The sequence below is a fragment of the Python bivittatus genome, unplaced genomic scaffold (genome assembly GCF_059951505.1).
Source record: "Python bivittatus isolate LINGU-HERP-01145 unplaced genomic scaffold, Pbiv_v1 ctg000440_np1212, whole genome shotgun sequence".
Lineage (NCBI taxonomy): Eukaryota > Metazoa > Chordata > Lepidosauria > Squamata > Pythonidae > Python > Python bivittatus.
The window spans coordinates 8,458,674-8,530,074 of record NW_028277063.1 but is presented as its reverse complement, the minus strand read 5'-3'; the positions used below and the strand labels follow the sequence as shown (position 1 = coordinate 8,530,074).

Genomic DNA, 71,401 nt, shown 5'->3' with positions numbered 1-71,401 from the left:
TCTCTCAGTCCAACTTGCTTCACAGAGTTGTTGTGGAGAAAAATTAGAAGAGGAAACACTATGTAGGCTGCCTTGAGCTCCTAAAGGAAAGGGGGGATACAAATCTAGTCAAATAAATATATGTGCTAATAAATACATCAGAAACTCAAGAACCTCAATTTCAAAGTGGAGTTCTCCTGCATTAAAAACCTGTTGAAATGCTTGAAGTAAGGAAACTGATTTCTGTTTCAAACATGGGCATTTTTTCTTATTTCATTTACTGGTTTATAGAAGAGTATAAATTCAGGAAGCTGGCAATGCAATTTTTAGAGAAAAGAATAGGAAAAAAAGCATGACCTCCTTTACCAAACTTGTCCTGGGTTGTTCTTGACAAAGCTTATTCCTATTATGGAGATAGCTCTAAGTTTATCAAACATTTCTCACCACATTGGTGTAGCAAATTGTGAGAACATTCTGTAGCTAAAAAGACATACAAAATGTATGATGAGAAGGAATAATGAGCACACGTGAGTTAGTAGATATTAAACAATAACTATTTTATGAGGACGATTTAGTACAGTGCTCAGTCCAATAATATTGAAAGGACTGTAAGTGCAAAGGCAGAGAAATTGTGTGAGAATGTCACAATGCAGGTTTTATGTTTTACTTCTAATCCCCACCCCTTATGGATGCTCATAATGCAAACACAAATATTTAATTTAGCCACCAAGAGTTGTTTGGAGTGTGGGGTCTATCAGAAATCTAATGAATAAATAAAATAAATGCAAATAACAATTGTTATTTTTCTACACATCTTTTAATTTTTCCTTTTGACAGATCACATACGGTTCCCCTCTGCATAAGAATGATAGCTCTGAAATACATTCCTTCTATCAAATGGCCCCAAATGAAGCTTACCAATATAGGGTGATTGTCCAGCTCCTTTTGCACTTCAGGTGGACATGGATTGGGATCATTTTTAAAGAGGAAGATGGAGAAAGATTTGTGCGCACTATTTCCTCCATGTTTTCTCCTCACAGAATTTGTGTTGCTTTCTTGAAAAGACTTAAGCCATTTTATTTAGGTACCATTTTTGATGATCTGGATTGGCTTGTGGAAATGTACCTTTTTTCCATGAGAAGTAAAGGGAATGTAGTGATAATTTATGAAAGAAATATCGTGATTTTGAGATTGTTGCTCTATCTACCAGAAATGGAAATAGTGTCTAAGGAGCCAAAAGGGAAAGTGTGGATCATGACAGCTCAGACTGATCTTGCATCATTTTTCTATCAAAAGAAGTGGGATATCCAAGTCCTCCATGGTGCTCTCTCCATCACTGTTCACTCGAATGAAGTTCCTGGTTTCCAACAGTTTCTTCAGACTAGAAACCCTTTCTTATCGAAAGATGATGGTTTTATCAAAGATGTGTGGGTACATGCATTTGATTGTGTATTTCCTAAACTGCCCCTACCTGAGGAAACGGATAACACCTGCACTGGGAAGGAAGAGCTGGAGACACTTCCTGGAGCTTTTTTTGAAATGACCATGAGTAGCCGTAGCTATGGTGTATATAATGCCGTCTATGCAATAGCACATGCTATACAGGCCATGAGGTCATGTCAGTTCAGACAAAGAGGAATTGTGAATGGACAGACAGCATTTCTTCAAGATGTGCAGCCATGGCAGGTAATGTAGCATATTTCTCAATTCTCATATTATAAATTAGCAATTGTGTAATTATTGTATTTTATTAAATCCTTTGAGCAACTCTTCTGTAAGGTTTTGGGATCCTTTCCTACTTATGACTTAGGAATCTGAAAGTGTGAGTTCTCCATAAAAACAACAACAATAACAACAACAATTTAACATCCTTTATCTTTTAATATACGTTCCAATTCCAAAGATGGGCAATGCCAAAGAATGTTCAAACTATCGCAGAATTGCACTCATTTCACATGCTAGCAAGGTTATGCTCCAAATCCTACAAGCTAGGTTTCAGCATTACATGAACTGAAAACTACCAGATGTACAAGCTGGGTTTTGAAGAGGCAAAGGAACAAGAGATCAAATTGCCAACATTCGCTGGATCATGGACAAAGCATGAGAGTTCCAGAGAAACATCTACTTTTGCTTCATTGACTATGCAAAAACCTTTGATTGTGTGGATCACAACAAACTGTGGCAAATTCTTAAAGAGATGGGGGTACCAGACCATCTCACCTGTCTCCTGAGAAATCTATATGCGGGCCAAGAAGCAACAGTTAGAACCGGTCATGGAACAACCGATTGGTTCAAAATAGGGAAAGGAGTACGACAAGGCTGTATACTGTCACCCTGCTTATTTAACCTATATGCAGAGTACATCATGAGAAATGCCAGGTTGGAAGAATCACAAACCGGAATTAAGATTGCAGGGAGAATCATCAATAACCTCAGATATGCAGACGATACCACCCTAATGGCAGAAAGTGAAGAAGAACTAAAGGGCCTCTTGATGAGGGTGAAGGAGGAGAGTGCAAAAGCTGGCTTGAAACTCAACATTAAAAAAACTAAGATCATGGCATCTGGACCCATCAATTCCTGGCAAATAGGAGGGGTAGAAATGGAAGCAGTAACAGACTTCATTTATTTGGGCTCCAAGATCACTGCAGACGGAGACTGTAGCCATGAAATTAAAAGATGCTTGCTCCTTGGGAGGAAAGCTATGGCAAACCTAGAGAGCATATTAAAAAGCAGAGACATCACCTTGCCGACAAAGATCCACACAGTCAAAGCTATGGCTTTTCCAGTACTAATGTATGGCTGTGAGAGCTGGACCATAAAGAAGGTTGAGCGCCGAAGAATTGATGCCTTTGAACTGTGGTGCTGGAGAAGACTCTTAAGAGTCCCCTGGACTGCTAGGAGGTCAAACCAGTCACTCTTAAAGGAAATCAACCCTGATTGCTCATTGGAAGGATTGGTAATGAAGCTCAAGCTCAGATACTTTGGTCACCTAATGCGAAGAGAGGAGTCTTTGGAAAAGACCCTGATGCTGGGAAAGATTGAAGGCCAAAGGAGAAGAGGAGGGCAGAGGATGAGATGGTTAGATAGCATCACTGAAGCAATTAGCATGAAACTGAGCAAACTCAGGCAGGCAGTGAAGGACAGGAAGGCCTGGCGTGATATGGTTCATGGGGTCACGAAGAGTGGGACACAACAACTGAACAACAACAATCTTTTAATATGAGTGCAGTGATGATGATGAGTTCTTCCAACAGAAATTTTGTTCTTGTTTAGTAGCTTGAGGATCTTCTCCTTATTTGTGGCTGGTGATCAATATTTAATATACAAATTATTCTTATTTTCCTATCTAAACTGCAACTTTTCTATTTCAGTTTGGGGAGGGTGCTGGAAGGACAGTCTGAAATGAAGCTTTTTTTTTTTTTTTTTGCTCAGCTATATTCAGATTTGACTGATAATGAGCATACTTGACTGGTGATCTATTATTGCTTTCCGTATCCATTTCCCATTTGAATTGAAAAGGTTATGGTTAGGGCAGCCTCATCAACTTCTGTGTGGTCAAGTTGTGATGAATGAACAAATGAAAAAAAAAAAAAAACAGAAATAATATATAGTGGTGATAGGGGTCTCAATGTAAGCATCATCTCTTACATCTTTTTGCAAACTCCTGTGCTCTCCTTTGGCATGCAGCTCCACTCGTTCTTGAAAAGGGACATATTTAACAATAGTGCAGGAGATCAGATTTCTTTTGACCAGAATGGAGAACTGGTAACTGGATTTGATATTGTAAACTGGGTCACTTTCCCAAACCAATCCATTCATCACGTCAAAGTTGGAAAGCTAGATCCTTGGGCTTCCTCAGGCAAGATCTTTACCATCCATGAAGATGCCATTATATGGCCCAGCAGTTTTAACCAGGTAGGTTTTGTGGGTATTGGTATTTTGTAATAGTGATATTAAAAATAATTTGTTTGTATAAATATGTATATGTATTTAGGTGGTTTCTCTATCTCTCACGCTTTTTGTTTGTATGTGTATATAGTTTCTATATGACCAGGTGGATGAAACAAGATGAATTCATTTCTCAAAAGGATGTGCATCTTAACTATTACAGATATTATCATTAAACAATCAAGTGTATATGATAGGAATGAAAAAACCCAGTGGTATTAAAATGAAGATTTTACAGGTTTATGTAGATCTGGTAATGAATTATTAATTAAAATTAAGATGATTTCATTCATGTGTGAGATGAAGAGTTTACATGTGGAAGAACAGAGAGACCAAGGATGTATTTACTGAAGAGAATTCAGTGGGATTTAATACTGAGTAAATCTAAACACAATTGTTTTTAAACGTGATTTTTTCCCCCTGAAGAAGAGTTTTAATATACATTTTGTGACAAGATCATATTAATGCAATTGAATAGGCGAGAGGTTAGAAACCAGGAGATTGTGAGTTTAATCCCACCTTAGGCAAAACTACAAATGGGTGACCTTGTGCCAGTCACTCTCTCTCATCCTAGGAAGAAGGCAATGGCAAACCACTTCTGAAATCTTGCCAAGGAAACTGCAAATACTAGTCCAGGCTCCTACCAGGAGTCAAGACTGCCTTGAATACACACACACACACACACACACACATAGACATAACTCATACATGTGTTATAATGCTCGGAATGTAATTCTGAATGTAATTTGACTACATGACACAAAAAAAAAAATCTGAAAAAGCTATAAACCTAGGTAAAATATTTTCTTCATTACAAACTGCCCTTTTTCCTAAATTGTTGATCCCTAAAGGGTCCCCCCCCCCAAAGTTATCGCCAGACTACTTCTACATCTATACCCTAAATGACAGTGGCTAACTCTCCTTCCTGTTCATCTACCAGGCCCTGCCCACTTCTTCATGTACTGAGAGCTGCCTGCCCGGTTATTTGAAACAAAAGCAAGAAGGGAAGCAGTTCTGCTGTTACGATTGCCTCCCCTGCCCTGGAGGGAAAATATCCAGCCAGCATGGTAAGAGTCTTCAGGTACAGGTGACTGAATCATCCCAAAGTACTTATGAGAGATATCCAGGAGCCCTGAACAATGGTGGAGGCAGATGTAACATTTAGTATGGTATCAGAGGAACCCTAAAGAACTGTGGAGATAAAAATATATATATTCATTAGCTTCAAAACTTTAGACAACAAGGGTTCAGATTTTATTTCAGGGTCATAGGTAAGGACGCCAAGCTCTTTATAAAAGAAATTTAGAAATAATTCAGGGCATCTTGCTGCATTGAATCCTCTTCCTTTGTACTGGCCTTTTTTGGCTTACCAATCATTTCTTTCTTCGTGAAATATCAGTCCTATATTGCCTATATCCATCAGAATTAACAAATGTTGTGTGCAGGCAATGAAGATTGGAATTAGTCCTCACTGAAACAGGATAAAATTTCAATTTGTTGCTCTTCTGGACTCTACCTCAATTCTTCTCGGGCAAATCTTCTCAGAGGAGTTACTGGCTTATATGGAATAAACAGTGTGGACTTACCTGAGGACGATGGTTTTAAAAAAAAAATTGTCAATATTTTTTTCTTAATAAATTGGTTGTTTTATGTTCTTGATAATTATTTATCAGTATGGGATAATTCCTCAGCTCACAATCATAGCTAAACCAACCTTTTTGTCTTTAGACATGGATGATTGTTCTGAATGCCCACAAGAAGAATATGCAAGCAAGAAGCGTGATTCGTGCATTATGAAGAAAATAATCTTCTTATCCTATGATAATCCTTTGGGGATGAGCTTAGCTATATTAGCCCTTTCCTTTTCTCTCTGCACTCTTTTGGTGCTAGGAACATTTCTGAAACATCACAACACTCCCATTGTCAAAGCCAACAACCGGGATCTCACCTACATGCTCCTTGTCTCTCTATTACTCTGCTTCCTCTGCACATTGCAGTTCCTCATTCCTCCTGGGAATATCATTTGCCTCCTCCGACAAATCACTTTTGCCATTGTCTTCTCTGTGGCTGTATCTTGCGTGTTGGCAAAAACCATCATTGTGCTTTTAGCATTCATGGCCACCAAACCGGGATCCCGAGTACGGAAGTGGGTGGGGAGGGGTCTGGCCACCTACATTGTCCTTTCTAGTTCCCTTGTTCAAGCAGGCATTTGTATAGCTTGGTTGGCAACGTCTCCTCCCTTCCCAGATATGGACCTACACTCAGAAAGTGCAGAAATTGTCCTGCAGTGCAATGAAGGCTCAGCTACTATGTTTTACTGTGTCCTGGGTTATATGGGCTTCCTGGCAGCTTCCAGTTTTACAGTGGCTTTTCTTTCTAGGAAACTCCCCAGCACTTTCAATGAAGCAAAATTCATCACTTTCAGCATGTTGATCTTTTGTAGTGTTTGGGTATCTTTTGTTCCAAGCTACTTGAGCACCAAGGGGAAATATATGGTAGCCGTGGAGATCTTTTCCATCTTGGCCTCAAGTGCTGCATTATTGGGTTGCATTTTTCTCCCAAAATGCTTCTTAATTTTTCTGAGGCCGCACTTAAATATCAGAGAAGAACTAATGAGGAAAAAAAATTGAAGGAAGATATATTGAGAACTCTGTCTTATAATCAGCATGCCCTCATTATACACCACTCAGTTATTTCTGTCAGGAGTCTTATCTACTTCACATAACCAGTGCCACACTGACTAGGTTTATTTGCTGTTATTCAATATGGGACATGTAATATGAGCATTTTGGGTGGTGTTGCCAATCATCTGACTGCCAGATTAGAAACCTTATGTGAAAATTCACTTCAATTAGTCTTTGAGCAGTATGTACATATTAGTCTGTTGTATTACAATAAATTACTGATAGCACATTGAGAAGCAGAGATGCATAGCATTTGGGGTAAGAAGTACCATTGTTGAAAAGGATTCCATTATCCTAATCCTCAAGGTGTGAGGAATTAAGGTTTCCAATATGTATACCTAAGGTTTGTTTGGTATAACAACTTTGGCATCTTGTTGATGTATAGTGAACCCTACTGCCAAACAGTACTTTACTAGAGCTGGCAGAGGTGGTCTTGGATGTGACTTTTAATGTTCTCAGGCAATTGAGCCTAAGGCCTTGAACATTTATTTTTGGCCAATTTCTCAGGAGAAGCACAGACATTCATGGCTGCCTTGACTTCCATTGGGACTATGTCATCTATGCTGACTCAACTACAGCACATTTTGACCTCCTTTGTTTTCTAAGAACTGCAAGTAACAAAGCAAGCAATCAGCTATTTAGAGCACTGGTGGCAGAATTCAAAAATCAAATATGACAGAGATTATAATGGATGAGAAATACTTACTATGGGGCTCAGTTCAGAAAAAAAGGTTTCTCATTATGCCTGCTGGAAATCACCTGAATCAGCTCTTTTAGGCAATGCAAAGGAGTGTAAAAGCACTTTTAAGTGCCCTCAATAGCAAACCTGAAGACCTTATGAATTTTTTCGCACAAAAACCCCAATGCCCTAGCAGATAAGTGATACCATTAAGGAAGACATTTGGGAGAAGGTCATCTTGTATTCTTGTCCAGTTTAGATTGGTGTACTTTCAGGATGTGGACAGGGTGCTTAGACAGGTTTGGCTACCTTATGTCCTTTACATTCAGCTCCCTTTGCCTAGGAGTGGCAGAAAAGATGTCACCAAGTACCTGGAGGCTATGAGGATCTGGATGGGGGGAAACAGGCTTTGGCTTAACTCTGGCAAGAGTGAGTGGTTGAAGGTTTTAAGGCCTTCTGGTTCCTGAGATTTTCCATTAACACTGCCTGGGGGTGTACTTCCCCAGTCAGAATCAGTGCACAATGTGGGAGTAGTTCTGGATACATGGCTCCTGCTTGACAAGGGGTGGCAGCCATGGCTAGGGGGGTCTTTTCACAATTCTGCTTTGTGTACTAGTTGTGTCCTTTTCTGGCCCAGGAGGCTTTGGTTGTGGTTGTTCATGTATTAGTTACCTCCTGTTTCAATTACTGTAGTGTACTCTACATGGGTCTGTCCTTGAGGAACATTCAAAACTGCAGCTGGTCCAAAATGAAGTGCAGTGGGCAGTTTTGGGTGTCTCTCCTAAGGCCCAGGTAACAGCATTGCTCTGTGAGCAATGAAGACTCCCCATAGACTTCTAAGTGTGATTCAAAGTGCTGGTTGTCACCTATAAATCCCTAAATGACATATACTAAGAGCTAAGGGCAGCCAAACAGGTTTCTCATTGTGTCTGCCGGAAATCACCTGAGTCAGCTCTTTTGAGCAATGCAAAGAAGTATGAAAAGACTTTTAAGTGCCTTCAGTAGCAAACTTGAAGACCTTATGATTTTTTCTCAAAAAACCCCAATGCCCCTAGCAAATAACTGATACCATTAAGGAAGACCAATCACCAAAGGGTGATGGTCAAGTGAAGGACATTATTCATTATGTCCTCTACTGCCCCATTTACAATGAGATCAGGGCTTAAGTATTAATGGCAGATGTGCTCAAGGGCTCCGATCCTGAAAAATAGAATTATCTTCTTGCAGATGTGTTTCCAATTGTCAGGAATCAAACTGCCACTTTTGCTTTGCTGTCATGTAAACTTAGAAAGAAATACTTAAGCTCTTAGTTGTAGCTTTGACTTTATTTTGTTGTAACCTTTTTACATCTAATATTTCTTACATTATTCTATTTAATAATTGTTTATTTTATTGTTTTATTGTTATTATATTGTATTCTATGGCATTCCTATGTATGATCTGTGGTTACCACAATAAATTTATTTACATTACTTTACTGAAACTAATTCCTCTCCAGACAAAGAGAGGACTTGAGATTACCCACAAGTGCTCCAGACAGCTTTTCCTCACAAGAAGACTGCAAGATAGTGGTCTCCAATGGGATTAGAGCTCTGGGAGACAAGGCAATAACCATCTTGCTCAAACCACAGTCAGCACCTTTCAAAGAACACTAAGTTTGCATAGTTCCTTTTCTAATCACTTTTGGAAATTGCTCATTTACTGCTTTTCAGATATTAGAAACCTTGGATCAACAAGATTTACCGTACTGGGTGACTTTCCTTCAACCCTTACTGAAAGAAAGTATTAACTACAAAGTTAAGAACTTGATTTTTTTTTTTTTTTGGAATAAACAGCAGAAGGGTGATTAAAACTTTGATTTTAGAAAGAGACAAATGGACTAAGGGATCAGATAAATTTTAAACAAGATCTGGAATTAATTATAAACAATCCTTCCCATGGTTTTTTTTTTTAAATAATAAAGTAAGGTTTTAAAAATTGGACACTAGAGGGACTAGAAGGAACTAAAGATTATAATTAAAGGAGAAGAACTCTCAAACTCAACGTACAATTACAGAATGAAGCAAGTATTTTAACATGGGACATATTAAAGGATATTTTTGAACAATGGACTCAGAAGATTTCTATCCTTTATGATGTAGAGTGTTTCTCAAAGAAGCTCTATAGAACTATCTTAGGTGCACCTATGTGTAGGGTTTTTTGGGGTGGGGGAGGCAGAAACTGGCACATATAAAATTAAAACCAAAATAATTACTAAAGCATTTAATGGCTTGGTTAGATATCTTTCACCAACAGTTTTGTGACTCATCCTTTTGAAGCCAATGAAATCTTTTACTTAATGTTGGCTTACTAATCATATGCATTCCTTTGGCTTTTCACTACAATTCTTTCTGAATTCCAATAATGCAAATGATCATCAGCTATTTAACAACAGGGCTTGGGATAGTTTTGCCCAAAGGATTCTTTCCAAAGTTTCACAAAATAACTTTGTTCCCTGGTACTCCCTCAATAAAAGCAAAATTGAGTATGAATACTATTTAAGGTGTATAACAGAAGCTTCCCTCAGAGAGACATTCACTAGGTTACTGTTGCAACAAATATCTTTTGCAGCCAGGAGGGTCAATTCCTTAAAATCGCTTATAATACGAGTTTCTGCCCATGTTGCATCAAAAATATAGAAGAGTTTTCCCATGATTTATTGTACTGCCCTATTTCCTGCTTTTGCTCTGGGGGAAAAAAAAATGGAGCTTCTCTGGAAGGGGAAATTATCTTGGCCTGATTCATACAAAATTGAAATTTAATGATTTGAAACAAGGAAACTCTATGCCTGAGACTAGCAAATAATTAAGCTGTTTACATATTTGGTTTGTATGGCCGCCCATCTCATCTAAGTGATTCTGAGCAACTCATAACAAGTGATAAATTTTAAAAAGAGTTGTGACTGATAGTTTAGACCACCATGCTGGCTGGGGAATTCTGGAGGTTGAAGTCTACGTATCTCAAACTTGCCAAGTTTGAGAAACCCTGGTGTAGACCAACGCAAACTAGGCTGCTCACAGAGCACTCACAACTGAGAGGATGTGTTGCTTCCCTGCCACATGATGGACTGCATAGCAATGAAAAATAAAAATGGTCCAATGTTACTATGAGGGAGAGTGAGGCTCCATTTAGGGACCCTACTATATGTACTGAATGTACTGTGAGGGATGTTGTTACCTCAGAAGTGTTAAGGTAAATTTAACCTATTATTATGAGGGGCTTCTGTTTGTGAAACAGGATGTATTTACCATTTTGCCCTTCACCTAAGATAACATCCAGACTTATGCAAATATCATATACTGTATGTAACTAGTCCTAATAGGATCCAGGCTCATATCCAAAGTTTAAGCCACAACAAAGGTCAGTTCTCTTCTAAAGGATTGAACTAAGAAATTATAGTTATAATACCTATCAGCCATTGGTACTTAACATATATCAGCCACTGGTGAATGGTACAGGCAGATACTTGCTATGGTTCATGGGGTCACGAAGAGTCGGACACGACTTAACGACTAAACAACAACAACAACAGTCTGGTTAAAGATTCCCTGAACAACTACAAGAAGTTCTCTGTGATGGTAAACCCATGCCATCCTAAAGATTAGTCCTAAAATGGTACATTTTCCAGTAAACATTCTCTTGACAAACTCTCTCTCTCAACTTCCATGATTCCCCCTTTCTATCACATAACCTTTTCATAATTTGGTTGATGGACGTTTTTCTATCAGCTGGCATCCTTCCTAACAGACATCTGGCTTGATCCATTACTGGTTGAGAAAAAGTATTTAGTGGAAACAGTTCCTCAAAATACCAGAGACAGCTTGGAAATTAAATACAGAGATTTTCCTTGATATGTAATTATTTAAATGACTGTGATTAATTCTGCTTCCATTAAAAACCCTTCTGAAGGCTAGGTAAACACTAGGATAGCTAAGGATTGAGACATGATAGAAGTATTTACAGCTTCAGTGGAGAATGGAGCACTGAGAGTAATTGACGGACATTTAAATAAGATTAGGACAATAGTAGGGAAACTTCAGAATAAGGTGGAAACTAGACCATCTGTAGATAACTGGGATCTGACTAAATAATGGCACGACTATTGCTTTCAATGCTATTATTGCCACATACAGTATGCATGACAGAAATGACAGATTGTACTAGCAACGATCCTCTTCCCTTTGTACACAATTATTTTCAAGCTGGTGACCTTATCATTGGTGGTATCTCCTCTCTAATCAACATTCCTACAACTCCATCTAGCTTCAGTGAAGATCCCCACCGTTTGTTTAATGATGAGCCTCTGTAAGAAATCTTTTTTTTCTCTGTCTCTCTCCCCCTTCCTTTTTCCATCTGTATGTACATGTGTGTTATTGTATGTGTAAGCTCTTATTCTTAATTATGCATATTTAACACAAGAATATTATCAAAAGTAATTCATACTGAAATGTATGCACATAAAGTAAACATGGCATTATGCTTCCTTCCTTGCATATGATCCTTGAGGGAGGAACTAAAGAAAGACAAGAGTCTAGGACGACAGCCAGGGATTTGTTTGGGACCCAGTTGGTATACTTGGTTGGGACTAAAGCAGCAGTTCTTGACATCAGTTGTCTCTAGCAAATAATTATGTAAATTTTAATTTTACAATGTCTGTTTCATTTAATTGCCATAAAGCACAATTAGGAAAAAAAAAAAAAAAAGGAAAATACATTTTTCTCACAGGAATATCCCTAAGATTTTTTTTCACACCCCTTAGTTCAGTGCTGGAATTAAAATATTATCTTTAACATATTGGTCTATATGCATTTAATGGTATATCATTTTGTTGCTAAGATTTCCATAGCATAGCTTAGCCCAGAAGTCTTAGCAACAAAATGATATACCATTAAATGTATATAGAAGTGGAAGAATTATTTAAATGTTTAATTGGGTACAAATTATTTTTAAGACAGCACAAGATCCTTTTTTTTCAAACTGTTTAAAAAATTTAAACAGCCAGTTTGGTGCAGTGGTTATGGTGCCAGCCTAGAAACTGGGAGACCGGGAGTTCCAGTCCCACCTTAGCTACAAACCCAGCTGGGTGACCTTGGGCTAGTCTGTCTCTTTCAGCCCTAGGAAGAAGAAGGCAATGACAAACCACTTCTGAAATCTTGCCAAGAAGACTACAGGGACTTTTCTAGGCAGTCACCATGAGTCAAGTCTGATTTCAAGGCACAAAACCAAACAAACCATCATAAAAAATGCCAGGGGATATTTGACTGAAAACTTATTCTCGGTCCATCCAAAATATTTCTCACATAAATTATTTAAAAATTCAACAAAATAAAACTTTGAAATGGTATTGACTGGAATAGTATGACATAATCTGACACAATCAAAGTTCTTTTCTGGAGGACTTTAGTGAAGCATAAGCATGTAACAATTATTCATTAGATGCAGAACTTCTTTTGATGCAATATCCAATCCTGATTTCAGTGTCCTTACCAAGTACTATCAACATATCTTGGCCTTGATATTTGCTGTGAAGGAGATCAATGAAACCCCACAGACCTTACCCAACATCACTCTGGGCTTCAGGATCTATGATGACTATGCTGGGAGATATACAAAATATGCCACAATGAAACTTTTCTCTATTCAGAAGAAATTCATTCCCAATTATAAGTGTGAGATCCACAACAAACTAATTTCAGTGATTGGAGCTCTTCATTCTGGAATCTCTTTTGCAATGGCAGATATTTTGGGCATCTACAAAGTCCCACAGGTAGGATTTATAGCCTCGTATGCATATGAATTGAAGGCAGTGTTTAAAGAAAATATCTTTACGAAACACATAAAACATTGCCAATGTACTTAAGAGTCAGACTCTGTAACATGCATTTTAGAACTTAATGTGGTGATTGGAAGTCAGTTGTAATAAAGTTGTACATAAATATACATAGAGGGAATGTGATAATTTCCTGATAGCCAGGAAATCATTATTATGATAATTTTAATGAACTAACATTTTTTCTAAGCCTTCTGGAGTTTGCTTCTTTGTATGCTTTGAAGCCAGATACATAATGGTGGCTCTTACTCTATTAAAAATAAATAACAACATTAAAGCAGGATACAAGGGGAAGGAGTCTATAATTCTAAGTATTCCTAGGAACACACTTTCCCTTACATTTGGAGAAGAAAACATGTAACTTTCATTAAGTTCTCCCTGAAGTTATTTAACCCCTTTCTTCCTTGATGCCTCAGACTTAAATGTAGGAGAACTGAAAAGGGGTTTTGCTTGACAACACGTAATATTGTGACCATTCTTTGAGATATAAAATAAAAAGTGGGTGAACTTAAAACACTTCCCAAATATATCTTTGGTTTTCCTTCTGGCTTAACACATCCAAGTATAACTTTTTTAAAGCTTAGTATGCATTGTGAATCCAGCCAATTATAGTAATTTTAACACAACATAGGTGCTTCTTTTTAAGTGATTGTGATAGCGAAGGACAGTAGCCAGACAGAGTGGCATCCCTGGGGACATCCCTCAGTATGCCCAGTTCTTTTGCCTGACCCAGTGTCTCTGTGGATGACGGACAATGAAGATTGTGGTAGGTGAGTTCAGTGACAGCCAATGTGTTGTTGTGGGACAAGAGGTGGACAGGAACAGCCATAGCCACAGAAGCAGACTTGGTGACTTTCTCTCAGTCCAACTTGGTTCACAGAGTTGTTACGGAGAAAAATGAGAAGAGGGAACACTATGTAGGCTGCCTTGAGCTCCTAAAGAAAGGGAGCATACCAATCTAGTCAAATAAATATATGTGCTAATAAATACATCAGAAACTCAAGAACGTCAATTTCAAAGTGGAGTTCTCCTGCATTAAAAACCTGTTGAAATGCTTGAAGTAAGGAAACTGATTTCTGTTTCAAACACGGGCATTTTTTCTTATTTCATTTACTGGTTTATAGAAAAGTATACATTCAGGAAGTTGGCAATGCAATTTTTAGAGAAAAGAATAGGAAAAAAAAGCATGACCTCCTTTACCAAATTTGTCCTGGGTTGTTTTTGACAAAGCTTATTCCAATTATGGAGAAACCTCTAAGGTTAACGAACATTTCCCACCACGTTGGCGTACCAAATTGTGAGAACATACTGTAGATAAAAAGACATACAAAATATATGATGAGAAGGAATAATGAGCACATGTGAGTCAGTAGATATTAAACAATGGCTATTTAGTACAGTGCTCAGTCCAATAATATTGAAAGGGTTGTAAGTGCAAAGGCAGAGAAATTGTGTCAGAATGTCACAATGCAGGTTTTGTGTTTTACTTCTAATCCCCACCCCTTATGGATGCTCATGATGCAAACACAAATATTAAATTAGCCACCAAGAGTTGTTTGGAGTGTGAGGTCTATCAGAAATCTAATGAATAAATAAAATAAATGCAAATAACAATTGTTATTCTTGTACAAATCTTTTAACTTTTCCTTTTGACAGATCACATACGGTTCCCCTCTGCATAAGAATGATAGCTCTGAAGCACATTCTTTCTATCAAATGGCCCCAAATGAAGCCTACCAATACAGGGTGATAGTCCAGCTACTTTTGCACTTCAGGTGGACATGGATTGGGATCATTTTTAAAGATGAAGATGGAGAAAGATTTGTGCGCACTATTTCCTCCATGTTTATTTCTCACAAAATCTGTGTTTCTTTCTTGAAAAGACTTAAGCCATTTTATTTAGGTACCATTTTTGATGACCTGGATTGGCTTGTGGAAATGTACCTTTTTTCCATGAGAAGTAAAGGGAATGTAGTGATAATTTATGAAAGAAATATCGTGATTTTGAGATTGTTGCTCTATCTACCAGAAATGGAAATAGTGTCTAAGGAGCCAAAAGGGAAAGTGTGGATCATGACAGCTCAGACTGATCTTGCATCATTTTTCTATCAAAAGAAGTGGGATATCCAAGTCCTCCATGGTGCTCTCTCCATCACTGTTCACTCGAATGAAGTTCCTGGTTTCCAACAGTTTCTTCAGACTAGAAACCCTTTCTTATCGAAAGATGATGGTTTTATCAAAGATGTGTGGGTACATGCATTTGATTGTGTATTTCCTAAACTGCCCCTACCTGAGGAAACGGATAACACCTGCACTGGGAAGGAAGAGCTGGAGACACTTCCTGGAGCTTTTTTTGAAATGACCATGAGTAGCCGTAGCTATGGTGTATATAATGCCGTCTATGCAATAGCACATGCTATACAGGCCATGAGGTCATGTCAGTTCAGACAAAGAGGAATTGTGAATGGACAGACAGCATTTCTTCAAGATGTGCAGCCATGGCAGGTAATGTAGCATATTTCTCAATTCTCATATTATAAATTAGCAATTGTGTAATTATTGTATTTTATTAAATCCTTTGAGCAACTCTTCTGTAAGGTTTTGGGATCCATTCCTACATATGACCTAGGAATCTGTGTGAAAACTGCCTCATATTTAGAACAAGGAAAACAGTAAGAATAGTATGTTTCTGTTGTGTTGTTTATCAGGAACAGTAGTTGTAGTAGTAGTTGTTGTTGCAGTAATGTCCATTGAGAGACATTTTGGTACAGTTGTTAAGGCAGCAGACTGGAAACCAGGAGACCAGGAGTTCTACTCCTGTCCTAGGCCAAAACTAGCTCGGTGACCTTGGGCCAGTCACTTTTTTTCAGCCCTAGGAAGGAGGCAATGGCAAACCACTTCTAAAACTTTGCCAAAAAAACTGCGAGAACTAGTCCAAGACATCACCAGGAATCAACACTAACTTGAAGGCACAAAAAATAATTTACTTTAATATATAAAACTTAGTGATGATGATGAATTCTTCCAGGATAGAACTGGTTCTGGTTCGGTAGTTTGGGGACTTTTTCCTTATTTGGTGCTTTGAGCCCTGTTTTACAGCATAATCCATCACGGGTTCTTCATTCTCCCATAAGATTTTTAGACTAGATATGTGGAAAAATTTGTCTGGTCATACTTTAATCCATTCTTATTTTCCTGTCTAAACTGAAGATTCTTATTTCAGTTTTGAAATTTGAATTGCAATGGAGAATTACTCACTGGTTCATTTGTGTATTTGGGAGGGTGCTGGAAGGACAATTTGAACTGGGGTTTTCTACTGCTTACCTGCAGTCAAATCTGACTGATGTGAGCATTATTGAATAGAGATTTATTACTGTTTTTTGTATCCCTTTCCATTTTTAGATTTAATAGGTAATTTTTCACTGTTGTACCTTCATGAACATCTGTGCAGTGAAGTTCTGATGAATGAACAAATGAAGAAAAACAGAAATAATATATAATGGTGATAGGGGTTGGGATTTAAAAATGATCTCTGACATCTTTTTGCAAACTCCTGTGCTCTCCTTTGGCATGCAGCTCCACTCATTCTTGAAAAGGGTCATCTTTAACAATAGTGCAGGAGATCAGATTTCTTTTGACCAGAATGGAGAACTGGTAACTGGATTTGATATTGTAAACTGGGTCACTTTCCCAAACCAATCCATTCATCATGTTAAAGTTGGAAAGCTAGATCCTTGGGGCCCTTCAGGAGAGATCTTTACCATCCATGAAGATGCGATTACGTGGCACAGCAGTTTTAATCAGGCAGGTTTTGTGTTATACTGATATTAAAAATAATTCTTTTATATAAATGTGTGTACATATGTGTATGAATTTTCTTCCTCTCTCATACACATGCATAAATTGTGTGTGGGCAGTTAGTACATTGGAACAAAGAGTGGCTAAAATAAGATACTTCTCCAAAAAGGCAGCACCTCAACTATTATGGGAGTTGCCATTAAAGAATCAGGTGTACTCTGAAGGGCTGGAAAAAATTCCAGCAGAAGGAAAAGGATAGGTTTGATAGATGCTTTTTGAACCTGGAATTATATTATGAATTAATAGAAAAGCTAGGTCGGTGTACTGGTAAAGGCAGCAGTCTGGGAACTGGGGGACTATGAGTGTCATTCCTGCCTTAGGTACAGAGCTAGTTGGTGACCTTCAGCCAGTCACTCTCTCTCAGGCCTAGGAAGAAGGCAATGGCAAGTTAGTTCTGAAAATGTTGCTCAGAAAACTGCACAGAATAGTCCAGGCAGTTGCCAGGAGTCAAGATTGATCAGAAGGGACAAACACAGAGAGAGAGAGAGAGAGAGAGAGAGACACACACACACATACAGTGGGTTATAGAGCTCTGAATATAATTCTGAAGGTAAGTTCAATACGTCACAAAAGACCATCTGAAAAACCTATAAAACTATGTAAAGTGTTTGCATTTTTTCTTCTTCACTGCAAGCTGCCATATTCTTAAAATTTTGATGCCTAAAGGATATTTTTTCCCCACGGTACCTCTAAAATATTTCTAAATCCACAGCCATATAGGATGGTTAACTCTCCTTCCTGTTCCTTCACTAGGCCCTGCCAATTTCTTCATGTACTGAGAGCTGCCTGCCCGGTTATTTGAAACAAAAGCAAGAAGGGAAGCAGTTCTGCTGTTACGATTGCCTCCCCTGCCCTGGAGGGAAAATATCCAGCCAGCATGGTAAGAGTCTTCAGGATCAGGTGATTGTGTCACTCCATGATGCTTATGAAAAAGATCCAGGCATATAGAACAATGACAAAGGAAGATTTTTGTTCCAAGAATGGTAGTATTTAATGTCCATGTGGTCTCTGAGGAAACCCAAAGGATCCATACATCAGCCGGGATAAAACTATTATTTATTAGTGTCTAAATATAAAAAGTTTAGAAAAGGGTCAGATTTTATATAAGTGACACACAATGAAAATTTTATATAAGTGACACAAAATGAAACAAGGTACTTTAAAATATAAATTTGTTGTGATTCACTAGTTAAGATGTCAGGGATATATAGTATAGTTTTTTTCTGCTTATCAATCAACCCTTTCCTCACGAGGTATTAATACAAGGTGTCCTATTGTACTTCAGAGTTAACACTGTTGGCTGTAGCTAGAAAGGAAGGGACTCTGCACTCTCTGAAAGAGCAGAGATTTCCACTTTCTGATACATTGGATTTTAAACTGATTTCTCTTGAGCAGCTCTTCTCAAGCATTCCAAGAGGGCTAAGATGAAAGAGTTATGGGGTTATGTGGAAGACAAAATATAGACTATTATGATGAAAACAGAACAGACTGAGATAGAACCACTAAGCAAAACAGAAGTCACAAATATACTGCTTATAATAAGGATATACTCATATGTAAAATATTGCACCTAATTTTGTCAAAAAAAGAAAAAAAACCCACTGAATGATATGAAGGAATTATGTTCATGATAATTATTAATTAATCTGGAATAATTTATGAGATGGCAATCATAGCTGAACCAGTCTTTTCATCTTTAGACGTGGATGACTGTTCTGAATGCCCACAAGGTCAATACGCAAGCAAGAAGCATGATTCGTGCATTACGAAGAAATTGATTTTCTTGTCCTATGACAATCCTTTGGGTATGAGCTTAGCTATATTGGCCCTTTCCTTTTCTCTCTGCACTCTTTTGGTGCTAGGAACATTTCTGAAACATCACAACTCTCCCATTGTCAAAGCCAACAACCGGGATCTCACCTACATGCTCCTTGTCTCTCTGTTGCTTTGCTTCCTCTGCACACTGCAGTTCCTCATTCCTCCTGGGAATATCATTTGCCTCCTCCGGCAAATCACTTTTGCCATTGTCTTCTCTGTGGCTGTATCTTGCGTGTTGGCAAAAACCATCATTGTGCTTTTAGCATTCATGGCCACCAAACCGGGATCCCGAGTACGGAAGTGGGTGGGGAGACGACTGGCCATCTCCATTGTCCTTTCTTGTTCCCTTATTCAAGCAGGCATTTGTATAGCTTGGTTGGCAACGTCTCCTCCCTTCCCAGATATGGACCTACACTCAGAAAGTGCAGAAATTGTCCTGCAGTGCAATGAAGGCTCAGCTACTATGTTTTACTGTGTCCTGGGTTATATGGGCTTCCTGGCAGCTTCCAGTTTTACAGTGGCTTTTCTTTCTAGGAAACTCCCCAGCACTTTCAATGAAGCAAAATTCATCACTTTCAGCATGTTGATCTTTTGTAGTGTTTGGGTATCTTTTGTTCCAAGCTACTTGAGCACCAAAGGGAAATACATGGTGGCTGTGGAGATCTTTTCCATCCTGGCCTCAAGTGCTGCATTATTGGGTTGCATTTTTCTCCCAAAATGCTTCTTAATTTTTCTGAGGCCACACTTAAATATCAGAGAAGAGCTAATGAGGAAAAAACATTGAAAGAAGGTATACTGAGAACTTTCTCTTATAATCAGCATCCCCTGATTGTATACCATTCAGATTTATTTCTGGCTGCACTAGCTTATAAAATCTATGTATCGATCAATAAATGTTTTAAATATTTTGAATACTGAATATATTGTATTTGAATTCTTAGGGGACAATTTTTGACCTAGAAATACTTTGAATCATTTCAATTGTAAATATATAAAGCAACCGTAACATCATAGCAGATTCCTAAGGCAGACTCATCACATCCAAATTGTCAGAGTCTTTAAGGACCAGTTAGCCTGTGACCTCCTCACTGGGAAAGTGACAAATGATCCTGCAGATAAGAGCCAAAACGAATGCTGCAAATGCAGTAAATCTGCCACCCATGCAAAAGCAAGGGGCCTCAGCACACTTCAAGGGAGGAAGTTAAATCTATAAATACAGAACTCACTAATCTGTGAGAAAAACTAGCATACATCAAAACAACAATTCTGACACCCCTTCCCAGTGCTGGTAGTGATATGGAAGTCCAGCCGCAACTTAATACCTCTGCCCCATTGAGCTGGCTCATCTTCTAAACTATCTCAAACCGCTGCCTGTTTTTTGTTGCCAGAAATCTACTCTGAAGTCCTCACCAATAACAATTAAAGTGACACTGTCATTGACTGTCGTGAGAACTTCACACCAGAAATATTCAAGGAATCCATGCAATCCTAAGTAGTTGATACCCAAAAGGATCTACTTTGCAAGCAAAATAAACCCACACTATTGTTACAACCCAAACTGGAGGTAATCCCTCATCTTCTTCCCCATCTCAGGAGACTGTCCTAGCATTGAGGGAACCTGACTCACAGGAATAACAGTTCCCCTCACCTCTTTTTTCACTACACAAGCCAAAGGATGCTCCCCCTGCTAAAGAATTGTTATCTCTGTTTGCCAGTGATCTGCATTTTGCTTCTAATGCTGCACTGATTCTTCCAGTCTCCATGCCAGAACTGCAAGCTCCCCTGCCACCTCATGAGGAGAAGAGAGGCTTGATGGCCAGATATATGGTAGAAAAGGGAGAGTAGGATTTGATCATATCCTACCTTCCTCCCCATAGAGGGAGACACAGGTACAACCTCCTCAATCATCGTCTAATGTGAAGCTACCACCCCTGCAAAAATTACCCGTCCAGCCCCTGGTTTGCAGTGCAACTGCTTGACATTCAAGTAATAAGGTCACCCTTCTAACCTGGAATGTGGCTGGGTGATTTGCATCTACCAGAGATTCTTGCTTTATTGCCTTCCTCTCCCACCATGACATCATATTGATTCAGGAAACATGGACTGTCAGAAGAGCAAAAGGGGGCCCGGTGTCCTAGTCTCTCTAAAAGCCATATCCATGCCCCCCCCCCCTTATTCCATGCTCCTCCCCCATTCAAGTTGTATGCCATGGCAATTTTAATCCAATTCAACTACCATGCCCTGTTGGTAATAAATGCTTATGTGCCCCCAACAAGGTGGGAACCCTAGATCAAAGCCTTGGGGGCTGATCTGGAAACTTACGCTGCTGATCTTGTACTGTGAAATTCAAATGCATTGTAGTCCTCAGCCCCAATGATTATACCCTCTATTCATAGCACAAGCATCCCCCTCCCAAACCTGAAGCTGATAGATTCCTCTTCACCCGTTGCTGAGAAGATCAGAAATGAAACAGAAATCCAAAAACAAATATGACAAAGATTAAAGTGGATGAGAAAGTTCTTGGTATGGGGCTAAGGGCAGCCAAAAAGTTTTCTCATTATGGCTGCTGGAATCACCTGAATCAGTTCTTCTAGACAATGCAAAGGAAACCTCTATGATTTTAATGACTGCACCCCATCCTCCTTAGGCTGGTCAATAACTGTAATAAAATATTTCATTTCATTTGATTTGATTACCTAAGGTTTGTTTTTGTAACAACTTTGGCATCTTGATGATGTACAGGGCATGATACTGCCAAGCCTGTCCTGGAGCTGGCAGAGCTGGTCTTGCATGTGACATTTAGAGTGCTGAAGCAATTGAGGCCTAGGGCCTTGAACATTTATTTTTGGCTAATGTCTCAGGAGAAGCAAAAACATTCTTGGCTGCCTTGTCTTCTATTAGGACTGTGTCATCTACCCTTACTCAACTAGGGCACATTTTGACCCCCTTTTTTTCTAAGAACTGCAAGTAACGAAGCAAGCAATCCGCTATTTAGAGAACTGGTGGCAGAAATCGAAAAACCGATATGACAGTTAGTTTTTATAGTAGGTGAGATAAGTGATACCATTAAGGAAAAAAATTGGGAGAATGTCATCATACTTTCTTGTCTAGTTTTTTAGATTGGTGTACTTTCAGGATGTGGACAGGGTGCTTGGACAGGTTTGGCTACCACATGTCTTTTAGATTCAGCTCCCTTTGCCTGGAGGCTGTGGGGATCTGGATGGGGGAAAACAGGCTTTAGGTTAACTCTGACAGGACTGAGTGGCTGTGGATCTAAGTCCTCCTGGTTCCTGAGATCAACACTGCCTGGGGGTGCACTTCCCCAGTCAGAATCAGTGCAAGACTTGGGAGTAGTTCTCGATACATGGCTTCTGCTTGACAACGGGTGACAACCATGGCTGGGGGCTTTTTGCACAGGTTTAGTCTCTCCACTTTTTGTGCCTATTTCTAGACCAGGAGACCTTCGTCATGGTGATTCATACCTTAGTCAACTCCTGTTTGGATTATTGTAATGTGCTTTACATGGGTCTGTCCTTGAGGAGCATTCAGAACTGCAGCTGGTCCCAAATGGAGTGCAGTGGGCAGTTTTTGGTATCTCTCACTAGGCTCATGTAACAGCATTGTTCTGTCAGCTATGCAGACTCCCTGTAGACCTCTAGGTGTGATTCAAAGTGCTGGTTGTCACCTATAAAGCCCTATATGGCATAGGCCAGGTTACTTGCAGGACTACCTTTCTCCCATTGTTTCTGCTTGACCTTGCAGATCTAGTAGAGACTTCATGCACCTGATGAAGTGAGATGAAACCTGATGCCTTTAATAAAGTTTATAAATTTGAAAAGGTGCCACCAGACTCCTTGTCAATGGTTTCATAAACCCTGCCTTAGGGAGCTGGGGCTTGAGGGTACGGGACTCTCATGGTTATGCAACTATCACATTGTCAGGTTTGAGACAAATTTACTGGATGCCATTAGGGCCACCTCTTTCCCTGATGAAACTGCTAGGGACAACTGTCAGAGAATGTTGGTCTGGGTCCATCTAGATGCAAATGACTCCTAGTCTGTCTCCCACTTCCATCAATGTTAGGGGTATTGGCCTCCCCATTGGGCTCCTATCTCAGGGTAGAGTTCTCCTGAAGATCCAGGTATGGAGCCTGGGAGTACACTTTAAGCTCACTATATCCTTGAGTATTTGGATCAGCACAGTGATGAAGAGCACCTATTTCTAGCTATTGCTGATTTATAAACAGTGTCCCTTCTTGGAGAAATCTTCCCTGGCCATTCTTATTCATTTGCTGGTACCTCCCAAGTAAATTACTGTAATGGAAACCAAGAATACGGTGGCCAGATTTCTGTCTGGCACTTTCTGATTTAACTATGAGACAGCTCTTCTGGCAATGCTACACTAGCTTCCCATAATTGTCAAAGTCAATTGTGGTGCTTGTGTTGACATATGCATCCCTAAATGTCTTGAGCCCTGTCTACCTGAAGGAATCACTTTGCCTGGGTCACGCATCACCCAATGTGGTGCCCCACTTGTTTCTAGCTGGGTTTCACTTCAGCAGATCTTCAGAGATGTTCTGTAAGTGTTATAATGGGAGAGCTATTAGTTGATGTAGAAGAACCAATATAGGATGGAATGAGGAGGGTGGGGAGGTAATATTAGCAGAGCTAGGCCAACCTATCATGACAATATAATATCTACTCTACATTTCCTGGATATAGTAGGCTTCCAGGTTCAATTTAATGTGCTATTTTTCACCTTTGGAGCCCCTCATGGCACAGATGTGAAGTAAGAGGAGAAGGGGATAGAAGGCAAGGCTCATCTGTGGTAACCATGACACTTGAATATGTTTCCGCTGGAGATAAACTTGGCCCTTTGGCTCTTGGATTTTAATATCTCTGTCACGACCTCCATTTAAATGGGCCCTTGATGCTCTTGATGGCCAGGAAGGAGGAGGGGGTGACCATTGTTATAGCCATTTGTGTTGATAATTCCTCTTATGTGAGATTGTTCTTATCCTTCCCTGGGTCATTCGGTTTGAGTGCTTTATGATTGTTGTTACTAAATCAATAAATATTTATAGGCACCTATAATAGAAATGTTGTTCTATTTTTTTTCTAGTTTAACATCAATTAATGTTATCTAATGCTACTTCAGATAAAGTTTAATCTTACGAATCCATCATCAAGAAAAGTACATATAAATTCAATGTATAGATATATTGTGTGACTATGAGAGGGTACACACAAACACAGAGACATCTCGGTTTACCCTTTTTACTTCATAAATTTTTCTTAGCTTAAATAATGGATGTTTTTCAACCAGTTGGGCTCCTTCCTTATACTCGTGTGCTTTGTTCCATTATTGGGTGTGATAAAAGTAGTATTTAGTGGTAACATGTTTCTCACAATACAATAGAGACATTGGAATTTAAAAAGAGATATTCTCTCTGACCTGTAATTATTTTAAAGACTGTGATTAATTCTGCTTCTTTAAAAACCCTTCTGGAGGCTTGGTAAACACTAGCAATGCTAAGGATTGAGACAGGATAGAATTCACAAGTATTTACAGCTTCAGTGGAGAATGGAGCACTCAAAGAAATTGATGGACATTTAAATCACAGTTGGGCAATAATGGAGAAACTTCAGAATAACATGGAAACTGGATCATTTGTAGAGAACTGGGAGCTTTGATACCAATGGCACCACTGTTGCTTTTAGTCGTGTTCTTGCCATGGACAGTATGTACGACTGAAATGGCAAAATGTACTAGCACTGAGCCACTTCCCATTGTGTACAATTATTTTCAAGGTGGTGACTTTATCATTGGTGGTATCACATCTCTTATCACCATCCCTACAATTCCTCCTACATTTGGAGAAGATCCCCACCATTCGTTCAATGATGAACCTCTGTGAGAAATCTTCTCTCTCTTCCCCCCTCCTTCCTTTTTTCTATCTGCATGCATGTGTTTGTGCAGGATTGCTCGTGTAGCTGATTATATTTATTTAACACAATTATTGAAAGTGATTCATACTGAAATTGTGCACATAAAGTAACCATTATATTTTCCTTCTTTTACTGCATATGATCCTTGAGGGATGAACTAAAGAAGGACAACAGTCTAGGACAACACTCAAGGATTTGATCTGCACCCAGATGCTATCCTTGGTTGGGATTAAAGCAACTGATACTGAGACTGTCTGTCTCTTGCAAATAATGAAGTTAAACATTATAATGGCTGTTTTCATTTCATTGCCACAAAGAATAATTAGGAGACCAGATTTTAGAAGGAAAATGCACACATACCATTAGCTTGCTAGGTAACTTAAAATATTTTTTATCCACTTCATTTCACTGATGGAATTAAAATTCTTACATTATCCTAATATTGATCTGGTCCTGTACTAAATCACATTTGATGCTATACTATTTTGTTATTATAGGAGCACAAGGTGATAAAAATGTAACATACTTCCTATATTGAAAAATAAAATTGCCACTTAAGAGAATATAACTTTAAATTAGTCATGGAATCCAAAGGATGTCCCATAAAGTGTTCCCAAGCTAAATGAGAACAGGAGAGCATTAAAGCATTATTCAAAGCATTACTCAGGTTCAAGGAATTGTTAAGGTGGTGCAAATCTCCTCTCTTTTATTCCATCAGATAGAGACAATCTTCTAAAAAATTCTAAGGAAAGCCAATGAAAATTCTACTGAAAAGTTATTCTCAGTGTATCCAGATTACTCTTTACATGCACCATTTAAAGAATTCATTAAAAACAAACAAACATGAAATTGTTTTAATTCCAATGAAACGATATAATGTGGTCAAGAGAAAGTCCCATTCTAGAGAACTTCAATGAAGGATAAAAATGCTAAAATGACTTTCTTACATGCAGAACATCCCTTGATGTTGTACTTAATTCTGATTGCAGTGTTCTGACCAAGTACTATCAACATATTTTGGCTTTAGTGTTTGCTGTGAAGGAGATCAACGAAACCCCTCAGATCTTACCCAACTTCACTCTGGGCTTCAGAATCTATGATAATTATGGTGGAAGATATACGACATATGCTACAATGGAACTTTTCTCCAAACAGAAGAAATTCACCCCCAATTATAAGTGTGACATCGAGAACAAATTAATTTCAGTCATTGGAGCTCTGTATTCTGGAATCTCTTTCAGCATGGCACATATTTTGGGTATCTACAAAGTTCCACAGGTAGGAACTATAGATAATTCACAGGACTTTAAGATGTGGTCTGCAGTCCCCTGATACCAATGGGATTTTAAAACATAAAGTGCTTAAATGTCTTTCTGTTTTTTTAATGAAACACATAAAACAATGCCAACCTAATAAAGAAATTATTTAGAATTTACATAAACTAAAGTCAGAATGTCATAATTCTCTGATACCTAGTAATGTTGTCATGTAGATGGTTATCATCATAAATCAGATGTTCTTTATGTCGCCTTGAATTTGCTCAGTCAATTTGCTTATACTGATGGTTTGTTGTTGTTGTTGTTGTTCAGTCGTTAAGTCGTGTCCGACTCTTCATGACCCCATGAACCATATTGCGCCAGGCCTTCCTGTCCTTCACTGCCTCCCTGAGTTTGCTCAGTTTCATGCTCATTGCTTCAGTGATGCGACCTAACCATCTCATCCTCTGCCGTCCTCTTCTCCTTTTGCCTTCAATCTTTCCCAGCATCAGGGTCTTCTCCAAAGACTCCTCTCTTCGCATTAGGTGACCAAAATATCTGAGCTTGAGCTTCATTATCAGTCCTTCCAATGAGCAATCAGGGTTGATTTCCTTTACGATTGACTGGTTTGACCTCCTAGCAGTCCAGGGGACTCTTAAGAGTCTTCTCCAGCACCACAGTTCAAAGGCATCAATTCTTCGGCACTCAGCCTTCTTTATGGTCCAGCTCTCACAGCCATACATTACTACTGGAAAAACCATAGCTTTGACTATGCGGATCTTTGTCGGCAAGGTGACATCTCTGCTTTTTAATATGCTATCTAGGTTTGCCATAGCTTTCCTCCCAAGGAGCAAGCGTCTTTTAATTTCATGGCTGCAGTCTCCGTCTGCGGTGATCTTGGAGCCCAAATAAATGATGTCTGTTACTGCTTCCATTTCTACTCCTTCTATTTGCCAGGAATTGATGGGTCCAGATGCCATGATCTTAGTTTTTTTAATGTTGAGTTTCAAGCCAGCTTTTGCACTCTCCTCCTTCACCCTCATCAAGAGGCCCTTTAGTTCTTCTTCACTTTCTGCCATTAGGGTGGTATCGTCTGCATATCTGAGGTTATTGATGATTCTCCCTGCAATCTTAATTCCGGTTTGTGATTCTTCCAACCTGGCATTTCTCATGATGTACTCTGCATATAGGTTAAATAAGCAGGGTGACAGTATACAGCCTTGTCGTACTCCTTTCCCTATTTTGAACCAATCGGTTGTTCCGTGACTGGTTCTAACTGTTGCTTCTTGGCCCGCATACAGATTTCTCAGGAGACAGGTAAGATGGTCTGGTACCCCCATCTCTTTAAGAATTTGCCACAGTTTGTTGTGATCCACACAATCAAAGGCTTTTGCATAGTCAATGAAGCAGAAGTAGATATTTTTCTGGAACTCTCGTGCTTTCTCCATGATCCAGCAAATGTTGGCAATTTGATCTCTAGTTCCTCTGCCTCTTCGAAACCCAGCTTGTACATCCGGTAGTTCTCGGTTCACGTACTGCTGAAGCCTAGCTTGTAGGATTTTGAGCATAACCTGCTAGCATGTGAAATGAGTGCAATTGTGCGATAGTTTGAGCATTCTTTGGCATTGCCCTTCTTTGGAATTGGAACGTAAACTGACCTTTTCCAATCCTGTGGCCACTGTTGCGTTTTCCAAACTTGCTGGCATATTGAGTGCAGAACTTTAACAGCATCATCTTTTAGTATTTTAAATAACTCAGCTGGAATACTGTCATCTCCACTAGCTTTGTTGTTAGCAATGCTTCCTAAGGCCCACTTGACTTCACTCTCTAGGATGTCTGGCTCAAGGTCAGTGATCACACCAGCGTGGACATCAGGGACATTAAGATCTTTCTTGTATAGTTCTTCTGTGTATTCTTGCCACCTCTTCTTAATCTCTTCTGCTTCTGTTAGGTCCCTGCCTTTTTTGTCCTTTATCATGCCCATCTTTGCACTAAACGTTCCTTTGATATCTCCAATTTTCTTGAAGAGATCTCTAGTCTTCCCCATTCTATTGTTTTCCTCAATTTCTTTGCACTGTTCATTTAAGAAGGCCTTCTTATCTCTCCTTGCTATTCTCTGGAAATCTGCATTCAGTTGCTTATATCTTTCCCTTTCACCCTTGCTTTTCGCATTCCTTCTTTCCACAGCTATTTGTAATGCCTCATCAGACAGCCATTTTGCTTTCTTGCATTTCTTTTTCCTTGGGATGGTTTTAGTTGCTGCCTCCTGTACAATGTTACAGACCTCCATCCATAGTTCTTCAGGCACTCTGTCTACCAAATCTAATCCTCTAAATCTATTCATCACCTTCACTGTGTACTCACAAGGAATATGATCTAAGTCATACCTGAGTGGTCTAGTGGTTTTCCCTACATTCTTCAATTTAAGCCTAAATTTTGCAGTAAGAAGCTCATGATCTGAGCCACAGTCAGCTCCTGGTCTTGTTTTTGCTGTCTGTATAGAGCTTCTCCATCTTTGGCTGCAAAGTATATAATCAATCTGGTTTCGGTATTGACCATCTGGTGATGTCCATGTGTAGAGTCGTCTCTTGTGTTGTTGGAAAAGAGTGTTTGCTATGACTAGCTTGTTCTCTTGACAGAACTCTATTAGCCTTTGCCCTGCTTCATTTTGTGCTCCAAGGCCATACTTGCCTGTTATTCTGATTACTCCTCGACTTCCTACTTTAGCATTCCAATCCCCTATGATGAAAAGGATATCTTTTTTTGGTGGTAGTTCTAGAAGGTGTTGTAGGTCTTCATAGAACCGGTCAACTTCAGCTTCTTCGGCGTCAGTGGTTGTGGCATAGAGCTAGATTACTGTGATGTTGAATGGTTTGCCTTGGATACGCACTGAGATCATTCTGTCGTTTTTGAGGTTGTACCCCATTACTGCCTTTCCCACTCTCTTATTGACTATGAGTGCAACTCCATTTCTTCTAAGGGTTTCTTGGCCACAGTAGTAGATATAATGGTCACCTGAATTAAATTCACCCATTCCCGTCCATTTCAATTCGCTGATTCCCAAGATGTCGATGTTCAATCTTGTCATCTGATGTTTGACCACATCCAGCTTGCCTTGGTTCATAGATCTTACATTCCAGGTACCTATACAATATTGTTCTTTACAGCATCGGACCTTCTTTTCGCTTCCAGATACATCCACAGCTGAACGTCCTTTCGGCTTTGGCCCAGCCGCTTCACTCTTTCTGGAGCTACTTGGAATTGCCCTCTGCTCTTCCCCAGTAGCATATTGGACACCTTCCGACCTGAGGGGCTCATCTTCCGGCGTCATATCTTTTAGCCTTTTAACATTGTCCATGGGGTTTTCTTGGCAAGGATACTGGAGTGGGTTGCCATTTCCTTCTCCAGTGGACCACATTTTGTCAGAACTCTCTGTCATGACCTGTCCATCTTGGGTGGCCCTGCACGGTATAGCTCATGGCTTCACTGAGTTACGCAAGCCCCTTCGCCACGACAAGGCAGTGATCCATGAAGGGCTATACTGATGGTATAAGACTACAATTCTAACCATTCAAAAGGATATCATTTCCATTAAATTTATTACAGCAAAGTACTACATTCATGCTATTTATCCTCTTTCATCCTTGATTTTTCAAACTTAAATACAGGAAAACTGATAAGGTTTTTGCTTAAGTTGTTGTTATGATTTATTGAGTCAACATTGACTCTTGGTATCTACAAGAATTAGTCCCTGCAATTTTTTGGCAAGGTTTTTGGAAGTACCTTCTTTTCAGGGCTGATAGAGAGTGACTGGAGCAAAGTCATGCTTCATGACTTAGGACCAGAACAAGTTAATTGTTCCTAAGGTGGGATAGGAGTTCATGTTCCCATGGTTTCTAATCCAATTTGTTTGATATTCAACAAAAATGTGTAAACTGAAAACACTGAATACACTAAAAATGTGTTTAGTTTAGGGTTTTTTTCCTTTTTGCTTAACACTTGGAAATACAGTTGTTTTTAGATTCCAGTGATTAAGAACTCAGTATGAATCCAACCAGTTTAAAAGATGGTTAAAGCAAATGTACCTGTGGTAGAGAAAGACATCCACTTTCTTACCTCAGATGGAGAATGTGTTTTGATATAGGCAGTCATTTTTTTCTTTTCTATATCTTGCTGGGATATAGAAGTGTTAATAAGGGGAGAGAACCTGTCATCTGTGGAATGATTGGCAAAAAGCTGGGTCTTTGGCTTAAAATAATTCTTTCATTAGAAGGCTTTATTAAGAGCTGTTTATGGTGAGGAGACGGAGAGTAGAAAACAGAAGGAAGCCTCATGTGATGGGAGAATGATTAACAGTTTTGCAAAGGTAACAGCTGAGAGCCATACGAATAGGGTGTCATCCCTGGGAACCTCCCTCAGAATGCATAGCTCTCTTATTGGCTCTACAAACCAGGAACAGCTAAAATTCCAGTAGGTGGGCTGAGTGAGGGCCACCATGGTGTGATGGACTGGTACAGCCTTAGCCACAGAAACTCACTGGGTGTCAGCCCTTCAAAATAGACCAGACTAGGAAAGTAAAGTCCTACAGGATAATACTACTTTTATTATAAGGTTATAGTAGAAGAATCTTGCAAGTCTGAATGTGCTTTTTGCCTCCCTCCCTTTATCTTTGTGAGAACTACTGTTGGTGTTGTCTGAGACACTTATTTGGGTTACAGTTCTGTCCTGGACCCAGATTCCTCAAGGTTATTTATTCTGCCCATTGCACTTTACATAGGGTAATATTACACCAGTCACTCTCTCGCTCATTGTAACCTACTTTTCAGATTTCTACTTCGGTGGTAAAATAGCAAGAGGAAGCAATATGTACACTTCATTCAGCTCAACCAGATAAAATGGAAGAGAAATCTAGCAAAACATATATACATATTAATGAATAAATAAGAAATTCAGGGACATCTATTTCAAGCTGGAGTTCTCCTACACTGAAAGTCTGCCTTTCAAAAGCTGGTGATGCAGTTTTAGGAGAAAGAAGGTGAAAAAATCCACATGACCACCTTCTTCAAACCTGGTTGGGCTATGTTGACCAAGACTGTAGCATCTATGAATTAACATCTAGCTTTACCAAAGCTTTGCCACCACATTGATGCAACTTGTTTTGAGACAGAGGTAGCAATAGATACAAAATACAGTAAAAGAAATTACTTCCTGAAATTCAGGAAGGAGTGCATGTGAGCCAGTAAATATTGCATAATAATTTGGGGAGGTCTATTTAGTATAGCGCTCAGTCCAATCAAATCAGAACAACTGTAAGTACAAAGGAACAGAATTCAGTGCAGGTTTTGTTTTTTACCTCCTTCCCCACATGTGAATGCCCATCATCAAAATACAACTGTGCAATTGTTACTCTTATGCAAATGTTTCAACTTTCTGTTCAACAGATCACATATGGTTCTCCTTTACATAAGAAAGATAGCTCTGAAACCCATTCTTTTTATCAGATGGCCCCAAATGAAGCCTACCAATACAGGGCAGTTGTCCATCTCCTTTTGCACTTCAGGTGGACATGGATTGGGGTCATTTTTAAAGATGAAGATGGAGAAAGATTTGTGCGTACTATTTCCTCCATGTTTTCTCCTCACAGAATTTGTGTTGCTTTCTTCAAAAGACTCAAGCAATTTTATATGAGTTCCATTTTTGATGACTTGGATTGGCTAGTAGAAATGTACCATTTTTTCATGGGAAGCAATGCCAATGTTGTGATAATCTATGAAAGAAATATGCTGAACTTGAGATTGTTACTCTATCTACCAGAAATGGAATTAGTACCAAAGGAGCCAAGAGGGAAAGTGTGGATCATGGTGGCTCAGACTGATCTAGTGTCATTTTTCTATCAAAGAAAGTTGGATATCCAAGTCTTCCATGGTGCTCTGTCCTTCAGTGTTCACTCAAATGAAGTTCGGGGTTTCCAACAGTTTCTTCAGACTAGAAACCCTTTCTTATCAGAAGATGATGGTTTTATCAAAGAGGTGTGGGTACATGCATTTGATTGTGTATTTCCGAAACTGCCCCTAACCGAGGAAACGGATGACACCTGCACTGGGAAGGAAAAGCTGGAGACACTTCCTGGAGCTTTTTTTGAAATGACCATGAGTTGCCATAGCTATGGTGTATATAATGCCGTCTATGCAGTAGCACACGCTATACGGGCCATGAGGTCATGTCAGTTCAGACAGAGAGGAACTATGAATGGACAGACAGCATTCCTTCAAGATTTGCAGCCATGGCAGGTAATGTAGCATATATCTCAGTTCTGAAATTATGAATTTGTGATTGTGCAATTATTTCATTTTATTAAATCCTTCAAGCAACTCTTTTGTAATGCTTTAATATCCATTCTTATGACTTAAGAATCTGAAAGTTTGAGGTCTACCTCATGTTTAGAACAAGGAGAACAATAAGAATAATTTGTTTCTGTTATTGTTGTTTAGCAGCAACAGCAGTAGTAGTTGTTGTTACAATAATGTCCTTTGAGAGCCATTTTGGTACAGTTGTTAAGGCAGCAGACTGGATACCAGGAGACCATGAGTTCTAGTCCTGTCTTACACTAAAACCAACTCAGTGACCTTGGGCCAGTCACTCTTTCTCAATCCTAGGAAGGAGGCAATGGCAAGCCACTTCTAAAATCTTGCCAAAAGAACTGTAAGAATTAGTCCAAGACATCACCAGGAATCAGCACTAACTCGAAGGCACAAAAAATAATGACTTTTAATATAAACCCTACTTAGTGATGATGATGAATTCTTCCAGGATAGAACTGGAGCTGGTTTGGTAGTTTTGGGACTTTTTCTTATTTGATGCTTTGAACACTGTTTTACAGCATAATCCATCATGTCTTCTTCATTCTCCCATAAGCTGTTTAGAGTAGATATGGGGAGAAATTTGTCTGGACATATTTTAATCCATTCTTATTTTCCTGTCTAAACTGCAGATTTCAATTTCAGTTTTGAAATTTGAATTGCAATGGAGAATTACTCACTGGTTCATTTTTTATTTGGGAGAGTGCTGGAAGGACAATTTGAACTGGGGTTTTCTACTGCTTACATGCAATCAAATCTGACTGATGTGAGCATCAATGAATAGAGATTTATTACTGTTTTTTGTATCTCTTTCCATTTTTAAATTTAACAGGTAATTTTTCACTGTTGTACCTTCATGAACATCTGTGCAGTAAAGTTCTGATGAATGAACAAATGAAGAAAAACAGAAATAATATATAATGGTGATAGGGGTTGGGATTTAAAAATGATCTCTGACATCTTTTTGCAAACTCCTGTGCTCTCCTTTGGCATGCAGCTCCACTCATTCTTGAAAAGGGTCGTCTTTAACAATAGTGCAGGAGATCAGATTTCTTTTGACCAGAATGGAGAACTGGTAACTGGATTTGATATTGTAAACTGGGTCACTTTCCCAAACCAATCCATTCATCATGTTAAAGTTGGAAAGCTAGATCCTTGGGGTCCTTCAGCAGAGATCTTTACCATCCATGAAGATGCTCTTACGTGGCCCAGCAATTTTAACCAGGTAGGTTTCGGGGATGTTGATATTGTGTTATACTGATATTAAAAATAATATTTTATATAAATGTTTGTATGTATGTGTATGAATTTTCTTCCTTTCTCACACACAAGGATATATTGTGTTTGGGCTGTTGTTGTACATGAGAACAAAAGTGGATAAAATAAGATGGATTTAATTTATCTCAAAAAAGGCACAACCTGAACTATTATGGGAGTTGCCATTAGAGAATCAGGTGTTACTGAAGGGCAGGAAAAATCCCAGCAGAAGGAAAAGGATACATTTTACAAATGCTTTTTGAACCTGGAATTATATTATGAATTTATAGAAAAGGAATAATGGATTTCCATCTTTTTTTGCTGAAGATCAGTTTTAATACTTTGCAACACCATATTAATGCAATTGAAGACATTTAGATAATGAAAAGAAGAACTGTAGGCAAAGCTGCATTTTTGTAAAGTATAATGAGGAGCTGGATACGGAATGGAAACAAACAACTGGAAGTAGAGCAAGGATGAGAGCCAGGTCGGTGTACTGGTAAAGGCAGCAGTCTGGGAACTGGGGGAGTATGAGTGTCATTCCTGCCTTAGGTACAGAGCTAGTTGGTGACCTTCAGCCAGTCACTCTCTCTCAGGCCTAGGAAGAAGGCAATGGCAAGTTAGTTCTGAAAATGTTGCCCAGAAAACTCCACAGAATAGCCCAGGCAGTTGCCAGGAGTCAAGATTGATCAGACTGATTGGAAGGGAAAACGACACACACAACCACATGCACACACACACACACACACAAACAGAAACACAGAGACACATACAAAGGTAGTGGGTTATAGATCTCTGAATATAATTCTAAATGTAATTTCACTACATCCCTTCCAGTCAAGATTCACTACTTCCCTTCCAGTCAAGATTGATTGGAAGGGACAAACACAACCACACAGGGAAACAAACACACACACACACACACACATACACACAGTGGGTTATAGAGCTCTGAATATAATTCTAAACATAAATTCAATATGTCACAAGAAACCATCTGAAAAACCTATAAAACTATATAAAATGTTTGCATTTTTTCTTCTTCAGTGCAAACTACCATTTTCTTGAAATGCTGATGCCTAAAGGATATTTTTCCCCCTAGGTATTCCCAGAATATTTCTAAATCAACACTGAAATAGAGTGGTTAACTCTCCTTCCTGTTCCTTCACTAGGTCCTGCCGATTTCTTCATGTACTGAGAGCTGCCTGCCCGGTTATTTGAAACAAAAGCAAGAAGGGAAGCAGTTCTGCTGTTACGATTGCCTCCCCTGCCCTGGAGGGAAAATATCCAGCCAGCATGGTAAGAGTCTTCAGGATCAGGTGATTGTGTCACTCCATGATGCTTATGAAAAAGATCCAGGCATATAGAACAATGACGGAGGAAGATTTTTGTTCCAAGAATGGTAGTATTTAATGTCCATGTGGTCTCTGAAGAAACCTAAAGGTTCCATACATCAGTGGGGATAAAACTATTATTCATTAGTTTCCAAATATAAAAAGTTTAAGAAAGGGTCAGATTGTATATCAAAGTGACACAAAATGAAGGAAGGCACTTTAAAATTAAATGTATGACGTTTGTCTGATAAGAAGTTAGGGATAGAACCATAGGATTTGTTTTTGTCCCCTCCTTATCATTAATTCCTTTCCTCATGAGGTATTCATACAATGGAGCCTGTCATACTTCAAAATTAGCACAGCTGGCGGTACCAGATATGAAGGGACTCTGCCCTCTCTGAAAGAGCAGAGATTTCAACTTCCTGCTACGTTGGATTTTAAACTGATTTCTCTTGACCAGATCTTCCTAAGCATTCCAAGAGGGGTAAGATGAAATTATCTTCCTACATGGAAGAAAAAAAAGTGTGGACTATTATGAAGAAAACAGAAAAGAGATACCACTATACAAAATAGGATTCAAAAACTTACTGCTTAAATAAGGCAAACACTCCTATATAAAATAATGCACCTAACTTTGTCATTAAAAAAACAAAACAGTGAATGATATGAAGGGATTATGTTCATGGTAATTATTAATTAATGTGGAATAATTTATGAGATGGCAATCATAGCTGAACCAAGCTTTTCATCTTTAGACATGGATGACTGTTCTGAATGCCCACAAGGTCAATACGCAAGCAAGAAGCATGATTCGTGCATTAAGAAGAAATTGACTTTCTTGTCCTATGACAATCCTTTGGGTATGAGCTTAGCTACATTGGCCCTTTCCTTTTCTCTCTGCACTCTTTTGGTGCTAGGAACATTTCTGAAACATCACAACACTCCCATTGTCAAAGCCAACAACCGGGATCTCACCTACATGCTCCTTGTCTCTCTATCGCTCTGCTTCCTCTGCACACTGCAGTTCCTCATTCCTCCTGGGAATATCATTTGCCTCCTCCGACAAATCACTTTTGCCATTGTCTTCTCTGTGGCTGTATCTTGCGTGTTGGCAAAAACCATCATTGTGCTTTTAGCATTCATGGCCACCAAACCGGGATCCCGAGTACGGAAGTGGGTGGGGAGAGGACTGGCCATCTCCATTGTCCTTTCTTGTTCTATTATTCAAGCAGGCATTTGTACAGTTTGGTTGGCAACATCTCCTCCTTTCCCAGATATGGACCTACACTCAGAAACTGCAGAAATTGTCCTGCAGTGCAGTGAAGGCTCAGCTACTATGTTTTATTGTGTCCTGGGTTATATGGGCTTCCTGGCAGCTTCCAGTTTTATAGTGGCTTTTCTTTCTAGGAAACTCCCCAGCACTTTCAATGAATCAAAATTCATCACTTTCAGCATGTTGATCTTTTGTAGTGTTTGGGTATCTTTTGTTCCAAGCTACTTGAGCACCAAAGGGAAATACATGGTGGCCGTGGAGATCTTTTCCATCTTGGCCTCAAGTGCTGCATTATTGGGTTGCATTTTTTTCCCAAAATGTTTCCTAATTTTTCTGAGGTCTCATTTAAATATAAGAGAAGAGCTAATAAGGAAAAAGCATTGAAATAAGTTATATTAACAACTGTCTCTTATAATCAGCATCCCCTGATTGTATACGTCTCATAATTATTTCTTTCTGGAGTAGCCTCTAATATTTATCTTTCAATCAATAAAAGCTTTAAATATTTTGAACTCTGAATATATTGTGTTTGAATTCATAGGGGACAACAGATGACCTAGAAACACTTTGCAACATTCAGAATAGAAGTAGATAAAGCAGTCTTAGAATAACTTTGGCTTAGAATATATATATACCAGTAGTACCCACTCTTAATGGTGTCTGAGAATTTGAACTATAGTTTTATCTATATAACAAAGTGTGTGTCACTTTTTCCAGGTTTGATTCAAGGAACTGGTTGTCACCTATAAAGCCCTATATGGCATAGGGCCAGGTTTCTTTCAGGACTACCTTTCTCCCATTGTTTCTCCTCAGCCCTCCAGATCTAACAGGGAGTTCATGCTCTGGGTCCTCTCTATTAAACAATGTCATCTTATTGGACCCAGGAGTTATAACTTCACTGTAACAGCACCTGCTTTGTGGAACAGCATTACCTCAGAGATGTGGATGGCTCTGACCCTATTGGCCTTTCATAAGTCTCTGAAAACCTAGCTGTTTCCCCAAGCATTCGGGCAGGAGGTGAAGCTAGCCCTGTTGTTGCTGTGGGGTTTTTTATTGAAAGGGGTCATTTACACAGGGCAACATGGGTTATTGTTTTAATGTTTTAAAATCAGTGTAGCCACTATGTGCGTGTGATGAAATGAGATGCACTTCAGGAAACCTGATGCCTTTAATAAAGTTTGCAAATTGGAAGAGGTGCTACCAGGCTCCTTATCATTTGTTTCATAAATTGTGCTGTTCCTCCCTGACTTAGGGAGCTGGGGCTTTAGGTTGTGGGATTTTCATGGTGGTGCAACTATCACATTGTCAGGTTTGAGGCAGTAGGTTTAGTGGATGCCATTTGGGAGCCTCTTCTTTCTCTGATGAGCTATATGAAACTGCTAGGGGCAATTGTCAGGGAGTCTTGGTCTGGGTCTCTCTAGATGCAAATTATTCCTAGTCTGTTCTCCCATTTCCATCATTGTCAGTGCCATTGGCCTCACTTTTGGGCTCCTGCTTCAGGGTAGATCTCTCCTGAAGATCCAGGTATGCAGCCTGGGAGTACTGTTTAAGCTGACTATGTCCTTGAGTATTTAGATCAGTATCGTGATGAAGAGTGCCTATTTCTATTTATAAACAATGTCCCTTCTAGGAGAAATCTTCCCTGGCCATGGTTTCCATGTACTGGATATCTCCCAAGTAAATTATTGTAATGAAAGTTGCAGTCGGTCAAGAAAGTGCTGGCCAGGTTTCTGTCTGGGTTATTTTTCATGTAAGTATGGGACAGCTCTGGCAATGCTACATTAGCTTCCCCTAATTGTCAAAGTCAAATCTAAAGTGCTTGTGTTGACATTTATATCCCTAAATGTAATGAGCCCTCTCTACCAGAAAGAATGTCTTCCCCTGGGCCAGACATCACCCAGTATGGGGCTTTACTACTTTCTAATTCTGGTTCCCATCCAGAAGATCTTCACATGTATTGTGAACCTGTTAAAATGGGAGAGCTTTTAGCTTATATGGAAGAAACAATATAGGGTGGAGTCAGGAGGTTGAGGAGGCATTAATGATAGCGTAGCTGTGTGACGTAGCTAATAAGTAGATAGGGAGAACCTATCATGACTATATAACATCTACTTTATGTTTCCTGGATGAGTCTGCAGTAGGCTTCCAGACTCAATTTAAAGTGCCGTTTTCACCTTTGGAGGCCCTCATGCCACAGCGACAGGCCAACTCAGGCATTGCCTTGTCCAGCTTGATTCTGCCGATCTTATGAGATCTTTTACAGAGGCCAAGCTTAAAGTCCTACTGCAAATGTAAAGTAAGAGTAAAATGGGCTGCAAGGCTGGGCTAATCTGTGATAGCCATGGCAGTGGGATACTTTTCTCCTGGAGATACGCATGGCCCTTTCGCTCCTGGATTTTAATATCTGTGTCAAGACCTCCATTTAAATGGGTCCTTGATGTTCAGGAAGAAGGAGGGAGTGACCATTATTATTGCTATTTGTGTTGATAATTCCTTTATGTGAGGTTGTTCTTATTCTTCCCTGAGTGATTAGTTTGGGGTGCTATATGACTATTGTTCTAAATTAGAAAACATTTGTAAGCATCTTGGAGATGCTGGTTAAACTAGAAAAAAATAGAGGAATATCAATTAATGTTATTGAACTTCACTTCAGATAGTTTGACCTACACTCTCCAGTTCCAGGTTCCACAAAAAGAAATCTGTTTGGCTTTCCGGTGGGCAATGGCAGATTGAGCTGCTCTGCTTGTGAACAAGAGCTGTCATCGCAGAGATATTGAGCCTCAGGCAGGAACCCTTGAGCCCAACGAATTCTCTGAATAAAGGAAAAGCCAAGAAATCAACCCACAAATCTCCCAGAGAGCTCTTACTGGCAATAAGGTTGCAAAATGAAGGTTTTTGTGATTAACTGCTAAGTGATCAGCTGGGAGGCAAGGGAGTCATCAAGTTCCAAGCTGCACCGAAGCGGAAACCAAGATGGGGAGGGGGGAGTACACTAAAACCAACCTGCTGATTTGTTCATTAGTTTTTAGCCACTATATTTTTTTTAGTTAAAGAGAGGTTTTTTTGGTTGCAGAGGATTGTTTCCTTTTGGAGATTAGAGGTATTTCTAATCTAACTGATTTTAACAACTTATACAGAAGTGTGTGTTAGAAAATAAATTTAACTAATTTTTTCAAAGATATATTTGAAGAATAAACATTCTAGCTGGTGAATCTGGCTCTGAAAGTCCATAGATTAGTAAGCACCCAGTGTTGAACAGAGTTGCTATTTAGTGTTTAGAAAGAAACATTTTTCCTCCCATTTTGTAACTTGGTCAATTTGGGGGGAAATTAATAAATGACATGTTCTCCTGAAAACAAGGAAATGGTATATCTTAGAACTTTCATTTTATGATAATAGAAGCCCCTGAACATTTCTTAACCTCTCTTGCCACACACTATCCCAATGTAAGATTGAACTTAATAGTTGAACATTCAACTGTGCACTTCCGGGGACTACCGAAGATGGTCCGCAAAAAGCAGAGCTGACAACTGCAGCAGAATGAAGAGCCGTTGAGTAGACCGTCTCTTCAATAATTCCTCTCCATGTGGGGGCCCTATAAGAAACTAGAAAGCCTTCAAGAATCCCATCTTGCCACACTCTGTTTTCCCCATTACACAGCTGGAAATCAATGGACTAAACTTTTGGCACACATTCCACAAATGTATTCTCCACCACCTTTGGGGGAATTTAGATCTTGGAAGAGAGGAAATAGTAGAGATTGGCTTTTTGAAAGGGATGCTAATAAATGCGCCACTGTAGTACAATCATCCAAATTTTCATCTTGGTATCACCATTATATGGAAGCCTCTCCCAGTACCTGGTTAACATCACCAGTCCTTCACTGAGAAGGGCTTCAACATCCCTTTGCCTTAATTCAGAGGTTCCCAAACTTTCTTGGTTCATGGCATCCCTAGTGGTTCCCAAACGGTGTCCTGCATTACCCTGGGGCACCCCAGTGAATTCACTCTCATTTATTTATTTATTTATTTATTTATTTATTTATTTATTTATTTATTTATTTATGCAATTTATAATACTACCCAGCTCACTCACAGTGACTTCAGGTGGCTTATAGAAATAAAACCCCAAATACCCACTAAACCTCCACCCCTCTGGTGACAGCAATGCATTCAAACAAATAGATCCACTTATTAAGTTGAAATATATTCCATTATTATTATCTGTTTATTTATTTTCCAAGTCACAGATTTTTAAAATACAGCACACCAATTAGGCATACACGCATAAAATTACATACATATAAAAAAGGAAGAAACCCTATAAAATTAACAGTTCGGGCACCAAACGGTTTCTATCAGCTAAGGCTATAAATAAAATTTTTGCTACTGCCATACTAGGTGTATATAAGTGTTTACATGTATATAAGTGTTTTATATACGCTTATATATACTATATATATTCTTAACTTTTTAATTATTTTTATAGTGACTGTACCAATAATAATCTGTAGGTATTACTTGATTTTTATCTGTTCTAATGAATGAATGAATCAATGAATTATAATGCATTGTAATTATTTAAGTATTCTATTTATAAATTATTAAATTTATATGCTGTCCTTCTCCTCCAGAGGGTGGACGGTTATCATTGTACTTTAATCTTGTGTTGTTTTTAATGGGCCATCGCTGAAACGATGAACAGATTGAATATTTTCAGAATCTGCCTTCAAAGTTCTTCCTCCCTAAATCAGATGTAAACATAAAAAGGCTTGAAAGCTTAATTCATCTCTTTATTTATTTAATTATTTGGTTTGAATGGCCACCGATCTCATCTAAGTGACTCTGGGGAATTCACAACAGATGATAAATTTTAAAAAGAGTTGTGACTGATAGTTTAGACCAGCATGCTGGCTGAGGAATTCTGGAAGTTGAAGTCTACGTATCTCAAAGTTGCCAAGTTTGAGAAACCCTGGTTTAGACCAACTAACTCTAGGCCACTCACAGAACACTTAAGATTGAGAGGATGTGTCACTTCCTTGGCACATGATGAACTGCTTAACAATAAAGAATAAAAATGGCCCAATGTTATTATGAGGCAGAGTGAGGCTCCATTTAGGGACCCTACTATATGTACTGAATGTACTGCCTAGGGCAGTGTTGTCCAAACTTGGCCACTTTAAGATGAGTGGACTTCAACATGGCTGGCTGGGGAATTCTGGGAGTTGAAGTCCACTCATCTTAAAGTGGCCAAGTTTGGACAACACTGGCCTAGGGCATCTAAACACTGTTGGAATCCATTATAGTGGATGGTGTTACCTCAGAAACATTATGGTAAATTTAACCCATAATTTTGGGGTGCTTCTGTTTGTGAAACAGGATGTATTTACCATTTTAATTTTCACCTAAGATAACAACCAGACTTATGCAAGTATCATATACTGTATGTAATTAATTCTATTAAGATCCAGGCTTATTTGCAAGAGTTTAGACCACAAGAGAACTCAATTCTCTTCTAAAGGATTGAACTACGAACTTATGTTGATTATATCTCTTAAACTCTGGTGCTTAACATAAATTAGCCACTAGTGAATGGTACAGGTAGACATTTGGTATTTCCCAGAGTACAGTCTGGTTAAAGATTCTCTGAACAATGCTTTCCTAGGAATTAGTTATAAAATGGTACATTTTCCAGTAAACATTCTCTTGACACACAAACTCTCTCTCAGCTTCCATGATTCCCCCTTTCTATCACATAAACTTTTCATACTTTGGTTGATGGATGTTTTTCTATCAGCTGGCATCTTTCCTAACAGACATCTGGCTTGATCCATTACTGGTTGAGAAAAAGTAGTATTTAGTGGAAACAGTTCCTCAAAATACCAGAGACAGCTTGGAAATTAAATACAGAGACTTTCCCTGATATGTAATTATTTAAATGACTGTGATTAATTCTGCTTCCATTAAAAACCCTTCTGAAGGCTAGGTAAACACTAGGATAGCTAAGGATTGAGACACGATAGAAGTATTTACAGCTTCAGTGGAGAATGGAGCACTGAGAGTAATTGACGGACATTTAAATAAGATTAGGGCAATAGTAGGGAAACTTCAGAATAAGGTGGAACCTAGACCATCTGTAGATAACTGGGATCAGACTAAATAATGGCACAACTATTGATTTCAGTTCTATTCTTACCACAGACAGTATGTATGAGAGAAATGACAGAATGTGCTAGCAACGATCCTCTTCCAATTGTGCACAATTACTTTCAAGCTGGTGACTTTATCATTGGTGGAATCACATCTTTTATCTACATTCCTATAACTCCATCTAGCTTCAGAGAAGATCCCCACCACTTGTTTAATGATGAGCCTCTGTGAGAAATTTCTTTCTTTCTCTGTCTCTCTCCCCCTTCCGTTTTCCATCTGTATGCACACGTGTTATTGTATGTATAAGCTCTTATTCTTAATTATGCATATTTAATACAAGAATATAATTGAATAATTCATATTGAAATATATGCCCATAAAGTAAACATGGCATTATGCTTCCTTCCTTGCATATGATCCTTGAGGGAGGAACTAAAGAAAGACAAGAGTCTAGGACGACAGCCAGGGATTTGTTTGGGATCCAGTTGCTATACTTGGTTGGGGCTAAAGCAGCAGTTATTGCCATCAGTTCTCTCTAGCAAGTAATTATGTGGATTTTAACTTTATAATGCCTGTTTTCATTTAATTGTCATAAAGCACAATTGGGAGAAATAAATAAAGAAAAATATACACACACAGCTTTCTCACAAGAATAACTCTAGGATATAGTCAATGATTAAAAATATTTTTCACACCCCTTAGTTCAGTGCTGGAATTAAAATTCTTGTATTACCTTTACCATATTGGTCCATGTTCATTTAATGGTATACTGTTTTGGTGCTAAGGCTTCCAGTTCCTAAGAGCGCAACACATTACCATTGTAGCATAGCTTCTGTTTTTAAAACTGGAAGAAATTGAACTTTTTATCAGAAAATAATTTTAAACTAGTGGTGGGATTAAAAAAAATTATGTTAAAGTATAATGAGAATATGATTTCATGTCTTTGTTTTTTCATATTTGTTCCATGAAGAACTATTCCAGAAGCTTCCTCATTTTCATCCTTTTAAAAACAGGCAAAGAGCCACTTTGGTGTAGTAGTTAAGGCACCAGTCTAGAAATAGGGAGACTGAGAGTTCTAGTCCTGCTTTAGGCACAAGTTCAGCTGGGTGACCAATGTCCAGTCACTCTTTCTCAGCCCCAGGAAGAAGAAGGCAATGACAAACCACTCTGAAATCTTGCCAAGAAAATTGCAGGGACTTTTCCAGGCAGTCTCCAAGAGTCAAGACTGACTTGAAGGGGCCAAATCAAACCATCCTAAGAAATGCCAGGGAATGTTGGACTGAAAACTTATTCTTGGTCTATCCAATATACTTCTCAAACAAATCATTTTAAAAATCAGTGAAATAAAACTTCAAAATGATATTGATTTGAATAGCATGACATAATATGACACAATGAAAGTTCCCTTCTGGAGGTCTTAAGTGAAATGTAGGCATGTAATAATTATTTTCCAGTTGCAGAACTTCTTTTGATGCAATATCCAATCCTGATTTCAGTGTCCTTACTAAGTACTATCAACATATCTTGGCCTTGATATTTGCTGTGAAGGAGATCAATGAAACCCCACAGATCTTACCCAACATCACTCTGGCCTTCAGAATCTATGATGACTATGCTGGGAGATATACAAAATATGCCACAATGAAACTTTTCTCCAGTCAGAAGAAATTCATCCCCAATTATAAGTGTGAGATCCAGAACAAACTAATTTCAGTCATTGGAGCTCTTTATTCTGGAAACTCTTTCATAATGGCAGATATTTTGGGCATCTACAAAGTCCCACAGGTAGGACCTAAGTCCTTCTATCTATGTGAATTGAAGGCAATGTTTAAAGGAAATCTCTTTATGAAAAGCATAAAACATTGTCAAATTACTGAAAAGTGATACTCTGTAATATGCATTTTAGAACTTAATGTGGTGATTAGAAGTCAGTTGTAATAAAGTTGTACATAAATATACATAGTCAGAACGTGATAATTTTCTGACAGCCAGGAAATCATTATTATGATAATTTTAATGAACTAACGTTTTTTCTAAGCCTCCTGTCATTTGCTCCTTTGTATGTTTTTAAGCCAGATACATAATGTTGGTTCTTACTGTATTAAAAATGACATTAAAGCAGGATACAGAGGAAGCAGACTGTAATTCTTAGCATTCCTAGGAACATAGTTTCCCTTACATCTGGAGAAGAAGACATCATACTTTCATTAAGTTCTCCCTGAAGTTATTTATCCCCTTTCTTCCTTGATGCCTCAGACTTAAATGTAGGAGAACTGAAAAGGGTTTTGCTTGAAAATATGCAATAGTATGACTGTTCTTTGAGATATAACATAAAAATGGGTGAAGTGAAAACACTTAACAAAAACGTGTTTGTTTTTTTCTGGCTTAACACATACAAGTGCAACTTTTTAAAGGTTAGTGTGCTAATTGTAACACAAGATAGGAGTTTTTTGATTGTTTGTTTGTTTTGTTAAGTGATAGTGTTAGAGCAGGACACTTGCCAGACAGAGTAGCATCCCTGGGATTTAATTTACCAGTTATATAAGAGGATAAGTTCAGGAACCTGGTGATGCATTTTTAAGAGAAAAGAAGAGGGAAAAAAAGCATGGCCTCCTTCACCAAACCAGACAAGGGTTGTTGTTGACAAAGCTTATACCAATTATGGATAAACATCTAGTTTATCAAACATACTGTACCTAAAAAGGTATACAAAATAAATGATGGGAATGCCAGAATGAGTACATGTGAGTCAATCGATATTAAACAATAATTATTCTAAAAGGCCTATTTAGTACAGTGCTCAGTCCAATGATATCAAAAGGATCCTAAGTGCAAAGGCACACAGATTGTGTCAGAATGTCCCAATGCAGGTTTTTTCTTTCACTTCTTCCACCTCCACCCCCCATGGATGTTCATGATCCAAACACAGATATTTAATTTAGCCACCCAGAGTTATTTGGAGTATGGGGGCTATCAGAAATCTAATGAATAAATAAAATAAATGAATACAAATAAAAACTGTTCTTCATATTTTTCAACTTTTCCTTTTGACAGATCACATACGGTTCCCCTCTGCATAAGAATGATAGCTCTGAAACACATTCCTTTTATCAGATGGCCCCAAATGAAGCTTACCAATACAGGGCGATTGTCCAGCTCCTTTTGCACTTCAGGTGGACATGGATTGGCATCATTATTAAAGAAGAAGATGGAGAAAGATTTGCGCATACTATTTCCTCCATGTTTTCTCCTCACAGAATCTGTGTTGCTTTCTTGAAAAGATTAAAGCCATTTCATCTAGGAACCATTTTTGAAGACCTGGATTGGCTTGTGGAAATGTACCTTTTCTTCATGAGAAGTAATGCAAATGTTGTGATAATTTATGAAATAAACATGGTGATTTTGAGATTGCTGCTCTATCTACCAGAAATGGAATTAGTATCTAAAGAACCAAATGGGAAAGTGTGCATCATGATGGCTCAGACTGATGTCGCATCATTCTTCTATCAAAAGAAGTGGGATATCCAAGTCCTTCATGGTGCTCTGTCCTTCACTGTTCACTCGAATGAAGTTCCTGGTTTCCAACAGTTTCTTCAGACTAGAAACCCTTTCTTATCGGAAGATGATGGTTTTATCAAAGAGGTGTGGGTACATGCATTTGATTGTACATTTCCCAAACTGCCCCTAACTGAGGAAACGGATGACACCTGCACTGGGAAGGAAAAGCTGGAGACACTTCCTGGAGCTTTTTTTGAAATGACTATGAGTAGCCATAGCTACGGTGTATATAATGCTGTCTATGCAGTAGCACATGCTATAAGGGCCATGAGGTCATATCAGTTCAGACAGAGAGGAACTATGAATGGACAGACAACATTCTTTCAAGATTTGCAGCCATGGCAGGTAATGTAGCATATATCTCAGCTCTCATATTATGAATTTGTGATTGTGCAATTATGGCATTTTATTAAATCCTTCAAGCAACTCTTTTCTGAGGCTTTAAGATCCATTCCTATGATTTAAGAATCTGAAGGTTTGAGGTCTACCTCATGTTTAGGGCAAGGAGAACAATAAGAATAATTTGTTTCTGTTATTGTTGTTTAGCAGCAACAGCAGTAGTAGTTGTTGCAGTAATGTCCATTGAAAGCAATTTTGGTACAGTTGTTAAGGCAGCAGACTGGATACCAGGAGACCATGAGTTCTACTCTTGTCCTAGGCCAAATCCAACTCAGTGACCTTGGGCCAGTCACTCTTTCTCAGTCCTAGGAAGGAGGCAATAGCAAACGACTTCTAAAACTTTGCCAAAAAAACTGCAAGAACTAGTCCAAGACATCACCAGGAATCAGCACTAACTCGAAGGCACAAAACATAATATACTTTAATATAAGCCCAGCTGAGTGATGATGATGAATTCTTCCAGGATAGAACTGGAGCTGGTTTGGTAGTTTTGGGACTTTTTCCTTATTTGACGCTTTGAACCCTGTTTTACAGTATAATCCATCATGTCTTCTTCATTCTTCCATAAGCCATTTAGAGTAGATATGGGGAGAAATTTGTCTGGTCACATTTTAATCCATTCTTATTTTCCTGTCTAAACTGCAGCTTCCTATTTCAGTTTTGAACTATTTATTGCAATGGAGAATTACCCACTGCTTCATTTTTGTATTTGGGAGAGTGCTGGAATGACAATTTGAACTGGGGTTTTCTACTGTTTACCTCCAGTCAAATCTGACTGATGTAAGCATCATTGAATAGAGATTTATTACTGCTTTTTGTATCCCTTTAACAGGTAATTTTTCACTGTTGTACCTTCATGAATGTCTGTGCAGTGAAGTTCTGATGAATGAACAAATGAAGAAAAACAGAAATAATATATAATGGTGATAGGGGTTGGGATTTAAAAATGATCTCTGACATCTTTTTGCAAACTCCTGTGCTCTCCTTTGGCATGCAGCTCCACTTGTTCTTGAAAAGGGTTGTCTTTAACAATAGTGCAGGAGATCAGATTTCTTTTGACCAGAATGGAGAACTGGTAACTGGATTTGATATTGTAAACTGGGTCACTTTCCCAAACCAATCCATTCATCATATTAAAGTTGGAAAGCTAGATCCTTGGGGTCCTTCAGGAGAGATCTTTACCATCCATGAAGACGCCATTACTTGGCACAGCAGTTTTAACCAGGTAGGTTTTGTGGTCGCTGATATTTTATGATACTGATATTAAAAATAATTCTTTTGTATAAAGTGTCTGTGTATAGGTGGTCTCTCACACTTTTTGTGTGTATGTGTTTACAGTTTCTTTATGGCCGAGTTGATAAGACAAAATGAATTCAACATTTCTCAAAAGGATATGCATCTTAATTATTACAGATATTTTCATTAAATAATCAAGTGCATGTTGATGGGAATGAAAAATCCCAAAGGAACTGAAATGAGAGGTTTTACGGATTTATTTATATCCAATAATGAATAATTAATTAAGATTCAGATGTTTTCCTTCATGTGTATCAGAAAGAGTTTACGTGTGGAAGATGAGGGAGAGCAAGATTACATTTACTGGAAACAATGCAGTGGGATTTAATTCTGAGTAAACCTAAATGCAATTGTTTTTAGACATCTTTTTTTTTTCCCCCTGAAGAGTAGTTTTAATATACATTTTGTGACAAGATCATATTAAGGCGATTGAATAGCGAGAGGTTAGAAACCAGGAGATTGTTAGTTTAATCCCACCTTAGGCAAAAAACCAACTGGGTGACCTTGTGCCAGTCACTCTCTCTCATCCTAGGAAGAAGGCAATGGCAAACTACTTCTGAAATCTTGCCAAGAAAAGTGAAGGGACTCGTCCAGGCAGTTACCAGGACTCAAGACTGACTTGAAGGCAGAAACACACACGCACACGCACAAATTAACCACAAAGGATATTGTGTTATAATGCACTGAATATTATTTTGAATGTAATTTAACTACATCTCACACACACACACACACACACATACACAAAACTGAAAAATATAAACCTATGTAAAATATTTGCAAAGCCACATGGACTTTTCTTCATTCCAAACTGCTCTTTTTCCTAAATTGTTGATCCTTAAAGGATATGTTTCCCCCCCCCCCCCAAGTTATTGCAGAACGTTTCTAAATCAACATCCAAATGATTAACTCTCTTTCCTGTACCTTCACTAGGCCCTGCCCATTTCTTCATGTACTGAGAGCTGCCTGCCTGGTTATTTGAAACAAAAGCAAGAAGGGAAGCAGTTCTGCTGTTATGATTGCCTTCCCTGCCCTGGACAGAAAGTATCCAGCCAAAATGGTAAGAGTCTTCAGGAAGAGGTTGCTGAATCATCCCAAGATACTTATGAGAGAGATCTAGTAAGCCTGAACAATGGTGGAGGCAGATTTTTTGTTCCAACAAAGGTAACATTTAATATCTGTATCAGAGGAACCCTAAAGGATAGACAACATCAGTAGAGATTAACAAAAAACAACAACAACTATTCATTAGCTTTAAAATTTTTGATAAGAATGGTTTAGATTTTATTTCAGGGTCATAGGAAATGATGCCAAACTCTTTGTAAAATAAATTTATAAATAATTCAGGGCATCTGGCTGTATTTAAATCCTCTTTCTCTACACTGGCCTTTTTTAGCTTAGCTATCATTCCTTTCCTCATGAAATATCCATCCAATATTGCCTATATCCCTCAAAATCAACAAATGTGTGCATCCAATAAAGGTTGTAATTAATCCTCACTGAAATGGGAGAAAATTTCACATTGTTGTGCTTTTAGAATGTAACTTCAGTTCCTCTTGAGCAAATCTTCACATAGGACTTACTGGTTTATATAGAATAAACAACTTAGGCTTGCCTGAGGACAATGGGTTTACAAAAGTACTCCTTAAATAAGGAATATATTTGTATATATTTTTTTTTCTTAAGGATTTAGTTGTTTTATGTTCTCTTTAATTATTGAACAATACGAGATAATTCCTCAGCTCACAATCATAACTGAACCAACCTTTTTGTCTTTAGACATGGATGATTGTTCTGAATGCCCACAAGATCAATATGCAAGCAAGAAGCGTGATTCGTGCATAATGAAGAAATTGACCTTCTTATCCTATGATAATCCTTTGGGGATGAGCTTAGCTATATTAGCCCTTTCCTTTTCTCTCTGCACTCTTTTGGTGCTAGGAACATTTCTGAAACATCACAACACTCCCATTGTCAAAGCCAACAACCGGGATCTCACCTACATGCTCCTTGTCTCTCTATTGCTCTGCTTCCTCTGCACACTGCAGTTCCTCATTCCTCCTGGGAATATCATTTGCCTCCTCCGGCAAATCACTTTTGCCATTGTTTTCTCTGTGGCTGTATGTTGCGTGTTGGCAAAAACCATCATTGTGCTTTTAGCATTCATGGCCACCAAACCGGGATCCCAAGTACGGAAGTGGGTGGGGAGAGGACTGGCCATCTCCATTGTCCTCTCTTGTTCCCTTATTCAGGCAGGCATTTGTATAGCTTGGTTGGCAACGTCTCCTCCCTTCCCAGATATGGACCTACACTCAGAAACTGCAGAAATTGTCCTGCAATGCAATGAAGGCTCAGCTACTATGTTTTACTGTGTCCTGGGTTATATGGGCTTCCTGGCAGCTTCCAGTTTTACAGTGGCTTTTCTTTCTAGGAAACTCCCCAGCACTTTCAATGAAGCAAAATTCATCACTTTCAGCATGTTGATCTTTTGTAGTGTTTGGGTATCTTTTGTTCCAAGCTACTTGAGCACCAAGGGGAAATACCTGGTGGCTGTGGAGATCTTTTCCATCTTGGCCTCAAGTGCTGCATTATTGGGTTGCATTTTTTCCCCAAAATGTTTCTTAATTTATCTGAGCCCACACTTAAATATCAGGGAAGAGCTAATGAGGAAAAAACATTGAAATAAGTTATACTGAGAACTTTCTGTTATAATCAGCATCCCCTGTTTGTATACCATTCAGATTTATTTCTGGCTGCAGTAGCATATAAAGTCTATGTATCAATCAGTAAATGTTTTAAATATTTTGAATACTGAATATATTGTATTTGAATTCTTAGGGGACAATTCTTGACCTAGAAATACTTTTAATCATTCCAGTTGTAAGTATATAAAGCAACCATAGCATTATAGCAGATTCCTAAGGCAGACTCATCACATCCAAATTGTCAGAGTCTTTAAGGACCAGTTAGCCTGTGACCTCCTCACTGGGAAAGTGACAAATGATCCTGCAGATAAGAGCCAAAACGAATGCTCCAAATGCAGTAAATCTGCCACCCATGCAAAAGCAAGGGGCCTCAGCACACTTCAAGGGAGGAAGTTAAATCTATAAATACAGAACTCACTAATCTGTGAGAAAAACTAGCATACATCAAAACAACAATTCTGACACCCCTTCCCAGTGCTGGTAGTGATATGGAAGTCCAGCCGCAACTTAATACCTCTGCCCCATTGAGCTGGCTCATCTTCTAAACTATCTCAAACCGCTGCCTGTTTTTTGTTGCCAGAAATCTACTCTGAAGTCCTCACCAATAACAATTAAAGTGACACTGTCATTGACTGTCGTGAGAACTTCACACCAGAAATATTCAAGGAATCCATGCAATCCTAAGTAGTTGATACCCAAAAGGATCTACTTTGCAAGCAAAATAAACCCACACTATTGTTACAACCCAATCTGGAGGTAATCCCTCATCTTCTTCCCCATCTCAGGAGACTGTCCTAGCATTGAGGGAACCTGACTCACAGGAATAACAGTTCCCCTCACCTCTTTTTTCACTACACAAGCCAAAGGATGCTCCCCCTGCTAAAGAATTGTTATCTCTGTTTGCCAGTGATCTGCATTTTGCTTCTAATGCTGCACTGATTCTTCCAGTCTCCATGCCAGAACTGCAAGCTCCCCTGCCACCTCATGAGGAGAAGAGAGGCTTGATGGCCAGATATATGGTAGAAAAGGGAGAGTAGGATTTGATCATATCCTACCTTCCTCCCCATAGAGGGAGACACAGGTACAACCACCTCAATCATCGTCTAATGTGAAGCTACCACCCCTGCAAAAATTACTCGTCCAGCCCCTGGTTTGCAGTGCAACTGCTTGACATTCAAGTAATAAGGTCACCCTTCTAACCTGGAATGTGGCTGGGTGATTTGCATCTACCAGAGATTCTTGCTTTATTGCCTTCCTCTCCCACCATGACATCATATTGATTCAGGAAACATGGACTGTCAGAAGAGCAAAAGGGGGCCCGGTGTCCTAGTCTCTCTAAAAGCCATATCCATGCCCCCCCCTTATTCCATGCTCCTCCCCCATTCAAGTTGTATGCCATGGCAATTTTAATCCAATTCAACTACCATGCCCTGTTGGTAATAAATGCTTATGTGCCCCCAACAAGGTGGGAACCCTAGATCAAAGCCTTGGGGGCTGATCTGGAAACTTACGCTGCTGATCTTGTACTGTGAAATTCAAATGCATTGTAGTCCTCAGCCCCAATGATTATACCCTCTATTCATAGCACAAGCATCCCCCTCCCAAACCTGAAGCTGATAGATTCCTCTTCACCCGTTGCTGAGAAGATCAGAAATGAAACTTTGTGGGCCTTTGCCTGGCTCAAGGAACCTTCAGGCTAAACCTCCACATTTTAACTGGTGCCCTTGAAAGTGACCACCCAGCTGAATTCATCTATCTGGCTCCAGAATGAGTGCTATTAACTACATAATTTTCTCTGTGGACCTACTGTCTTATGCCAAGAACCTAGAAGTTATGCCTAAGTTTGACAGCAATCACCTCCCAATCCTGCTTCAATTAAGACTCTTCTTAAGGCTGCTACCAGCCCCTTCTAATGCCAGCAGGAAGAACTTACTGCTGAGCCAACTGGATCTCCTTCCCCCACTTCCCCCCATCTAAATCAAATGATAACTGAGCTACTGCCCTCAGATCACATGCAGTGCTTTCAGTCTAACCTGACATCAGCTGAGTCTCCTGATGCCCTTTTGGAGAACTCTAACACCCTTACCCAAGAATTTCACCAGCATCTGATCCATAATAACAGTGCACCCTTGAGGCAACAGCAGCACTACTCCAAGCCATGGTTTGACAAGTACTGTGTTAATGCCAAAAAAGCTCTTCTTGTTTCTCTAATGCCACTCTGAGATTAGAGACAGGCCTCATGAAGGTGAAGGCTAGAGTGTGAGTGACCATACTCAACTATTGGCTCAGACTCTCTTTTTTTCCTCTTGGTCTTGCCCCATTAACTATGAGGGATGATTTTGTCCAAATGGAAACAGGCAGTAGGAACTAAAATCTCATCCTTGGGCTTCTCTCCGGGTCTTCTACTCAGCATGGGATATTACGAGGCCAAAGCATTAATCAGACAGCATGTAGCAGACACAGAGTACCAACTGGATCCAGCCAGGACCCCAAATTTTATTGCCAGTGAATCCAACAGGTACTCTATCTTCTCTATGGCATACCTAACTACTCTGGCATGATGCCATGGCCTCCCCTCAGCTCACCTTGAAGGCTAATAGAGGAAGATTCCTTACCTAGAGAGGCAATGCCCCTGTGACTCTGGACACACAGAAATAACAGAGCATGTGTTTCTCCAATGCCTGTACCACAGAGACATTCATACTAGCCTAATCTTACCATTGTGGCCTAAATAACCAGGGTGTACAGGACAATTTTACACCACCCTGTTCCTTTCAGAAACCAACCCTGGTATAATATACAATGATGCCAGGTTCTGTGCAGCAGTGCTCAAAATTCATCAGATGATGGCCTCTGCTACAAATTGGATTTAATGATCATCTAGTTTGCCTATTATAGTGCTCTATAACTTGATATAGACTTTTACATACTAACTTTTTATACTCCCCTACAACCATCTAATCCCCCTATCCCTTCATTTAGATTCATGTAGATTCTTGTTTTTTAAATATATTTTCTGTTTTTAATTTATATATCTTTTATATCTTCTAGCTTTTCCTAATTCTTCTAGATTTTTATTTTTACTCTGATGTATCCTGTATGTTTTTACTGACTGTACACCATCCTGCTTAGGCTGGTCTATAACTGTAATAAAGATTTGATTTGATTATCTAAATTTGTTTGGTGAAACAACTTTGTTACCTTGCTGGTGTACAGGGCACTCTACTGGCAAATAGCCCCTTTACTAGAGCTGGCAGAGCTGGTCTTGGATGTGACATTTAGAGTGCTGAGGAAATTGAGGCCTAGGGTCTTGAACATTTATTTTTGGCCAGTCTTTCAGAAGAAGCACAGACGGTCATGGCTGCCTTGATTCTATTGGGACTGTGTCATCTACCCTGACATTTTGACCTCCTTGGTTTTCTAAGAACTGCAAGTAACAAAGCAAGCAATCAGCTATTTAGAGCATAGGTTGTAGAACTCCAAAAACAAATATGACAAAGATTAAAGTGGATGAGAAAGTTCTTGGTATGGGGCTAAGGGCAGCCAAAAAGTTTTCTCATTATGGCTGCTGGAATCACCTGAATCAGTTCTTCTAGGCAATGCAAAGGAGTGTGAAAAAAACTTTTAAGTTCCTTCAGTAGCAAAGTTGAAGACCTTATGATTTTTTCTCCAAAAAACAAAACAAAACAAAACAAAAAACTCCAGTGTGCAAAGCAGATAAATGATACAATTAAGGAAGACATCTGGGAGAAGGTCATTATGCTTTCTTGTCCAGTTTATTAGATTGTTGTACTTCTGGGCACTTTAAGGAAGTGGATAGGGTGCTTGGACAGTTTGGTTACAACACATCCTTTAGATTCAGTTCCCTTTGCCTACGAGTGGCAGAAAAGATGCCACTAAGTACCTGGAGGTTTAGAGGATCTGTATGGGGGAAAATAGGCTTTGGCTTAACTCTAGCAAGACTGAGTGGCTGGGGTTTTCAAGGCCTCCTGGTTCCTGAGATTTTACATCTCTAACACTGCCTGGGGGTGCACTTCCCCAGTCAGAATCAGTGTACAACTTGGGAGTAGTTCTCGATACATGGCTTCTGCTTGACAACGGGTGACAACCATGGCTGGGGGCTTTTTGCACAGGTTTAGTCTCTCCACTTTTTGTGCCTATTTCTAGACCAGGAGACCTTCGTCATGGTGATTCATACCTTAGTCAACTCCTGTTTGGATTATTGTAATGTGCTTTACATGGGTCTGTCCTTGAGGAGCATTCAGAACTGCAGCTGGTCCCAAATGGAGTGCAGTGGGCAGTTTTTGGTATCTCTCACTAGGCTCATGTAACAGCATTGTTCTGTCAGCTATGCAGACTCCCTGTAGACCTCTAGGTGTGATTCAAAGTGCTGGTTGTCACCTATAAAGCCCTATATGGCATAGGCCAGGTTACTTGCAGGACTACCATTCTCCCATTGTTTCTGCTTGACCTTGCAGATCTAGTAGAGACTTCATGCACCTGATGAAGTGAGATGAAACCTGATGCCTTTAATAAAGTTTATAAATTTGAAAAGGTGCCACCAGACTCCTTGTCAATGGTTTCATAAACCCTGCCTTAGGGAGCTGGGGCTTGAGGGTACGGGACTCTCATGGTTATGCAACTATCACATTGTCAGGTTTGAGACAAATTTACTGGATGCCATTAGGGCCACCTCTTTCCCTGATGAAACTGCTAGGGACAACTGTCAGAGAATGTTGGTCTGGGTCCATCTAGATGCAAATGACTCCTAGTCTGTCTCCCACTTCCATCAATGTTAGGGGTATTGGCCTCCCCATTGGGCTCCTATCTCAGGGTAGAGTTCTCCTGAAGATCCAGGTATGGAGCCTGGGAGTACACTTTAAGCTCACTATATCCTTGAGTATTTGGATCAGCACAGTGATGAAGAGCACCTATTTCTAGCTATTGCTGATTTATAAACAGTGTCCCTTCTTGGAGAAATCTTCCCTGGCCATTCTTATTCATTTGCTGGTACCTCCCAAGTAAATTACTGTAATGGAAACCAAGAATACGGTGGCCAGATTTCTGTCTGGCACTTTCTGATTTAACTATGAGACAGCTCTTCTGGCAATGCTACACTAGCTTCCCATAATTGTCAAAGTCAATTGTGGTGCTTGTGTTGACATATGCATCCCTAAATGTCTTGAGCCCTGTCTACCTGAAGGAATCACTTTGCCTGGGTCACGCATCACCCAATGTGGTGCCCCACTTGTTTCTAGCTGGGTTTCACTTCAGCAGATCTTCAGAGATGTTCTGTAAGTGTTATAATGGGAGAGCTATTAGTTGATGTAGAAGAACCAATATAGGATGGAATGAGGAGGGTGGGGAGGTAATATTAGCAGAGCTAGGCCAACCTATCATGACAATATAATATCTACTCTACATTTCCTGGATATAGTAGGCTTCCAGGTTCAATTTAATGTGCTATTTTTCACCTTTGGAGCCCCTCATGGCACAGATGTGAAGTAAGAGGAGAAGGGGATAGAAGGCAAGGCTCATCTGTGGTAACCATGACACTTGAATATGTTTCCGCTGGAGATAAACTTGGCCCTTTGGCTCTTGGATTTTAATATCTCTGTCACGACCTCCATTTAAATGGGCCCTTGATGCTCTTGATGGCCAGGAAGGAGGAGGGGGTGACCATTGTTATAGCCATTTGTGTTGATAATTCCTCTTATGTGAGATTGTTCTTATCCTTCCCTGGGTCATTCGGTTTGAGTGCTTTATGATTGTTGTTACTAAATCAATAAATATTTATAGGCACCTATAATAGAAATGTTGTTCTATTTTTTTTCTAGTTTAACATCAATTAATGTTATCTAATGCTACTTCAGATAAAGTTTAATCTTACGAATCCATCATCAAGAAAAGTACATATAAATTCAATGTATAGATATATTGTGTGACTATGAGAGGGTACACACAAACACAGAGACATCTCGGTTTACCCTTTTTACTTCATAAATTTTTCTTAGCTTAAATAATGGATGTTTTTCAACCAGTTGGGCTCCTTCCTTATACTCGTGTGCTTTGTTCCATTATTGGGTGTGATAAAAGTAGTATTTAGTGGTAACATGTTTCTCACAATACAATAGAGACATTGGAATTTAAAAAGAGATATTCTCTCTGACCTGTAATTATTTTAAAGACTGTGATTAATTCTGCTTCTTTAAAAACCCTTCTGGAGGCTTGGTAAACACTAGCAATGCTAAGGATTGAGACAGGATAGAATTCACAAGTATTTACAGCTTCAGTGGAGAATGGCGCACTCAAGGAAATTGATGGACATTTAAATCACAGTTGGGCAATAATGGAGAAACTTCAGAATAACATGGAAACTGGATCATTTGTAGAGAACTGGGAGCTTTGATACCAATGGCACCACTGTTGCTTTTAGTCGTGTTCTTGCCATGGACAGTATGTACGACTGAAATGGCAAAATGTACTAGCACTGAGCCACTTCCCATTGTGTACAATTATTTTCAAGGTGGTGACTTTATCATTGGTGGTATCACATCTCTTATCACCATCCCTACAATTCCTCCTACATTTGGAGAAGATCCCCACCATTCGTTCAATGATGAACCTCTGTGAGAAATCTTCTCTCTCTTCCCCCCTCCTTCCTTTTTTCTATCTGCATGCATGTGTTTGTGCAGGATTGCTCGTGTAGCTGATTATATTTATTTAACACAATTATTGAAAGTGATTCATACTGAAATTGTGCACATAAAGTAACCATTATATTTTCCTTCTTTTACTGCATATGATCCTTGAGGGATGAACTAAAGAAGGACAACAGTCTAGGACAACACTCAAGGATTTGATCTGCACCCAGATGCTATCCTTGGTTGGGATTAAAGCAACTGATACTGAGACTGTCTGTCTCTTGCAAATAATGAAGTTAAACATTATAATGGCTGTTTTCATTTCATTGCCACAAAGAATAATTAGGAGACCAGATTTTAGAAGGAAAATGCACACATACCATTAGCTTGCTAGGTAACTTAAAATATTTTTTATCCACTTCATTTCACTGATGGAATTAAAATTCTTACATTATCCTAATATTGATCTGGTCCTGTACTAAATCACATTTGATGCTATACTATTTTGTTATTATAGGAGCACAAGGTGATAAAAATGTAACATACTTCCTATATTGAAAAATAAAATTGCCACTTAAGAGAATATAACTTTAAATTAGTCATGGAATCCAAAGGATGTCCCATAAAGTGTTCCCAAGCTAAATGAGAACAGGAGAGCATTAAAGCATTATTCAAAGCATTACTCAGGTTCAAGGAATTGTTAAGGTGGTGCAAATCTCCTCTCTTTTATTCCATCAGATAGAGACAATCTTCTAAAAATTCTAAGGAAAGCCAATGAAAATTCTACTGAAAAGTTATTCTCAGTGTATCCAGATTACTCTTTACATGCACCATTTAAAGAATTCATTAAAAACAAACAAACATGAAATTGTTTTAATTCCAATGAAACGATATAATGTGGTCAAGAGAAAGTCCCATTCTAGAGAACTTCAATGAAGGATAAAAATGCTAAAATGACTTTCTTACATGCAGAACATCCCTTGATGTTGTACTTAATTCTGATTGCAGTGTTCTGACCAAGTACTATCAACATATTTTGGCTTTAGTGTTTGCTGTGAAGGAGATCAACGAAACCCCTCAGATCTTACCCAACTTCACTCTGGGCTTCAGAATCTATGATAATTATGGTGGAAGATATACGACATATGCTACAATGGAACTTTTCTCCAAACAGAAGAAATTCACCCCCAATTATAAGTGTGACATCGAGAACAAATTAATTTCAGTCATTGGAGCTCTGTATTCTGGAATCTCTTTCAGCATGGCACATATTTTGGGTATCTACAAAGTTCCACAGGTAGGAACTATAGATAATTCACAGGACTTTAAGATGTGGTCTGCAGTCCCCTGATACCAATGGGATTTTAAAACATAAAGTGCTTAAATGTCTTTCTGTTTTTTTAATGAAACACATAAAACAATGCCAACCTAATAAAGAAATTATTTAGAATTTACATAAACTAAAGTCAGAATGTCATAATTCTCTGATACCTAGTAATGTTGTCATGTAGATGGTTATCATCATAAATCAGATGTTCTTTATGTCGCCTTGAATTTGCTCAGTCAATTTGCTTATACTGATGGTTTGTTGTTGTTGTTCAGTCGTTAAGTCGTGTCCGACTCTTCATGACCCCATGAACCATATTGCGCCAGGCCTTCCTGTCCTTCACTGCCTCCCTGAGTTTGCTCAGTTTCATGCTCATTGCTTCAGTGATGCGACCTAACCATCTCATCCTCTGCCGTCCTCTTCTCCTTTTGCCTTCAATCTTTCCCAGCATCAGGGTCTTCTCCAAAGACTCCTCTCTTCGCATTAGGTGACCAAAATATCTGAGCTTGAGCTTCATTATCAGTCCTTGATATGATAATGAGCAATCAGGGTTGATTTCCTTTACGATTGACTGGTTTGACCTCCTAGCAGTCCAGGGGACTCTTAAGAGTCTTCTCCAGCACCACAGTTCAAAGGCATCAATTCTTCGGCACTCAGCCTTCTTTATGGTCCAGCTCTCACAGCCATACATTACTACTGGAAAAACCATAGCTTTGACTATGCGGATCTTTGTCGGCAAGGTGACATCTCTGCTTTTTAATATGCTATCTAGGTTTGCCATAGCTTTCCTCCCAAGGAGCAAGCGTCTTTTAATTTCATGGCTGCAGTCTCCGTCTGCGGTGATCTTGGAGCCCAAATAAATGATGTCTGTTACTGCTTCCATTTCTACTCCTTCTATTTGCCAGGAATTGATGGGTCCAGATGCCATGATCTTAGTTTTTTTAATGTTGAGTTTCAAGCCAGCTTTTGCACTCTCCTCCTTCACCCTCATCAAGAGGCCCTTTAGTTCTTCTTCACTTTCTGCCATTAGGGTGGTATCGTCTGCATATCTGAGGTTATTGATGATTCTCCCTGCAATCTTAATTCCGGTTTGTGATTCTTCCAACCTGGCATTTCTCATGATGTACTCTGCATATAGGTTAAATAAGCAGGGTGACAGTATACAGCCTTGTCGTACTCCTTTCCCTATTTTGAACCAATCGGTTGTTCCGTGACTGGTTCTAACTGTTGCTTCTTGGCCCGCATACAGATTTCTCAGGAGACAGGTAAGATGGTCTGGTACCCCCATCTCTTTAAGAATTTGCCACAGTTTGTTGTGATCCACACAATCAAAGGCTTTTGCATAGTCAATGAAGCAGAAGTAGATATTTTTCTGGAACTCTCGTGCTTTCTCCATGATCCAGCAAATGTTGGCAATTTGATCTCTAGTTCCTCTGCCTCTTCGAAACCCAGCTTGTACATCCGGTAGTTCTCGGTTCACGTACTGCTGAAGCCTAGCTTGTAGGATTTTGAGCATAACCTGCTAGCATGTGAAATGAGTGCAATTGTGCGATAGTTTGAGCATTCTTTGGCATTGCCCTTCTTTGGAATTGGAACGTAAACTGACCTTTTCCAATCCCGTGGCCACTGTTGCGTTTTCCAAACTTGCTGGCATATTGAGTGCAGAACTTTAACAGCATCATCTTTTAGTATTTTAAATAACTCAGCTGGAATACTGTCATCTCCACTAGCTTTGTTGTTAGCAATGCTTCCTAAGGCCCACTTGACTTCACTCTCTAGGATGTCTGGCTCAAGGTCAGTGATCACACCAGCGTGGACATCAGGGACATTAAGATCTTTCTTGTATAGTTCTTCTGTGTATTCTTGCCACCTCTTCTTAATCTCTTCTGCTTCTGTTAGGTCCCTGCCTTTTTTGTCCTTTATCATGCCCATCTTTGCACTAAACGTTCCTTTGATATCTCCAATTTTCTTGAAGAGATCTCTAGTCTTCCCCATTCTATTGTTTTCCTCAATTTCTTTGCACTGTTCATTTAAGAAGGCCTTCTTATCTCTCCTTGCTATTCTCTGGAAATCTGCATTAAGTTGCTTATATCTTTCCCTTTCACCCTTGCTTTTCGCATTCCTTCTTTCCACAGCTATTTGTAATGCCTCATCAGACAGCCATTTTGCTTTCTTGCATTTCTTTTTCCTTGGGATGGTTTTAGTTGCTGCCTCCTGTACAATGTTACAGACCTCCATCCATAGTTCTTCAGGCACTCTGTCTACCAAATCTAATCCTCTAAATCTATTCATCACCTTCACTGTGTACTCACAAGGAATATGATCTAAGTAGTAGATATAATGGTCACCTGAATTAAATTCACCCATTCCCGTCCATTTCAATTCACTGATTCCCAAGATGTCGATGTTCAATCTTGTCATCTGATGTTTGACCACATCCAGCTTGCCTTGGTTCATAGATCTTACATTCCAGGTACCTATACAATATTGTTCTTTACAGCATCGGACCTTCTTTTCGCTTCCAGATACATCCACAGCTGAACGTCCTTTCGGCTTTGGCCCAGCCGCTTCACTCTTTCTGGAGCTACTTGGAATTGCCCTCTGCTCTTCCCCAGTAGCATATTGGACACCTTCCGACCTGAGGGGCTCATCTTCCGGCGTCATATCTTTTAGCCTTTTAACATTGTCCATGGGGTTTTCTTGGCAAGGATACTGGAGTGGATTGCCATTTCCTTCTCCAGTGGACCACATTTTGTCAGAACTCTCTGTCATGACCTGTCCGTCTTGGGTGGCCCTGCACGGTATAGCTCATGGCTTCACTGAGTTACGCAAGCCCCTTCGCCACGACAAGGCAGTGATCCATGAAGGGCTATACTGATGGTATAAGACTACAATTCTAACCATTCAAAAGGATATCATTTCCATTAAATTTATTACAGCAAAGTACTACATTCATGCTATTTATCCTCTTTCATCCTTGATTTTTCAAACTTAAATACAGGAAAACTGATTAGGTTTTTGCTTAAGTTGTTGTTATGATTTATTGAGTCAACATTGACTCTTGGTATCTACAAGAATTAGTCCCTGCAATTTTTTGGCAAGGTTTTTGGAAGTACCTTCTTTTCAGGGCTGATAGAGAGTGACTGGAGCAAAGTCATGCTTCATGACTTAGGACCAGAACAAGTTAATTGTTCCTAAGGTGGGATAGGAGTTCATGTTCCCATGGTTTCTAATCCAATTTGTTTGATATTCAACAAAAATGTGTAAACTGAAAACACTGAATACACTAAAAATGTGTTTAGTTTAGGGTTTTTTTCCTTTTGCTTAACACTTGGAAATACAGTTGTTTTTAGATTCCAGTGATTAAGAACTCAGTATGAATCCAACCAGTTTAAAAGATGGTTAAAGCAAATGTACCTGTGGTAGAGAAAGACATCCACTTTCTTACCTCAGATGGAGAATGTGTTTTGATATAGGCAGTCATTTTTTTCTTTTCTATATCTTGCTGGGATATAGAAGTGTTAATAAGGGGAGAGAACCTGTCATCTGTGGAATGATTGGCAAAAAGCTGGGTCTTTGGCTTAAAATAATTCTTTCATTAGAAGGCTTTATTAAGAGCTGTTTATGGTGAGGAGACGGAGAGTAGAAAACAGAAGGAAGCCTCATGTGATGGGAGAATGATTAACAGTTTTGCAAAGGTAACAGCTGAGAGCCATACGAATAGGGTGTCATCCCTGGGAACCTCCCTCAGAATGCACAGCTCTCTTATTGGCTCTACAAACCAGGAACAGCTAAAATTCCAGTAGGTGGGCTGAGTGAGGGCCACCATGGTGTGATGGACTGGTACAGCCTTAGCCACAGAAACTCACTGGGTGTCAGCCCTTCAAAACAGACCAGACTAGGAAAGTAAAGTCCTGCAGGATAATACTACTTTTATTATAAGGTTATAGTAGAAGAATCTTGCAAGTCTGAATGTGCTTTTTGCCTCCCTCCCTTTATCTTTGTGAGAACTACTGTTGGTGTTGTCTGAGACACTTATTTGGGTTACAGTTCTGTCCTGGACCCAGATTCCTCAAGGTTATTTATTCTGCCCATTGCACATTACATAGGGTAATATTACACCAGTCACTCTCTCGCTCATTGTAACCTACTTTTCAGATTTCTACTTCGGTGGTAAAATAGCAAGAGGAAGCAATATGCACACTTCATTCAGCTCAACCAGATAAAATGGAAGAGAAATCCAGCAAAACATATATACATATTAATGAATAAATAAGAAATTCAGGGACATCTATTTCAAGCTGGAGTTCTCCTACACTGAAAGTCTGCCTTTCAAAAGTTGGTGATGAAGTTTTAGGAGAAAGAAGATGAAAAAATCCACATGACCACCTTCTTCAAACCTGGCTGGGCTATGTTGACCAAGACTGTAGCATCTATGAGTTAACATCTAGCTTTACCAAAACTTTGTCATCACATTGATGTAACATGTTGTGAGAACACAGGTAGCAATAGATACAAAATATAGTAAAAGAAATTAATTCCTGAAATTCAGGAAGGAGTGAATTTCCTGTGAGCCAGTAAATAATGCACAATAGCAATTTGGTGAGGTCTATTTAGTGTAGCGCTCAGTCCAATCAAATCAGAACAATTGTAAGTTGAAAGGAACAGAATTCAATGTCACAGTGCAGGTTTTATCTTTTACCTCCTCCCCCTCGTGTGGATGTCCATCATCCGAATACAACTGTGCAATTGTTACTCTTATCCAAATGTTTCAACTTTCTGTTCAACAGATCACGTATGGTTCTCCTCTACATAAGAAAGATAGCTCTGAAACCCATTCTTTCTATCAGATGGCCCCAAATGAAGTCTGCCAATACAGGGCAATTGTCCAGCTCCTTTTGCACTTCAGGTGGACATGGATTGGGATCATTTTTAAAGATGAAGATGGAGAAAGATTTGTGCGTACTATTTCCTCCATGTTTTCTCCTCACAGAATTTGTGTTGCTTTCTTCAAAAGACTCAAGCAATTTTATATGAGTTCCATTTTTGATGACTTGGATTGGCTAGTGGAAATGTACCATTTTTTCATGAGGAGTAATGCCAATGTTGTGATAATTTATGAAAGAAATATGCTGATTTTGAGATTGTTACTCTATCTACCAGAAATGGAATTAGTACCAAAGGAGCCAAAAGGGAAAGTGTGGATCATGGTGGCTCAGACTGATCTAGTGTCATTTTTCTATCAAAGAAAGTTGGATATCCAAGTCTTTCATGGTGCTCTGTCCTTCACTGTTCACTCGAATGAAGTTCCTGGTTTCCAACAGTTTCTTCAGACTGGAAACCCTTTCTTATCGGAAGATGATGGATTTATCAAAGATGTGTGGGTACATGCATTTGATTGTACATTTCCCAAACTGCCCCTAACTGAGGAAACTGACGGTATCTGCACTGGGAAGGAAAAGCTGGAGACGCTTCCTGGAGCTTTTTTTGAAATGACTATGAGTAGCCATAGCTATGGTGTATATAATGCTGTCTATGCAATAGCACATGCTATAAGGGCCATGAGGTCATATCAGTTCAGACAAAGAGGAACTGTGAATGGAGAGACAGCATTCCTTCAAGATTTGCAGCCATGGGAGGTAATGTAGCATATATCTCAGTTCTCATATTATGAATTTGTGATTGTGCAATTATTTCATTTCATTAAATCCTTCAAACAACTCTTTTGTAAGGTTTTGCGATCCATCTCTATGACTTAAGAATCTGAAAGTTTGAGGTCTACTTCATGGTTAGAATAAGGAGAACAATAAGAATAATTTGTTTCATTTATTGTTGTTTAGCAGCAACAGCAGTTGTAGTAGTAGTTGTTGCAATAATGTTCTTTGAGAGCCATTTTGGTGTAGTTGTTAAGGTAGCAGACTGGATACCAGGAGACCATGTGTTCTACTCCTGTCCTAGAGCAAAACCAACTCAGTGACCTTGGGCCAGTCACTCTTTCTCAGTCCTAGGAAGGAGGCAATAGCAAACGACTTCTAAAATCTTGCCAAAAGAACTGTAAGAACTAGTCCAAAACATCACCAGGAATCAACACTAACTCGAAGGCACAAAAAATAATGACTTTTAATATAAACCCTACTTAGTGATGATGATCAATTCTTCCAGGATAGAACTGGACCTGGTTTCGTAGTTTTGGGACTTTTTCCTTATTTGACGCTTTGAACCCTGTTTTCCAGCACAATCCATCTGATGTTTTTCATTCTTCCATAAACTGTTTAGAGTAGATATGTGGAGAAATTTGTCTAGTTCCCATTTTAATCCATTCTTATTTTCCTGTCTAAACTGCAGATTCCTATTTCAGTTTTGAACTTTTTATTGCAATGGAGAATTACCCACTGGTTCATTTGTGTATTTGGGAGAGTGCTGGAAGGACAATTTGAACTGGGGTTTTTTATTGCTTACCTGCAGTCAAATCTGACTGATGTGAGCATCATTGAATAGAGATCTATTACTGTTTTTTTGTTTTTGTATCCCTTTCCTTTTCTAGATTCAACAGGCAATTTTTCACTGTTTTATTTTCATTAACGTCTGTGCAGTGAAGTTCTGATGAATGAGCAAATGAAGAAAAACAGAAATAATATATAATTGTGATAGGGATTGGGATTTAAAAATTACCTCTGACATCTTTTTGCAAACTCCTGTGCTCTCCTTTGTTATGCAGCTCCACTCGTTCTTGAAAAGGGTTGTATTTAACAATAGTGCAGGAGATCAGGTTTCTTTTGAGCAGAATGGAGAATTGGTAACCGGATTTGATATTGTAAACTTGGTCACTTTCCCAAACCAATCCATTCATCACATCAAAGTTGGGAAGCTAGATCCTTGGGCTTCTTCAGGTGAGATGTTTACCATCCATGAAGATGCCATTATGTGGCATGGCAGCTTTAACCAGGTAGGTTTGGTGGGTGTTGATATTGTGTTATACTGATAATCAAAAATAATTCTTTTATATAAATGTGTGTGCATTTTCTCTCTCACGCACAAGCATACATTTTGTTTGGGCAGTTTGTACATGAGAACAAAGACTGGCTAAAATAAAATCAATTTAATATTTCTCAAAATAGGTGGGACCTCAACTATTGTGGGAGTTGCCATTAAATAATCAAGTCTATCCTGAATGGAAGGAAAAATCCCAGCAGAAGGAAAAGGACAGGTTTTACAGATCCTTTTTAGACCTGGAATTATCTTATAAATTAATACAAAAGGAGTCATGTGGATTTGTGTCTTTTTTGCTGAAGATCAGTTTTAATACTTTGCAACACCATCTAATGCAGTTGAAGACATTTAGATAATGAAAAGAAGAACTCAAAGCTGCAGTTTTGAGAAGTATAATGAGGAGCTGGGTACGAAATGGAAACAAACAACTGCAAGGAGAGCAAGGATGAGAGCCAGCTTGGAGTAGTGGTATAGGCACCAGTCTGGGAACCGGGGGTCTCTGAGTGTTACTCCTGCCTTAGGCACAGAACTAGTTGGTGACCTTCAGCCAGTGTCTCTCAGGCCTAGGAAGAAGGCACTGGCAAATTAGTTCTGAAAATGTTGTTCAGAAAACTGCACAGAATAGTCCAGGCAGTTGCCAGGAGTCAAGACTGATTGGAAGGGACAAACACACACACACACACAAAGAAACAAACAGACACACGCAGTGGGTTATATGGCTCTGAATATAATTCTGAATGTAATTTCACTACATCACAAAAAACCATCTGAAAAACCATAAAGTGTTTGCTTATTTTTTTTTTCCTTCAGTACAAACTGCCATTTTCTTGAAATGTTGATGCTTAAAGGATATTTTTTCCTCAAGGTACCTCTAAAATATTTCTAAATCCACAGCCATATAGGATGGTTAACTCTCCTTCCTGTTCCTTCACTAGGCCCTGCCGATTTCTTCATGTACTGAGAGCTGCCTGCCCGGTTATTTGAAACAAAAGCAAGAAGGGAAGCAGTTCTGCTGTTACGATTGCCTCCCCTGCCCTGGAGGGAAAATATCCAGCCAGCATGGTAAGAGTCTTCAGGATCAGGTGATTGTGTCACTCCATGATGCTTATGAAAAAGATCCAGGCATATAGAACAATGACGGAGGAAGATTTTTGTTCCAAGAATGGTATTATTTAATGTCCATGTGGTCTCTGAAGAAACCTAAAGGTTCCATACATCAGTGGGGATAAAACTATTATTCATTAGTTTCCAAATATAAAAAGTTTAAGAAAGGGTCAGATTTTATATCAAAGTGACACAAAATGAAGGAAGGCACCTTAAAATATAAATGTATGACGTTTGTCTGATAAGAAGTTAGGGATAGAACCATAGGTTTTCTTTTTTTTTCTCCTTACCATTAATTCCTTTCCTCATGAGGTATTCATACAATGGAGCCTGTCATACTTCAAAATTAGCACAGCTGGTGGTAGCTAGAAATGAAGGGACTCTGCCCTCTCTGAAAGAGCAGAGATTTCAACTTCCTATTACATTGGATTTTAAACTGATTTCTCTTGACCAGATCTTCTCAAGCATTCCAAGAGGGCTAAGATAAAAGAATTATTTAGCTATGTGGAAGAAAGAAAAAGTGTGGACTATTATCAAGAAAAGAGGAAAGAGATACCACTATACAAAATAGGATTCACAAACTTATGGTTAAATAAGGCATACACTCCTATATAAAATAATGCACCTAATTTTGTCATTAAAAAAACAAAACAAAACACTGAATGATATGAATGGATTATGTTCATGATAATTATTAATTAATATGCAATAATTTTTGAGATGGCAATCATAGCTGAACCAACCTTTTCATCTTTAGACATGGATGACTGTTCTGAATGCCCACAAGATCAATACGCAAGCAAGGAGCGTGATTCATGCATTACTAAGAAATTGACTTTCTTGTCCTATGAAAATCCTTTGGGTATGAGCTTAGCTATATTGGCCCTTTCCTTTTCTGTCTCCACTCTTTTGGTACTAGGAACATTTGTGAAACATCACAACTCTCCCATTGTCAAAGCCAACAACCGGGATCTCACCTACATGCTCCTTGTCTCTCTATTGTTCTGCTTCCTCTGCACACTGCAGTTCCTCATTCCTCCTGGGAATATCATTTGCCTCCTCCGACAAATCACTTTTGCCATTGTCTTCTCTGTGGCTGTATCTTGCGTGTTGGCAAAAACCATCATTGTGCTTTTAGCATTCATGGCTACCAAACCAGGATCCCAAGTACGGAAGTGGATGGGGAGAGGACTGGCCATCTCCATTGTCCTCTCTTGTTCCCTTATTCAGGCAGGCATTTATATAGCTTGGTTGGCAACGTCTCCTCCCTTCCCAGATATGGACCTACACTCAGAAACTGCAGAAATTGTCCTGCAGTGCAATGAAGGCTCAGCTACTATGTTTTACTGTGTCCTGGGTTATATGGGCTTCCTGGCAGCTTCCAGTTTTACAGTGGCTTTTCTTTCTAGGAAACTCCCCAGCACTTTCAATGAAGCAAAATTCATCACTTTCAGCATGTTGATCTTTTGTAGTGTTTGGGTATCTTTTGTTCCAAGCTACCTAAGCACCAAAGGGAAATACATGGTGGCCGTGGAGATATTTTCCATCTTGGCCTCAAGTGCCGCATTATTGGGTTGCATTTTTCTCCCAAAATGTGTCCTAATTTTTCTGAAGCCTCACTTAAATATAAGAGAAGAGCTAATGAGGAAAAAGCATTGAAATAAGTTATACTGAGAACTCCCTCTTATAATCAGTGTCCCCTGAGACGTGACTGTATACGTCTCAGAATTATTTCTTTCTGGAGTAGCCTATAATATTTATCTTTCAATCAATATAAGTTTTAAATATTTTGAACTCCAAATATATTGTGTTTGAATTCTAGGGGAGAACCTTTACCCTAGAAACACTTTGCTACATTGAAATTAGAAGTATATAAAGCATATAAAGCAATCTTAGAGTTACTTGGGCTTGGAATACAGTGTATATACCATTAGTACGCACTCCTAATGGTGTCTGAGATTTTGAACTATAGTTTTATCTATATAAGAAGGTGTGTGCTCTTCCAGTTTTGATTCAAGGAACTGGTTGTCACCTGTAAAGCTCTATATGGCATAGGGCCAGGTTTCTTTCAGGACTACCTTTCTCCCATTGTGTCTGCTCAAACCTCTAGATCTAACAAGGAGTTCATACCCTCAGTCCTCTCTATTAAACAATGTTATCTTATTGAACCCAGGAGTTATAACTTCACTGTAACAGCACTGCTCTTTGGAACAGCATTGCCTCAGAGATGTGGATGGCTCTGACCCTATTGGCCTTTCATAAGTCTCTGAAGAACTGGCTGTTTCCCCAAGCATTCAGGCCAGGAGGTATAGCTAGCTCTGTTGTTGATATGGGTTTTGTTTATTGAAAGGAGTCATTTACCCATGGCACCATGACTTATATTTTTAATTGTTTGGTTTTAATGTTCATATGCCACCCAGGGTCACTGTTGTTTGATGGGCAGCCATAAACATTACATCAATAGCTAAATAAAAGAAATAAAATCAGTCTAGGCACTATGTGCATCTGATGAAGTGAGAGGCACTTCATGAAACCTGATGACTTTAATAAAATTTGCAAATTGGAAGAGGTGTCACCAGACTCCTTATTATATGTTTCATAAACCATGCTGTTCCTACCTTCCTTAAGGAGTTGGGGCTTGAAGGTGTGGGATTCTCATGGTAATGCAACTATCACATTGTCACATTTGAGACAGATTTACTGGATGCCATTAGGGCCATCTCTTTCTCTGATGAGCTATATGAAACTACTAGGGGCAATTTTCAGGGCGTGTTGATCTGGGTCCATCTAAATGGAAATGACTCCTAGTCTGTCTCTCACTTCCATCATCATCAGAGGTATTGGTGTCCCCATTGTGCTCCTGCTTCAGGGAGGATTTCTCCTGAAGAGCCAAATATGCAGCCTGGGAGTATTCTTTAAGCTCACTATATATTCAGCACTATGATGAAGAGTGGCTATTTCCAGCTATCACTGATTTATAAACAATATCCCTTCTAGGAGAAATCTTCCCTGGCCATGTTTTTCCATGTGCTAGATACTTCCCAGGTAAACTATTGCAATGGAAGTTGCAGGAAGTCAGGAATGTGGTGGCCAGGTTTCTGTCTGGCTTATTTTTCATTTAAGTATGGGACAGGTGTTCTGGCAATGGTATGCTAGCTTCCCATAATTGTCAAGGTCAAATTCAAAGTGCTTGTGTTGACATATAAATCCCAATTAAAAGTGTTAGACATTATAGAGTATTTGGAACAGCATAATTAAAAACAAGCTGCATTAATTGTTTTGAATGCAGAGAAAGCTTTTGACAATTTAAACTGGCCTTTTATGTTCAAAATTTTGGAAGTTATGGATTTTGGATGGAACTTTATAAAATGAGTGTAACTGATTTATACTTCACAGAAAGTGCAAATTATCATGAATGGAGACTTAACCAAATCATGTGAAATACAAAAGGGAATGAGACAAGATTGTCCAATGTGTCCCCTGTTATTTATTTTAGTTTTGGAAGTTTTGAATAGAGATATAAAGAGAAATGAGGAAATAAATGGCATAAAAATTAAGGAAGAAACATATAAGTTGAGAGCCTTTGTGGATAATTTGGTTTTGGTGTTGGAGGATCCCTTGAAGGGGATCAAAGATTTCATGAAAAAAATTGAAAGAATTCTCTGTTTTGGCTGGTTTTAATATTAATAAACAAAAGACTAAGTTGTTAACGAAAAATATGAGGATACAAGAACAAGAAGAATTGCTGAAGAAAATGGATTTTAAGATTCAAAAAAAGGTTAAATATTTGGGGGTGCATTTAAGGAATAGTAATTGTATGTTGTTTCAAAATAATTACGTTAAGACTTGGAATGAAATTAAAAAAGATATGTTAAGATGGGAAAAACTACAGTTGTAAATGTTGGGAAGAATTTCTGTAATTAAGATGAATGTTTTGCCTAGAATGTTATTTTTGTTTCTAACAATACTGTTATGACAACTGATGTTCCATTTAAACAATGGCATAAAGACATATCTAAATTTGTGTGGCAAGGCAAAAAACATGAATTAAATACAAAGTTTTACAAGATGCTAAAGAAAGAGGAGTTTTAGGTCTCCTAGATTTGAAGCTGTATTTTACATCTTATATTGTTACATATATCTGTTGCAAAGAGGGTCATAAGTCAAGTCCTTTTTTTTTTTTTTTGGTTTTGTTTCTTCTTTTCTGCACTCTTGATCTTTACTATCCCTTTTTCTCTAATCCCTTTTTTCTTTTTCTTTTTTGTAATATTAGTTCTTGTTAGTTTTTATTGTTCTTCCTTTAGAATTTGATAACATTATACTAAAAAAAAAGAAAGAATTGGTGGTCAGCTTTCTGTCTGGGCCATTTTTCACTGTACCGCAAAAGGGTAGCTACAGCATCACTTAGGTTACTTGGGCTGGAGATATATAATTGAGTATCATCAGCATACTGATGATACCTCATCCACGGTGCCAGATGATCTCACCCAGCGGTTTCATGTAAATGTTAAATAGAAGTGGTGAGAGCATTGAATCCTGGGGCAACGCACAAAGTAGGGGCTCTGGGTTGGCCTCTTGCTTCCTATCAACAGCGATTGGGTTTGGCCTTGGAGAAAGGAGCTGAACCAGCACAACACTGTGCCACCCAGCCCCAACTCCTGCAGCCGACCCAAAAGGATACCATGGTTGATGGTACTGAAAGCCGCCAAGAGGTCAAGAAGAGCAAGGGTGGATACACTACCCCCATCCTGCTCTCACCAGAGATCATCTAAAAGTGCAACCAATGCTGTTTCTATCCCATAACCAGGCCTGAAAGTTGACTGATAGGGGTCCAGATAATCCATTTCCTCCAGGATCCTCGGAAGCTGCTACATGACCACCTTTTCCACTACCTTTCCTAGAAAGGGAAGGTGGGAGACTGGACGAAAATTGTCCAGAAGGGTGGGATCTAGTGATGGTTTCTT

General features: G+C 39.0%; 5 protein-coding genes across 5 annotated transcripts; all 5 read left to right on the top strand.

Annotated features, from left to right (window-relative positions):
* Positions 1-1,191: 1,191 nt before the first annotated feature.
* On the top strand, positions 1,192-6,560 carry LOC148215775 (vomeronasal type-2 receptor 26-like). Its single transcript, XM_088142479.1, has 4 exons — positions 1,192-1,665; positions 3,670-3,897; positions 4,871-4,997; positions 5,659-6,560. Exons 1-4 carry the CDS (start codon positions 1,192-1,194, stop codon positions 6,558-6,560), a joined length of 1,731 nt encoding a protein of 576 aa, XP_087998605.1.
* A 4,919-nt stretch (positions 6,561-11,479) lies between these two features.
* LOC103061005 (vomeronasal type-2 receptor 26-like) lies at positions 11,480-19,622 on the top strand. Its single transcript, XM_088142478.1, has 6 exons — positions 11,480-11,637; positions 12,811-13,099; positions 14,819-14,937; positions 15,046-15,667; positions 17,774-17,900; positions 18,721-19,622. Exons 1-6 carry the CDS (start codon positions 11,480-11,482, stop codon positions 19,620-19,622), a joined length of 2,217 nt encoding a protein of 738 aa, XP_087998604.1.
* Positions 19,623-24,593: 4,971 nt separating this feature from the next.
* Positions 24,594-36,649, top strand: LOC148215774 (vomeronasal type-2 receptor 26-like). Its single transcript, XM_088142476.1, has 7 exons — positions 24,594-24,751; positions 25,776-26,064; positions 31,484-31,602; positions 31,687-32,332; positions 33,399-33,626; positions 34,831-34,957; positions 35,748-36,649. The coding sequence occupies exons 1-7, from the start codon at positions 24,594-24,596 to the stop codon at positions 36,647-36,649; spliced, it is 2,469 nt and encodes an 822-aa protein (XP_087998602.1).
* Positions 36,650-42,483: 5,834 nt separating this feature from the next.
* LOC148215773 (vomeronasal type-2 receptor 26-like) lies at positions 42,484-50,348 on the top strand. The gene is made up of 6 exons (XM_088142475.1): positions 42,484-42,641; positions 43,911-44,199; positions 45,469-46,317; positions 47,369-47,596; positions 48,601-48,727; positions 49,447-50,348. Exons 1-6 carry the CDS (start codon positions 42,484-42,486, stop codon positions 50,346-50,348), a joined length of 2,553 nt encoding a protein of 850 aa, XP_087998601.1.
* Positions 50,349-52,783: 2,435 nt separating this feature from the next.
* Positions 52,784-68,096, top strand: LOC148215772 (vomeronasal type-2 receptor 26-like). Its single transcript, XM_088142474.1, has 7 exons — positions 52,784-52,890; positions 58,025-58,313; positions 63,134-63,252; positions 63,337-63,982; positions 65,062-65,289; positions 66,269-66,395; positions 67,195-68,096. Exons 1-7 carry the CDS (start codon positions 52,784-52,786, stop codon positions 68,094-68,096), a joined length of 2,418 nt encoding a protein of 805 aa, XP_087998600.1.
* Positions 68,097-71,401: the final 3,305 nt, after the last annotated feature.

Bases quoted from the DNA above. Each gene is read 5' to 3' on its own strand.
- LOC148215775 (XM_088142479.1), top strand. From the start codon at position 1,192: ATGGAAATAGTGTCTAAGGAGCCAAAAGGGAAAGTGTGGATCATGACA. The intron at 1,666-3,669 runs GTAATGTAGCAT...TTTGGCATGCAG, and splicing joins AAGATGTGCAGCCATGGCAG to CTCCACTCGTTCTTGAAAAG. The intron at 4,998-5,658 runs GTAAGAGTCTTC...TTTTGTCTTTAG, and splicing joins GAAAATATCCAGCCAGCATG to ACATGGATGATTGTTCTGAA.
- LOC103061005 (XM_088142478.1), top strand. From the start codon at position 11,480: ATGACAGATTGTACTAGCAACGATCCTCTTCCCTTTGTACACAATTAT. The intron at 13,100-14,818 runs GTAGGATTTATA...TCCTTTTGACAG, and splicing joins GCATCTACAAAGTCCCACAG to ATCACATACGGTTCCCCTCT. The intron at 14,938-15,045 runs GTGGACATGGAT...TTTCTTGAAAAG, and splicing joins CAGCTACTTTTGCACTTCAG to ACTTAAGCCATTTTATTTAG.
- LOC148215774 (XM_088142476.1), top strand. From the start codon at position 24,594: ATGGCAAAATGTACTAGCACTGAGCCACTTCCCATTGTGTACAATTAT. The intron at 24,752-25,775 runs GTGAGAAATCTT...TTCTGATTGCAG, and splicing joins TCGTTCAATGATGAACCTCT to TGTTCTGACCAAGTACTATC. The intron at 34,958-35,747 runs GTAAGAGTCTTC...TTTCATCTTTAG, and splicing joins GAAAATATCCAGCCAGCATG to ACATGGATGACTGTTCTGAA.
- LOC148215773 (XM_088142475.1), top strand. From the start codon at position 42,484: ATGACAGAATGTGCTAGCAACGATCCTCTTCCAATTGTGCACAATTAC. The intron at 42,642-43,910 runs GTGAGAAATTTC...TCCTGATTTCAG, and splicing joins TTGTTTAATGATGAGCCTCT to TGTCCTTACTAAGTACTATC. The intron at 46,318-47,368 runs GTAATGTAGCAT...TTTGGCATGCAG, and splicing joins AAGATTTGCAGCCATGGCAG to CTCCACTTGTTCTTGAAAAG.
- LOC148215772 (XM_088142474.1), top strand. From the start codon at position 52,784: ATGGGATATTACGAGGCCAAAGCATTAATCAGACAGCATGTAGCAGAC. The intron at 63,983-65,061 runs GTAATGTAGCAT...TTTGTTATGCAG, and splicing joins AAGATTTGCAGCCATGGGAG to CTCCACTCGTTCTTGAAAAG. The intron at 66,396-67,194 runs GTAAGAGTCTTC...TTTCATCTTTAG, and splicing joins GAAAATATCCAGCCAGCATG to ACATGGATGACTGTTCTGAA.